Genomic DNA, 70,070 nt, shown 5'->3' with positions numbered 1-70,070 from the left:
TTTGGTTATAGATGTGATCCTCTGCTGTTGTAGATAATCCACCTCAGAGTTTAATATAGTGTGCATTATAAAATGCTTTTCTACTCACCACGGTTATAAAGAGTTGTTTTAGTATTTTACTGACTTCCTCTTAGCTTGAAATCTGGCCATTTCCCTCTGACCTAAATTTAAAAAAAGTCCTTTGTTATAAAATGGTATTATCACTCACTCACTATCTATACTGCTTTATCCTATGCACAGGGTCTGGAGCCTATCCCAGAAGACTTAGGGTACAAGGTAGGGTACACCCTGGGCAAGCAATTTGGGAATAACCAATTAGTCTAATCTGCATGTCTTCAGACTATGGGAGGAAACCTGGAGGAGCTAACCAAGCACAGGGTGGAACATGCAAACTCCATGCACACAGAGGCACGAATCGAACCTGGCCAGGAATCGAACCCAGACCCTGGGGGTGCAAGGCAACAGTGCTAACCACTAAGCCACCATGCTACCAGCTATGGTATTTTTTTCCTGTTAAAAAAAGGAATATTTTTAAAGGCCAGCAAGTAAATAATGTTTTATTTGTGTGGAGAAAGTAAAATTAGCTTAAAAGAAGACAATCGTCCCTGAAGAGTCAGTAGAACCAATGCCTTATTAACAGCTAGGCATCATCACTGTTGCACACACACATTCACAATGCACACACACATTCACAATGCACAATGCACACACACATTCACAACTAGGAGCGATTCAGTAAACCAATCTAACTTGTTACTGCAGACCTTGGCGGAGCAGGCTAACATTAATAATTCAATCGCCTAAAACTAAATGATGAACTAGAAGACATCAAATACGGCTTAAATTATAGGAGAACATTTAGCGATTTTTTAAACCAATATTAGACAGTCATGTTATGGAAAGTCAAAAACACACAGTCTACCAGCCTGTGTTCAAAACAGCAGGTGTGTTTTCCATCAACAGTTAGGGCAGGGGGGCTGCTAGACATTCTGGGCCTTTAAAAACCTACCGTACTGGGGCCCCAACGAAGTCAAACCTTTTTAGTTACCATAGTCTTCCTGCTGTCACCATCAGACACTCCCCTGAGCGAGGCACACAGAAAAACTACTATCTTTAACTAGAGATGCTAGGCTTCAACAACATTTAGACACATTTAGATGTCATTAAACTGATGTAGACGTTGTTATATTGACTGTCAACAAGATGTCTGCACCAGTGGTCCTTTGTAGGCACTTCACTAGTATTTCAACAAACTTGTATCAAACTAACTGTATGAAGTTCTGAATAAGGGCCTTATTTGGATTTGTATACAGTGAAACCTCGGATTGCAAGTAATGCGGTTTGCGAGCGTTCCACAAGACGAGCAAAGTTTTTAAACACATTTTGACTTGGAAGTCTTGGTTTACCAGTATCATGTAGCATGCATGAGCTTCTTCTCATGCGCCGAGTGTCACAACTAAGCCAATGTTTTTTCTCTCTTTTGCGCTGCAGAATTGTGGGTAATCGTCTCCCCTGCTCGGTCCTTGTGCGCGTCTCTCACTGGTATAATCAACATCTGTGCATGCGTGTACTGTTTACTATAACACTGTGACCACCTGTGGTCTTGTAAAACGGATCTTATTTTGTGTCTGTATGCATGTGTGTACAGCGTGTGTGTACTGTTTATTATAACACACATGTGCGCACATGTGTAGAGCAAAAGAAAGTCTCATTAGAGAGGTTAAAGATCCAGTTCCTGTATCAGCCTCTCCCTCTCTGTATCAGCCTGCAGTTTTTGTCTGTGTGTGCGCGCGACATTGAGCACCGTGCCTCTTCACACACACACTCACACACCTTCTTTTGCCTTCACACACACACACACACACACACACACACACTCTGCTCTACACAGAAACACTGCTCTGTCGCAAGTCTTTTCAAAGGGAAAGTGCAGGTTAATTTGTTAGTTTTTTTACAGCAGTGATTCCGTTAGTGTGCAAGACTTATTAGCAATGTTGCTTGCTAACCTTTAAGATAAAACAGTTTTTCCGTTAATTTATTTTTACTTTTTTTTAAAGGTAAAGTGCAGGTTTAAATTGTTTTAAAAAATTATTTTTATGTATTTATTTTTTGGGCTGTGGAATGAATAATTTGAGTTTTCATAATTTCTTATTGGAAAGTTTACTTTGATTTATGAGTGTTTGGGATTATGGGCCTGCCCCCGAATCTAATTATGCTCGTAATCCAAGGTTCCTCTGTATATGTTGAATGGATAACACATACAGTAAATGCTGTTTCTATGCATAAGCAACAAAATTATTAATCTTTTATTTTTATTTAATTTTTTCATTTAAAGAAGCTTTTAACTAAATAATGAACAAATGAAGCAAAATCATTGCATTTAGGGTCATGGTGGCCATGACTATTAAAAAGCACAAATGCATATACACACACACTCATGCACCCAATTACACACTTAGGTCAATTTGGAAATGCCAATAGGGTCAATTTGGAAATGCCAATCCACCTACTTTGCATGTCTGTGGTTTGGGAGGAAACCAGAGGAAACCCACCAAGCAAAGGGAGAACATGCAACCTCCATGCACACAAGATTGAAAAAAAGGAGCAGGAATATTATTCCTTCAAATATGGCAACGAAGCTAATTTATGCCTGGACATATTTCTTTCTTGTATCGTCTGACAGGATAATCCTTTTGACCTTTTCAAAAAATAGAAAAATAAAATGACTCAACCACTGGCCAATTCAATCCTGACCCTTTTGCTCCACTTTGAACTGTAACAGCTTGTTACTTTCTTGCCAACTGCATTTAAATTGTTTCCCTATGGCTTAGCAGTTATCGTTCATTTCAGACTCAACTTCTGTACCTGACAGACCTGTAATGTTAGTACAGATGGAAGTTTTCAAGGGACAAATAGTTTAACAATCCAATTCCTCCCTGCTCACAGATTGTCTCTGGCTCAAGTATAATTTAATAGACTGCAGAATGTGGATATTTCCATGACTAAACCCGTGTGTCAAAGTCAATAAAGTGTGTTTTAGATGCACTTTCCTCTTCAAACACATCAGAAAAAAAATAAAGAAATGGATTTAAGTGGACTGTGGCAGTCAGGAGTTGTTGGAGTTCCTTTGACACTATGTCTCGGAGGAAATGAAGTAAATGCAAATAAACAGCTAGCGGACACAGGCTCCTGTCAAACACACACAGCTTAAATTTACGGCTTATTCTGTCTCTTCATATACTGAGCTGCAAAAGATATGTTTGCATATAAAGTATTAAGTCAGCCACAACTGAGAGACAAAATAAGGAAGAAAAAAAAAAATCCAGAAAATCACATGGTAGGATTTTTAATATATTAATTGGTAAATTCGCCTGTAAAATAAGTATTTGGTCACCTACAAACAAGCAAGAGTTCTCGCAGACCTGTAACTTCTTCTTTAAGAGGCTCTTCTGTCCTCCACTTGTTACCTGTATTAATGGCTTTTGTTTAAACTCGTTATCAGTATAAAAGACACCTGTCCACAACCTCAAACAGTCGCACTCCCAACTCCACTATGGCCAAGACCAAAGAGCTGTCAAAGTACACCAGAAACAAAATTGTAGACCTGCACCAGGCTGGGAAGGCTTGGGGTGAAGAAATCAACTGTAGGAACAATTATTAGAAAATGGGAGACATACAAGACCACTGATAATCTCCCTCGAACTGGGGCTTCACGCAAGATCTCACCCTGTGGGGTCAAAAAGACCACAAGAACTGCGAGCAAAAATCCCAGAACCACACGGGGGACCTAGTAAATGACCTGCAGAGAGCCGGGACCAAAATAACAAAAGCTACCATCAGTAACACACTGCGCCGCCAGGAACTCAAAATCCTGCAGAGCCAGACGTGTCCCCCTGCTTAAACCAGTACATGTCCAGGCCTGTCTGAAGATTGCTAGAGAGCATTTGGATGATCCAGAAGAGGATTGGGAGAATTTCATATGGTCAGATTATACCAAAATAGAGCGTTTTGGTAAAAACTCAACTTTTGGAGGAGAAAGAATGCTGAGTTGCATCCAAAGAACACCGTACCCACTGGTAAGCATGGGAGTAGAAACATCATGCTTTGGGGCTGTTTTTCTGCAAAGGGACCAGGACGACTGATCCGTGTAAAGGAAAGAAAAAATGGGAAATATTGTGAGATTTTGAGTGAAAACCTTCGATCAGCAAGGGCACTGAAGATGAAACGTGGCTGGGTCTTTCAGCATGACAATGATCCCAAACACACTGCCCGGGCAACGAAGGAGTGGCTTCGTAAGAAGCATTTTAAGGTCCTGAAGTGGCCTAGCCATTCTCCAGATCTCAACCCCATAGAAAATCTTTAGAGAAAGTTTAAAGTCCTTGTTGCCCAGCGACAGCCCCAAAACATCACTGCTCTGGAGGAGATCTGCATAGAGGAATGGGCCAAAATACCAGCAACAGTGTGTGAAAACCTTGTGAAGACTTACAGAAAATGTTGGACCTCTGTCATTGCCAACGAAGGGTATATAACAAAGTATTGAGATCAAATTTTGTTATTATCCAAATACTTATTAGTTATCATTATCGTTAATGCAGCAAATTAATGCATTTAATCATGTTGACATGGTCGATCTGTTGAAGTTCAAACTGAGCATCAGAATGGGGAAGAAAAGGGATGTACCTTTCATCCAGGCGTTCATATGAAAAAAGAATTACCCCAATTATGCCCCCGGACATTACTACATTTATGAAGATTTTTTCTAGGCAGCACAGTGGCTTAGTGGTTAGCACTGTCGCCTTGCCATTTCAGGGTTCTTGTTCAATCCCCAGGTCAGGCTCGATTCCTGTCTCTGCTTGGTGGATTTCCTATGGGTCCTATGGGCACTGCGATAGATTGGCACTCTGTCCAGTGTGTACCCCTAAGTCTCCTGGGATAGGCTCTCCATGACCCTGAATACAGGATAGGGTTCCAAATGATGCTGCTTGAGGCTCAAAACCACAGCAAAGTGTTGGGGAATGCTCACAAAGGGTGGGTTTACATTTATCATAACAACGAGGCAGCCCATTCACCTTACGAAACGGTGAAACTTGCAGGTGACTTTGGGTATGATATTCTGCCCCATTCCCCCTACTCCCCTGACCTTGTACCCTGTGACTTCTTCCTCTTCCATCACTTGAAGAAACCACTTTGTGGCAAAGATGACAACAAGGTTTTCTCAAAAGCCAAAAAGAAGGCTTCTTCAAAGACATTCTCCACCAACTCATCCATCATTTGGAAAAGTGTGTTGCCTTAGGTGGAGGATACTGTATGTTGGAAAGGGCTAAGCTCATGATCAATGTTCGTTTTTCTTACATACTGTAATTTTTTCCTAGCAATAATAACAATTTTATGACTGCAAATTGTAAGGGACTTTGAACATGGCATGGTTGCTGGTGCCAGATGGGCTGGTTTGAAAATTTCCCAAACTGCTGATCTACTGGGATTTTTATGCGTAGCCATCTCTGGGGCCCAGAGGAAACGGTCCAAAAAGACAAAATATCCAGTGAGCTGCAGATCTCTGGGAAAAAATGTCTTGCTAATGCCAGAGGTCAGAGGAAAATGGCCAGACTGGTTTGAGGTGAAAGTGAGAAAACAATAACTCAAATAGCATCTCGTTATAACCGAGGCATATTAAAGAACATCTCAGAACAAACAAGACATCGAACCTTGAAGCAGATGGGCTACAGCAGCAGAAGATCATACCGGGTGCCACTAATGTCAGTTCAGGACAGGACATTGAGGCTACAATTCTCATGTGCTCATCAAAATTGGACACTAGAAGATTGGAAACAATGTTGTCTGGTCTGATGAGTCTTAATTTTGCCTTGCGGAGATTTTAAATTCCTCTTTATATACTTAAAAATATGGGATAACAAGATAACACACTTTGCATATCCACCAATACACTCTGGATAATCCATAGGCAAGATGAGAAAGCTAGACGACCCATTCTTTACATGTGCAGTGGGTGTACGAATGAGAAAATGTGTCGCTGTGTGTTCTGCAAATACTGGAAAAGTGGCAGCGTGTGTATACAGCTAAGTCCTTCCAGTAAGAGGGAGTGAAAAGAATGCCTTTAAACATCTAAACACACAGAGGAGATCTGAGAGAGGGTGAGAGCATGACGGTGCGCACAGTGCGATGAAATATCTGCTTAGCCTCTCCACAATGCACACACCTGCTATCTGTGTGTGTGTGTGTGTGTGTGTGTTTTATCTTGCATCCTTTTTTTCCCTACATGAATTCCTCTGAAGCAGATCCAGACCCCTTGGTACACCGTGCTCCATCACTATGCAGGATTTCTCCAGTTATAGCAGCCTCATTTCATTAGAGCCAGCACTAAAAATGCACCTGGAAAAAGCGTGCTTAAAGGTAGACGTGCCACCGCTAATAAGTCTTCATACACTGAAATCAATTTTAGGATTGAAAAACAGGATTTTACTGTTTGTTGTCCTGCATTGGCCATGAAGCAGAGACAAGAGGTGTCCATGCATCCGTTCAACCATCCGTCCATCCAACTTATTCTTTGTGTAGAGGCACATGGAACTACACACAGGTGCATACACACACACACACACACACACAATTTGGAAATGCCATCACATGTTTCAGGACTGTGGGTTAAACCAGAGGGGTAACCCACCAAGCAGAGGGAGAACAAGCAACCTCCATGTACATATACAGGACGGAGGTGAGAAGCAAAAAAACAGGGAGAATATGCGAACTCTAGGCACACATACCAGAAGTGAGATTTGCCCGTTTATATGCACAGTTATACCTCGACTAGACCATTTAATTGAACTATTGTCCTGGTAAACAAGCACAGCAAGGAAATCGATTTATTGAAAGAAGTATGTCTGACTCTGCAACAATGGGTGCTGAAATGACTCCTTTCTGCTTGTTAGCATTGTATTCCCAGGACAATGATTCCTCAAAACAATCGATAAACAAGTTGGCCGCCGCATTGTTAGCAAATTTTCCCGCTGTTACACATTACTGTATTTTCGACTTCTGGGTCAAAGCCTGGATCAGAGTGCCTGGGTCAATTTCTTTGTCTGATTGAGTTATACAGTACGTGCAGGACGATGGTGTAGTGGTTAGCACTGTCTCCTTGCATCTTCAGGGTCTGGGTTCAATTCCCGCCTCTGTGTGCATATTTTCCCCGTGCTTGGTGGGTTTCCTCCGGGTTCTCTGGTTTTCTCCCACAGTCCTAAAATATGCAGGTTAGACTAATTGGTGTTCCCAAATTGTCTGTAGTATGTGTACCCCATCTTGTGCCCTAAGCCTCCTTTGATAGGCTCCAGGCATCCAAGAGTGGGTGAGAGTACGTGTAGGAGAATCTTGACTCTCAACCGCAGTAACTGGTTGTGCTAGTCTAACTTTGAGAAGTTCCGTTTAGTAGGTTTCAGTTGGATTAACACATTTACATTTATTTAAAAAGTCAGGTTTTAGTTGTAAAAACACAACATCATGTAAATGCACTGACTGCAAACCACTAAAGGCTGGTTTATGCTTCTGCATCAAGTCTCTGCAGCAGGTCTCACATAGCCGTGTTCCCTACGGAGTAGTCTGATGTGCATCTTCCCAAAAATGTAACTATGTAACCATCCGCAATGAGATCTATTCAGTTTCATTTAACTGTTGTACAGTATGTACAGTAGTACACCATAAACACCCACCAGAGTAGCAAAGAGACTCATCACACTGCCAACTAGTGGTTTGTCGCTGTAATTACAGAGTGACATGAACACAACAGCACACAAGTATAAATGCTCATGTGAGTAGCGTATGTTGTAGGCAAGACATTTACATTTAAGTTTTTGGCAGACGCTCTTATCCAGATCAATTTACAAAAGTGCCTTGAAGTTTTCATCATTGGATGGATACTTGCATTGGTATACTACGGGTTAGTAAACCCAGTTAAGTTGTCACTTAACGATTGCCAGTGACTTAGAGAAAGTTAATTCCACCACCTAGGTGCCAGAATAGAAAACAGTCTACATGTACAGTCAGTCTGTCTTCCTCGATCTTTAAAAGATGGTGAGACCAGTCGATCGGTGCTGGAGGATCTGACTGAATGTGGTGTTGGGTCTGATTAGAGCTAAGAGGTAAGAAGGTGCAGGGTCATTTTTAGCTTTGCGCTGGTGGCTCAGTGGTAGGTGTTTCGTCTGCCATGCGGATGGCCCAGGTTCGATTTCCAGCCAGTGCCCAAACCCCATCCACTGGATGCAGTGCCGGTCCCAGGCCTGGTTAAAATGGGAGGGTTGCGTCAGGAAGGGAATCTGGCATAAAAAACCTGTGCCAAGCTTATATGTGTGGATTAAATGTTCCGCTGTGGTGACTCCTTGGCAAGCCTCAGTGGTTGGAATTTAATGGCCGCAGCTACAGGAACCAGTAAAGGGAGCGAGGTGGTGGTGTAAGAGAACTTAGGAAACATAAGCCACCGTGCCACCAGGCAAGTGGTGTCAGATATCTCAAAATCATTCTTTCATTTGAATCCAATCTCTGCTCCCGTTCCGCTTCAGGGACCAACCACAGTGCTGAAGCTGAGAGATAAAGGCCATCCTTGGCATAGTAACGTTTATTAATAATTTATAAACAGACTTTGAACTCTATTCATTTTTTATTATAGCAGAACGAGAGGACCTCTTGACTCATACAAATAACTTCTCATAAATCCATTTTCCGTGCCTACTTATCATGACATTTCGCATCGCATCGACTCAGTAACCTGCTGGAAATGTGTTCAGAGAGTTTCTCCGAATCTGTGCAGTAAAATATTGGTTTCGAGTGGTAATTTGACTGAGGTTAAACGAGACACAGATGGTTTAAAGATTGCTGCAGTTTGCAGGATTCCGACACATTACAGGAACGGGCAGATCTGCTGGCGGGCGGAAGCATGAGATTTGTGAAGTCTTGCGAAACCTTAAAAAAAAAAAACGGACAAGAAGCTAATTAAGCGGGAATGTCTTGACATGCCATGGACCAGGCAGAAAATTCAACACATTTTCATTATTTATTAAATGAACTGGACTGTATATGAAGCTAAGCACAAGCACGGGCGATATCACGATCCATCATCTATTGTTTATTCACTGAACTACCATTAACACATTTTGTGATTCAGTGCACTGAACATTCTTTGAAAAGTACAACACAACACCATATGTGCATATTGGATTTGTTTATTTTCATATCTTTTTAATAAATCAAATCAACTATGGCTCAGTTAATAATCCACAGCATGAGATCTGTTACTAATAACGCAACCCCTTCACGATTTTGTGCTTTTGTTGTAGCTTGTCAAACACGATCCTTTAGTTACTCAGTCGTCTCAGTCTATGGTTAGATAGGATGCAAAACCGAGGGAGTAATGCATAATGAAAATACAGCAGCCCGGATCGATTCAGAATTGAGTGCTGCAGGTACTGTTTTGACCCTCACATCTTTGACTTTCCAAGTTTTTCAATCTGGACTGTAAAGTCACAATAAAATCCCCTGGAGATGTTCGTAATTATTTTCTTATGTGATCAAATAGTTGATAGCCCAAAAAATATATTAAATAAAAACAAGAAAATCCTAGATAATAATCTGTTAATTTTAGATTGGCTTCAGTCCCGATGGATTCTGTCGTCCCCCTTTAAACATAACCCTTGTCTTTACAGGCATAAAATCATCTCGTCATCCATCAATGTGGTGAAAGCCCAAGAGATACAGACACAAAAGATACAGATAGTTATTGATGTCATGAATCTGGTAAAAAAAAAAAAAAATCATTATTAAAATAATAGTTAAGAAAGAAAAGAAAATAAGTAATCACAATGTTCATAGAGGATTTATTAAACAGCTCATTAGAAAAACTTAAATTGGTTCTTCAATAGCACTTGATTAAATTAGGGTTCTTGGATGGTTAGTTTTAACTTTGAGTGTATTTCATAGGAAAACACTCTGCTGTAGGATTCTACCTTAAATCATGAAGGGAAAAAACTGAGGATATAAGCAAATAGCACTAAGCTAATGTACACACATATAACATTCTAACACACTACAGACAATTTGGGAACGCCAATTAGCCTAACCTGCATATCTTTGGACTGTGGGAGGAAACCGGAGAACCCGGGGGAAGCCCACGAACATGCAAACTGTATGCAAACAGAGACGGGAATCGAACCCGGACCCTGGAGGTGCAAGGCGACAGTGCTAACCAATACACCACCATGCCGTCCAGCTGCATTTCAAGAAGTTTTAATTATTTTTCTATAACGAAGATTTTAAGTATTTTCATTTTCTTAAGACAAATCAATTTAAAAAGTAACTCCATTAATATTTTTTTATTTAATGATGAAATGAAAATTGGATTCCAATATCATACACTTTATGGACAAGTATTTGGCCAAACCTGTTATTTGTTGTTGTGAATGTGAATCAGGCCTCTTATCCCCAGTGAAAGGCAATCCTAATGCTTCAGCATGCTTCAGACATCTTGAGCTGCGTTCCATTCCAAAGCGTACTTCACAGGGTGCTCCCTACTCCATACTCCATTTGCAGTGAATGTCAGTGAAGGGAACTTCCCTCGACAAACCTCCACCATTCAGAACACCCTGCGAAGTTACCAGTGCTTATGGCAACTTAAGCAACTTGGATACCTGTCACTGGTGGCGTGGAAATTTGACACTACATATATAGTATATACAGATTTTTTTATTATTAAAAGATTATTAGCCTATATAATACTTAATTAAATTAATATTTAAATATTAATTATTGTGTCCAATAAATATGAAATCGCTCTCGATAATAATATTTTTTCTTTTTTTAAACTCCATTCTTTTCACGCTCCAGTGAGACATATTGCCTTATGGGAAAGTTTTCATTCCCTTTTCCAGTGAAGTGAAGACCAGTTGTTTCTTATACCAGTCACAGCTTCTATTGACTATAAAGACTGGCCCATACAGATCCCTATGACCTCAACCCCGTCGAGCACCTTTGGGATGAACTAAAAAAACAGAGATTGCAAGCCAGGCCTTCTCGTCCAACATCAGCGCCTGACCTCATAAATGCTCTACAGAATAAATGAGCAGGAATTCTTTGAGAAACACTCCAAGAGAGCCTTCCAAGAAGAGTGGAAGCTGTTATAGCTGCAAAACGGGGACCAACTCCATATTGAAGTCATTGCAGGTTTGGCCAAATAGTTTATCCATATCGTTTATTTGTGTGCACATGACTGCATGTTTGGAGAAGGCTGTAATGTTGTCTGGCTGTTGGCTGTAATAAGATCCAACTGTGTTTGTTAGTATACCACGGCTCAGGCAAGCAAAAAGCATCACGTAAAGGATGAGCAGCGTCGGACATAACGAGCTCTAATTTGGCTGGCATCTTTTTCACACAGTGCTTCTATTTTACTCGGAAGAATTTTAAAGTTCATAGCAATTTAGCAGCTTAAAGGGAACTGCAGCTGTTTAAAAGACCTGTAATAACAGTGTACAGCCTAATCTACTTTTCTCCCCAAACAATAAGACTTGGACTTTTGTCATTTGCTTGTTTTTGGACTCTAACTGATCACAACAGGCGGTATCATTACTGCCAAAAGCTTTTCACTGGCCAAAAAAGCACTTATATGAATTTACAGCCGGCCAGGGCTCTTCGGACGCTGTCAACAGCAAATTCTTGTGACAAAGAATGCTAAAGGACAGCGTGTCTTCAGAGGAAAGTCATCTCTAGGGATAGCTATGGGAAAAACACATTTCGTCCAGCACCAAGTGGTGCAGTTTTGGTATGCTGGCTTTGGGAAGCTGGTTGTATTAACCAAGAGATACAAAGGTGTGATTTATGCCATACTTTCAATAATAGAGAGCACCTGGCTCTTTCATATCAATCATACATGACTTCTTTTTCCCACCAATCCAAAGTACTTACAAAGGCAGCAGATGAGTAACGTGGAATGCACTGGCACCTGACATTCCAGCTGACATCTCTGGTGTTGAGACATGGATTACTGTCCAATTTATCTCTTTTTTGTCAAGGCTTAGCTCTATCTAAACAGCTCTCCACTTCAAAGTGCATGACAAAAACTAAAGCAGCAATGAATGGCTGCAGGGTCTCATGCAAAATTGGCTTAGTCCAGCTTTGTTTAAACTGTGCAATCGGCACACACAAAAAGAGAGAGGCGTTTTGATCTCTGGGGGGAAAATTAGCTTGATTTCCTTTCTACTGTTCCCTGCTGCTCACCTGGTGCAGGGTATATGAGGACATCGATAGACACACTAAGGACTAATGGGCAGCTTTTAAGGGTGATAAAAACACATTGTGATATTCCAGTTATTTAATTCCTTATCATTTCATTCCTAAGCATATTACAGTACATGTTGTTTGCTCTAGGTCAGCTAGGGACTTTATTATATTTATGTTACTGATATGGTTTAAGATGCAGTATACGTTGTTTTACTGGTTATAAATGTCTTACTGTACGTAGAAGTAAAACATAGGGAGGCATAAAGTTACTTATAAAAGTTACATTTTTCATTGCGAAGATTGAGCAGTTCATGTGAAAGTACTACAGTAAAATACTGTAGTACAGCAGTACCTGTATGTCAGGTGCTCCATATACTATATACACAGTACCAGTCAAAAGTTTAGACACACCTTCTTCAATTCAATGTTTTTAGTCAGTGAGTTATTTTCCAGCTCCTAGAACACTACTGGAGATTTTAAAACTCTTGCAAGAACAGTATTGTCGAGTGCATTTGCAAAACCCATCAAGCACCATGAAGAAACCGGCTCTCATGAAGACCATCCCAAGAAAGCAAGACCAAAACTTAACTCTGCTGCTGAGGAGACCAGCCTCCAAAATCACCCATTAACAAACAGCACCACAGATTAGAACCGTTATGAAGACTTTACAGAGCATAAGTAGGAGCAAAATCTCAATATCAAAGGAGATTATTGCATATTTTAAATGCCTTCGACATTGTTTTAAAATGTAGAAAGCAATAAAAATTGCAATTAGAAGGTGTGTCCAAAATTATAACTAGTACTGTGTATATATAGGAGTATAGAGAGTGTACTACTACATACTTACACATACAAGTGCATTAATGAGATGGGGCAATGATGTTGCTTGAGGTGCAGTCTGTGTTCCTCTTTACCCTAAATGTGCTCAGTGGGGTTGAGGATAGGGCTTGGGCAACTCAAGTTTTTCCACTTTAACCCTGGCAAAACCATGTCTTCACGGACCACGTTTTTTGCACAAGGTCAATGTCATGCAGACACTGAAGTGAAAGTTTAATGCCTTGGCCCTAAATCACAAAAGGCATCCTATACAACTGTGTGCTTCCAGTGTTGTAGCAACAGTTTGGTGAAGGTCAGGTGTCCACAAACTTACAATGATTGTATTAAGAATACATTGTGATGCACATGAGTTACATCTAAAACCTCGTATATTTATCATCTCAATGTGGATTCTGTTCATTCAGCTACCACTTTTTATTATATTTCATTTATTTATTTTTATTGAGCTTCTTAGCTAATCAACATAGCTTAGTAATTAAAGAACTAGAGGACAGCTTTCAAAATCTGTGACATTTATTTTCTTTGGGCTATGCGATACAACCACAAAGACATTGTGCAAAGAAAGCAATGATTATGACACTTCAGGAAAGGTGACATGCATAAAGCAAAAAAACAAAACAAAAAAAAACATACATATATATATATAAAAGATATCTGTTCAACAAGAGGACAAACAGGATAAAGAAAGCAGGCACTAATACTGATAAACGTAAGCTCATTAGCAAGACAAATGTAACATACCTCAGCATCAATGTTTGTTTTAGTTTTTTTTTCTTTCTTTTTTTAAATGGCCAAAATTTTAACAAAAGCTCAAATCTTTGAAAAAGATCATATAAAAATATTCCGAGCTGTGATGGTTAGTATTAAAGGTGAGACTATTAAAAAAGCAAGCATGAAGTGTCACATCTAAGTGAATTTTGTTCGAATGTCTCTGTTCACTAAAACTGCATCAGGTTTATCAGCGGGTCGAAAAAATCAAGCTCTTCTTATGTTAAAACATCATGTCTCTCCAGAATGTGCTACTGATCGTCTCTACATTACATGTGACTATTTAGTTTAAGGGCATATGAGCTTATATGGTAAAAAGTTAGAGTATATGAAATTTAAACATACTTATTTGACACAAGTGTGTCTCTTTCACTAGATAAAAACTTTGAGATAAAAACCTTAGATATTATATATTTGACTTATGACCAGAAGCACTGGCATTCTTTTTTTTTTATTTTGACACAATCAAAGCAAAGATTTCTGTAAAATGTTTTTTTCTGTGCAAGTAAATATCTGAAACATTTGTAGACTTGGTAAAACACGTACAAAGGCGTAGACTCATGTTCATTAGCACACTGTGTCTATAGAGGCCAAATGAATTGAACATAAAGTTTAAATCACTGCACTGGACAAATGACCAGAGAGCAAGCAGACATAAGTGCTATTTTTTTCTTCATTTACTTTTTGGGTAGAAGGGGTAGATATGCTTGGAGAAGAACCCAAAAAGAAGAAGAAGAAGAAAAAAAAAGGTACAGAAAAGCAGAAACAGGTCCTTGGTCACTCATCTTCTGTGTGGCTGCCCTCAGACTGCTCCTGTGAAATACACCAAAAGTCGAGTGGGTGACACGGCACATGAATGTACATACCAGAGTCTCATTGCCCAGAATCCTCAGCTCACAGGTTTGACAGCTAGTCTCAAGAACTGTCTTAGGGGGCTTTTATATGTCACACTGGTGTGAGGTTAATGAGGCAAAGCATAGGGCCTGAGTGCTACACTAAATATTAAGAGACTGTCCAATTCTGATTGAATTGACAAGAAGTCAAAGTCAAGAAGGACATGAAATGGTGACTGAAGAAATTCATTTGAATTTATATCAATGTTTGCCTCAGAAGCCTGTGAATACGATTCACTGCACACACACACACATATACACTACATGGCCAGAACAGGATAACTGACCACCAGAACCCAATGTGTTTATTAAAAATCCCATTCCATAATCATAGGCATGGCTATGGGTTTTTTTTTCTCTTTTTTAGGCAAGCTTGCACTAGATTCTGCACCCATTAATTCAGGTAATGATGCAAGGCCTTGCGTACAGTGCTCCTATTTGACTTGCCCAAAGTTCACAACACCGTCCTTGTGTTTCTTCTTCTGCTCAGACCTAAATCCCTCGCCCTGGTCGTTTACAGTACATTTGTGTTTGTTATTAAACTGTACGCGCATTAGTGTGAACAGAACCTATTTAAAAAACACGGTCGGTCTCCCGATTACAGGCATAATCCACATGTCATATTTGGGAGACTGTCACTATAGAACAAAAACTAAACAAATTAGGTGTTTTTTGCTTTGAAGGGTAACTTGTCAGTAAGGGCAAGAAGGTGAAAAATGTGTTGTTTTTTCCCACCATTATTATTGACACTCCTTGAACATGAAATGTCTGGAGGTGGTGGAGGAGTGACATGCATAGTAATTATCACACAAACACATGTCACATGGATCAAATCTGTCATAGTTAGGCAAATAAATAAATATTTATTTATTTGAATAAAAGTGTGCCTGCTTAGATTTATTTATTTTACAAATAACATTAATATTTACACTTGCATATATTGAAAGTTGGGTTACACTGCTTAAGTAGATTTTTTTATGGGTGTGGCATTCAGATTATGCAAATCACCTGTATTGTACACTACCGCTCAAAATTTTGGGATCACTTAGAAGTTTTAGTGTTTTCCATGAAAACACACAAGAAATTAGTCTGAATAGAAAATATCGCAAAAGAACAAGACATGCTGTCAGAGTTAGAAATAATGATGTTGATGGAAATTTGTTCTTTAAACCTCGCTTTCATCAAATAAAAAAACCAAAACACACATTTTGCAGCAATCACAGCCTGGCAGACATTTTAGCTGTTAATTTTTCAAGTTAATCTGATGAGATTTCACCCCATGCTCCCTGAAGCACCCCCACAAGATGGATTGGCTTGATGGAGTCTTTCTCCGTACCATACGGCCAAGCTGCTCCCACGACAGCTCAGCAGGGTTCAGATCCAAAGACCGTGCTGGCCGCTCCATTTCAGTCAGAATTCTGGCTAACTTTAATTGTTTGTGAAATAGATATAATTAATTGTGAATGGTACAAAAATTTGTTTTTTTCTGAAAAAACAAAGAAATGATCCCAAACTTTTGAGCGGTAGTATAATGTATTTCCTCCTTCTTCATTGTTAGATGTTAAAGCGCCCACGACTGTTAAATAGCATGCATACCACTCCTATTAAACACAAGTACTTTCCTTAAAAAGTCAAAGGAAAAAGGGATAGAAAAAACACAGACTGCACGGGTGAAATGTAATGCGATGAAACAAAGTAGCAAAGACATATGAAGTAAGATGCATTATAATGTACTGTGTTTAACATGATAAGCTGATTTTAAGTGGACCTACATTCTCCTCCTGCTCCTCATCACTGTCATCGTCACTGACCACAGGCTTGGCCTTGACCCGGCTCGGCCGCTTCTTGCCCCTTTCTTGGCTGCGTTCCTCCCGCTTGCTCAGCCTGATCTTTACCTTCACTGACTTAGCTGGGATGAGAACCATGTCACAAGAGTGAATAAAATGTTTTATTACCACGCTTCCAAACGTCTTTAAAATTGACCCATAATCCATCACTGCATTTTTGTTTGCATGCAAGCAGAGTAAGTACAGTACGCGCCAAAATATACAGTACTGAATCTCACGCATGTCGGACACGCATGTTTTTTGACACGGACGGGGCAAAGCTCTAGACACGTATTCCCAGTACTGAAAAGGAAGTTGTGTTGTGTTGTGCATTTGTCGTTGGAAGGGGGTCTCTTTTCTTTGGAAAAAGTATTATTTTGTTCCTCATTATTTTTATTTCCGCTCATAAGGAAGCATCCGTGAATGAGAACTGAGTTTAAAAAAGGTGACGAAACAATCCCTTCCCGTACACATCCCATTCCCCAATCTTACACCACCTGATGTAAAGATCCGGCAAGAGCTGTGCCTGTTCTCCTTTTGCAGGAATCCGCATCAACCTTTGTTGAGAATCCGGGTTAAAAATCTACGAGAACTATATGAACACTGTCTACAGCGAGGCGGTGCACTCACCTCGTCATTACATTATGCATACAGTACTGTGGTAAATCAACAAGATAATAGTGTGTATGTTAGTTTCCTTGAGGAGAAATAAACTCACAGATGACCACAAGGTAATATTGTTCGTCTTTTAATTTCAGTACTATATATATTTTGGCACATACTGTAAATATATATTTTTAAAAATTACCTCGGAATTTATACTTTAACTAAGGAAGAAAACCTAACTAAGCTTTTGGCTCCCTGAACCATACTGTATAAACCATCTCTGTGAATTCCTTATATTTCGTACATTTAATATGAAATTTTAAGATCACTGTATTGTAACAAATCATTTAAATAGATCTGGTTATTTATGGTGCCAACACGGCTCATCATACTGGAGTAACAGGAGAAATATATAATATTTTAAAATATATTTCTCACACTCAGTCTCTGATTCCTCCTCCTCATCCTCGTCATTGCTGTCGTCCTCACTCTCCTCTTTGGCAATCTTCTGCCTGGCGCTCCTGAACACGGACTGCAGCACTATAGAGTCTTCAAAGATCTTAAAGAATACAACATCAAAAAAAAAATCTTAACAATTCATGAATAAAGAAAATGGTAGACATGATTCATTAAAAAAAAAAAAGAGTTAAAAATTATGAGCAATTGGAGACTTTAATTAATTATTACTTGTTCATTTATTTATTTATTATCAGACTTTACCATCTTTTGTATAAGTAGTGCCTGAGATGAAGCTCCGTATTCTGTTTACTTGAGGCAAAGAATTTTAACAATTCATGGTGCTATGGGAATGCAGGAGGAATTGTGTTCAAGTTCAAATTCTCTTTACAAGTATTCTGAAGCAGATAAAATGATGGAATCAATTACAGAGTAGAGGATTTTGGCCCATAACCCTGAACTTCCTGGCAAACCTCCGGAACATTCTGTGGAAAGTTATTTTCAACTCTCATATGGGCGAATTTTTTTTTTTTATAAACCCTAGTCCAACTGCGCTTTCGGTCTGAACTGGAGGACGAACGCTAAGATGTGCTTTCAAATCACTCACCTGAGAGCCTTCTAGATTGTAGGTTTGAGCGTTGTGACAGAGGAGCATGACGTCTTTTTCCAAATCGCCCAAGCTCCGGTACTTATGGTTGCGCACTCTCTCCTACAAACATACACACACCGCTGCTTAAACCATTTATTACAATTGGAAATCGCAGCAGGAACAATGCGGTCCAACGGAAATGTTCTATTCCAAATGAAATGAACCCAGTAATGTCAGGAATGACAAATTACAGCAATGTCTCATTGTGCACTGAAAACTTAATTCCACATGTCTACTTATTCCTGTTATTATCAGCCCTGAGTAATGGAAGTGCCACTCAAGATATTATCTGCAAATAATGTGTCACAACAGTGAATATGGATTGTACTAGAGAATAGAGTTATCTCTGAGGAAAGGAGTTAGTCCATGCTTTTATTATTTTTTTTACCTTTATTTTTTTAAAGTCCACTGGCTTTCTTATCAGTTCATAATACTCTGGAAGCTCTTTCCTGGAAGGCAGTTGTACAAACACCTCACTGAGCTGGCGGCCTGATCTGTAATTAGAGAACACAAAGCCAGTTTGAGAAAGATTCCTTCGAAATAAATGACGATTAATTAAAAAAATATATCAAGAGAGATTTTCTGTTCATGAATTTTGATGCAGTATGGCTTAGTCTAATTAAATTCTACTACGACTAAAATGGAAAATATCAAGGTTACACCGACTGTACTGTAGGCCAAAGTATTACACCTACAGTAGACTAACACACGGTGTAATACTTAACACCAGTGATTTCATCTGACTAAAAATGCATCTATTTATTTACATCAGAGATCATTTTAAAACAATTAGTTTGACACAGATACATTTTAGCTTTAATTAGCTATCAGAATTCAAGAGGGACCAAGGTTTTACATACTGATTGATTCTTTAGGAATTAAAAAAAAAAAAAGACATTTATTTATTTGTTAATGATATTTAGAACCTTCTGATTGGCAGTGTACCTGTGGATTTAATTAAAGACCTACTGAGTTGGTCTATCAGGCAAGATCTAAGAATAAAAGTGGACCTGCAGAAGTCTAGTTAATAGCTGAAGATAACACAAACATATGTACAAAGAATGGCATGCAAAAATAAAAGTCTTATAATCAAAGACACTGCATGGTTCATTTAGTAGGCACAAATAACTTTTCAGAGATGAATGAATTTTGTCTCAAGACAACGATAAAGAAGCCGGAGGCATCAGGTGCCAAACAAGTACATTATTCTGATAGACTGCTGTGCAAAAAATAACCCTGACTGTAATGATCAGGTAATCACCAGGATGAAAACCTTTTTTTAGAGGACACAAATTAAAATGCTTAAGCCCTACATATGGGGAAAAAATGTGAGAATTTAATTTAAACACCACTCTCCCAACTGTGAGTCATAGAGGTAGATGAATAACACAAGCTTCTGTGGTGTTCTGCAGGAAAAGAGATTGGTGCAGTTTATGAAATAGATGGCATCATAAGAAGAAGTGAAGGTTATTTAGAAATACTGCATTTTATATAAGAAAATCTACTGGGACTTGTATGGGAAAGACCTTAATATAATACCAAGGAAATAAAACCATAATCACTTCCCTAAATTCCACAGAACTGAACCTAAAAAAAGTGTGCACTAAGTAAAAGGCCAATAAACCTGAATCTAACATCATTAAACACAAGAGATGAAATGAAATGTCACTTAGCTATTTTATTTAAATTCTCCTTTATTCTTTCTTAACTATCCCCCATTATGCACACATCAAGAACATACAGTCGATAAAAAAGGAAGGAAAAAAATATCAAATGTTAACAACATCATTATGCTACCTCAACCTGAGTTAACTAAGTATTCACACCCGCAGTTCAAAACCCCACTAGACTCCCCTCCTTCTCTTTCCTCTCAGCGGAGTCAGCACTGCCAGCCAAGGCATGAAACATAGCCTGCACTCAAATCACATTATTCAGTGCACATTTCATGATAAAATCAAGGAGCATACTGGTGTAATTACAGTCTCCCTGAACACCTCCATTTTCTGTAATGGGATTTTCTGAAATGCCTCATATAATTACACTCATGACCGTTTACCATCACACTCAAAATCCTATTTTAAATCAACTAAAGTGAACATAGAGGGAATTTAACAAGATGCAGCATTTCTGCACTAGTTGCATAATGAAGAATCTTTAATGATGCTCAAAAGTGTTTAGAAAAAGGGCTGGAGACAGTTAATGAAATGTGTTATCCTATCTTGGTTTTAATTTGTATAAAAAATGGGAACAAACTTCTAAGATCACTCTTTGTTTCATTAATTCTCTATACCACTTTACTTTTGTGAAGCCTAGAGCCTATACGAGTGTACGCCGGGCACTCGACCGGGTATTACCCCTATGTCACCTACGCGGTTTTGTGCGGTGGCCGTAAGTACGGTTCACCATGATTCACTGCAAGTTTTTGGCGCTATGAGTACTTTTCCATCTTTCCGCGCAAAAAATTAAACATGTTTAATTTTTTTAATTAAACATCAATTTTTTGCTGGTCCTCGCGGAAGCTTGCGGTCCTTACAGAACTTTGTGGAACGCCAGCGGAACGTCGGCGGGCAATCGCGGCAACTAACGGTGCCTAACTCTGCATCTCACCGTGAGTCAAACCACATAGGTGAGATAGGGGAATACACCATGGACAGTGTGCCAGCCCTTTAAAAATCATCTTGTGAGCCATGTATGCTGCAAAACAAACAGGAGAGAAAAGGACTGTAGTGCAATTAAAGTGTGGAACCATTGTTGCTCAAGTATCCCAGTGTTCCACTGGATTTACCCTGACAAATGGTGCTTACATAATCCTAATTTATCCTGAACTAACAGCAAGCAGGCCCAGACTTCCTTTGCCACATGGTGCAATTGCCAGGCAAAGCCTTGTGTGGAATTCCCCACAGTCCATGGCAATCTCAGCTCAATTAAATAATGTTGGAGTATTTCTCTGTATGATGTCTGGCGAATGGAAAGCATGTCCGACGAGCCAAAAAGCCGTACCAAATGTCTACCGTGCAAAAACAACACCGTCATTATGGGAATAAATTTGACACCTGAAACCGTAAGAGCTGAAATGAGGCCCCCAGTGGCATACTTGGGTGGTGGGGCAGAGAAACATCAGAGCAAGCAAGCACAGACCATTTAAAGACAGGATCACAGACATCTCATCTTTCCAGAAGAGAAGTAGAATAAAAAAATAAAATAAATTGGTCGTATGTGTGTCCCAATTCTCAGTACATTACATAACTTCCAATAAAATGAAATCATCTTGGCTCTCCCAGTGAGTGTTTTGACTGCCTCGGAATTGTAAAGAATGTCAATTTGACAGTCAAAACAATATAATCCATCAAATGTGAAAAGAAGGAAACTCTGAGTCACATGTGTGGAATGATTTGGTTTATTTGTGCATTACCCATCTCTGTAGTTGACAACTGTCTCGATGATGGCGCTCATCTGTTTGGTGAGTTTGGGGGGGTTGGGGGAGAGCTTTTCGGCTGGAGGTCGTCCTCTCCTCTTTTTAGCTTTGTCCCCGTCCTCACGTCGGCTGCCTTTGTCCAAGTATCTCTTGCGCTTGCGCTTCTTCAGGCGGATCTCCTCCTCCATCTCCTCCAGGTTGCCATCCTCGATCGCCTGCAGGACCACACAAAATAAGCTTTGCAAACTAGAAAACACATTTACTGTTTTTAATCAAACACTGACTGAATACTGCGATGACATTGACCATGACATTAATTCATCTAATTTACAGTATCACACAGAATGCAAATAAAAAATATTTTTTTTTTTTACACAGCATCCTTTTCCTACGGGTATGAGAAAACCACTTGTTTTTTTTAGAGACCATAAAGATTAGACTTTGGAGCATCGTAAAAAGGTCTTGTGGACTGAGTCCAGATTGACCCTATTCTAGAGCGACGGGTGCATCAGGGTAAGTAGAGAAGCACAGGAAGCGATGTACCCATCATGCATATTGGCCACTGTACAAGCCTCTGAAAGCAGTGTTGTACAATAATCCCCTCTGAACAGTTGATATTGAGATGTGTCTGCTATTTGTGCTCTGTAAAGCCATAACAGCTCTAATCTGAGTGAACTCTAAATGAACTTCTCCTCTGCAGCAGAGGTAAGTTTTGTTCTTGCAATCCTGGGAAGGTCTACATGAGAGCGAGTTTCATCATGGTGCTTGATGGGTTTTGCAAATGCACTCGACAATACTGTTCTTGCAAAAACTATTCTAGAACAGCTGACCTTCACGTCTTTAAATAACATCTGACTGTTGTTGTTGTCAACTACATAATGTCGTATGTGTTGTTTTAGTAATGTTATAAAATGAAAATTAATCACAAAACAAAAAATATTAAATTAGAAGTTGTGACCAAACTTTTGATCGGTACTGTACATCTCTCCACTTCTCAGATTTGGCTGGTTCCAACAACCTTGTGCTGAGATCATTTCAGTAATTGTCTTGTTAACTCAGGTGAGAATGTTGATGAGCACAAGGCTGGAGATCATTATGTCAGGCTGATTGGATTAGAATGGCAGACTTGACATGTTAAAAGGAGAGTGATGCTTGAAATCATTGTTCTGCCATAGTTAACCATGGTGACCTGCAAAGAAACGCGTGCAGCCATCATTGCGTTGCATAAAAAAGGCTTCACAGGCAAGAATATTGTGGCTACTAAGATTGCACCTAAATCAACAATTTATAGGATCATCAAGAACTTCAAGGAAAGAGGTTCAATTCTTGTTAAGAAAGTTTCAGGGCGTCCAAGAAGGTCCAGCAAGCGGCAGGATTGTCTCCTAAAGAGGATTCAGCTGCGGAATCGGAGTGCCACCAGTGCAGAGCTTGCTCAGGAATGGCAGCAGGCAGGTGTGAGCGCATCTGCATTCACAGTGGGCGCAGACTTTTGGAAGATGGCCTGGTGTCAAGAAGGGCAGCAAAGAAGCCACTTCCCTCCAAAAAAAATATCAGGGACAGATTGATCTTCTGCAGAAAGTATGGTGAATGGACTGCTGAGGACTGGGGCAAAGTCATATTCTCCGATGAAGCCTCTTTCCGATTGTTTGGCATCTGGAAAAAGGCTTGTCCGGAGAAGAAAAGGTGAGCGCTACCATCAGTCCTGTGTCATGTCAGCAGTAAAGCATCCTGAGACCATTTATGTGTGGGGTTGCTTCTCATCCAAGGGAGTGGGCTCACACACAATTTTGCCCAAAAACACAGCCATGAATAAAGAATGGTACCAAAACACCCTCCAACCCCTTCTTCCAACAATCCAACAACAGTTTGGTGAAGAACAATGCATTTTCTAGCATGATGGAGCACCGTGCCATAAGGCAAAAGTGATAACTAAGTGACTCGGGGACCAAAACTTTTTTTTGGGTCCATGGCCTGGAAACTCCCCAGATCTTAATCCCATTGAGAACTTGTGGTCAATCCTCAAAAGGCGGGTTTCTGACAAATTCTGACAAACTGCAAGAAGTGATTGTGAAAGAATGGGTTGCTATCAGTCAGGATTTGGCCCTGAAGTTGATTGAAAGCAGGCCCAGTCGAAAAGCAGAGGTCATGAAAAAGAAGGGCCAACACTGCAAATACTGACTCTTTGCATAAATGTCATGTAATTGTCGATAAAAGCCTTTGAAACATATAAAGTGCTTGTAATTATATTTTAGGACATCACAGAAACAACTGAAACAAAGATCTAAAAGCAGTTTAGCAGCAAACTTTGTGAAAACTAATATTTGTGTCATTCTCAAAACTTTTGGCCACGACTGTATACACAACCACAGGCAGTTAGATTTCAGACCCAAAATAAACAAACACAAGGCTGCAAACAAAAATATAGATGCTTTTAGTTCAGACTTTCAAGTTTCATTACATTAAAGTGCAATAATAAATTGCAGTGGGGGAAAAGCATTTTGACGTGAAACCTTCCCTAACCCGCAGAAACTAAGACAACAATTTTAATATAAGAGCACAAGGCTGTTCTTGGAGATAGATATTATCTATAATGTTGTCTGAATATGGTACGGTCTTAGCATGAAAGATTACATCAAGACTCTGTCTAGCCATTTTATTGTACTTCAGTGTCTCTTAAGGCTGAGAAATCCAAGTCTGATTTATCTTGTAATAATACAGGCTGTTTATAAACTCAGCGGTGCATTCAATACAATTTATTTATTGAGTCATCTGAATCTAAAGACATATTTTCTAATGCATATTTTTATGTACTTTTGTACAAAAAAAACCTCTCCTCTAACACCATCCTGATGTATGTTAGACTGGCTTCCAAAATGAGACCTTCATCCAAGTCAAAACAACAACGTACTGTAATAATGAAAGTCTGAGTAAACAAACAACACACAGCGGACACGGATCTGTGGGTTTTTTTTACCGCTCGGCCAACTCACTAGTCACTCTGCCCAAATGTACTGTGCCCAGGTCTCCCCACAACTTCGGGCTTTATGCACTAGACCTTGGCTCGATGGATTAAATTCAGCACAAATTAGGCAATGAGGATGTGAGCTGGCATCTTACAGGGATGTGTGCCTCAGGGAATTGGAGGTGCACAAGGACAACCTCGGCATATGAAACAAGTGTGTTAGTAATGAGGCGTCAGATGGAGTGTCAGGGCTAATTTGTTGTCTATTTCCACTAGCTGTAGTGAGTACAGAGTCCGACTAATTAAAGCTGTTTTCATTTGCGGGACTGTCTAAGAAGCGCTACGTGGACATAGAGAATTTCAAAATAAAAGAAAGAGTGAGTAACACAGAGTGGAAAAAATGGCTTGAGATTCTTTCTAGCAAATATAAAGCAAAGTATTATGTGCTTGTGAACATTTTTCTGCAATAATCCTGAGTAAAATCATCTCTTAACACTAACAACCTGACTTGCTCAGATGTAGTTAGTTGTCTGTGAGATTTTGAAAAAAAATAAATAAATAGTGTGATGACAGCTTATGCAGGCAAAAAATGTTTGACAATCTCTTTTAATTAATTATTTTCGATAGCAATGTAAAGAGATCCATTTAACATATTGAAAACCAAACTAGTGGCGACAAAAACTGATTTCATGATAGAACAAAGAATATATGAGGGGCACTTTAGTCAAACCCGGTAATTTCTCATGAACTTGGGTGAAAAACCGATGGACATTTACAGAAGACTTCAAGCACGATACAGTTATCAGACTGTTAGCTGCAGTAAAACTTTTGCATGGTGCAAATGTTTTAAAGAGGGACGAAATTTATTTAAGTTAAAAAATCTTTAGAGAAGTTATGGGTTTTTTTTTTTTTAAAGACGAGGCAAATGATTTTATCTCTTCTTCAGATGAAGGAAACAGAACTAGAATGATTATTACCTGGCCTTCATATATATACAGTAGTCAGTTTTATTAGTTTACACATGCTACTCTAAAAGCAGAACTTTTAGGCTTAGTAAATCACTGTGGGTGCTGTGTAATGCAAAATGAATTTTGGCAGCAATGTCTCTAAATTACAAAATGTAGTACACCAAACTCATAAAATAATAGTATATCCACTTGATTAACAAACAACTTTTTAGGTGTTAAGTCGATTGTATGTGCACATTCGATTAAATAAAATTGCTGTATACGAGAAGTGTATATGAAATGTCAAATGTGTTAAATCAGTTACATAATATTACATCAAGACTTGGACTATGCTAAAGCCTAGGTCATGCGACGACATGTGTCTTCACTGGGCTTGGTTTGATTAGTAAAATAATTAACATGTTTGGCCTTACTCTCAGCCACTGTTTCTCAGTCAGCGTGTCACTGTAGTCCACGTCCCTGCGATGGCGTGATCCACGGGGGAACATCTTCTCTTTCTCTTCCTCACAGGTGAGCCGTTCCACTTCGGCATCGTCTTTGATGATCCAGGATGGGAGCTCGTCCTCCTCCATCAGTCGAGGCCTACGCTTAGGGTTACGGGCATCTTCACGACGCCGATCCAGGTCCATGCGCTAAACGGGCGAGATCCATTTTCATTCCCATCGCTTGCTGTTTTAAACTTGTAAAACTGGTATATATACCTGAGGATAATCAGTTAATTGCATGTAAAGGAAGAAAGAATGTGACCATCATGTTATTCTCACCATGAAAAGCTCAAATTCCTCCTCACGGCGGGCAATCATTTGATTTAGCGTTTCATCATCTGGAACCTCGTCTTCTTCCTGTTATTATGAGGAAACACAAATATAAGAAAATATAAAGAATTAAGTCAGGCAATGTTCCTGTTTCAGGTTACTGTCTGTGTAGTCATTAATGTGTTCTGTGGGAGGTTTCCTGTCGGTTCTCCAGTTCTCGTCCATCTCCCAAAAACTAGCAATGTTAGCCTTTTTTGTTTGTAAGCGTAAAAGAATGTGGCAAGTGTGTGACCATGTATGTATGCTGCTGCTATTAGGGGTGTATTTCCATCATGTGCTGATTGCTAGAATCTGGATCGAATACAGGTAGTCCCTGAGTTCCGTTCCTTCTTACGTAAGTCATATTTGTTCTTAAGTCCGACAAAGTATGGTGCAATTTGATGCAAATATACAATGTAAAGCATACCAATCCACTTGACTAAATCTTTGTCCCCTTTCCCCACACTGCCATCATGTGGAAAAAAACATAATCGCGCCGAAGGAAATAAATCTCAAATGTTGTCTCTGCGCCTTTAAATCGTGAGGGGAACCCTAGACGCCGTTTTGCCTTAGAGCTGTTTTCCAATGAGTACAGCTTTACGTCCTGTAAAGCCAATTGCTTTCATCATGCTCCCAGACTGATTCATTGAAACCGGTGAGGTTGACTCATTTTTCCCGCACCCCCACACGCACATACAATATAGCGGACTTTAGACATTTTATACATTCACTTACACACTGAAAATATTGTATATAATTGCAAACATTGGTATCTGGTGCACTGCAGTGTGTATTATTTGTACAATACATGTGAGCTAGTTCCGTGATTGGATCAGAAGTAGAACCGCAGACTGTTCGTCGGGGACTACCTGTACACATCGGGTCAGAATAAAGTACTAAAAATCAATGAATGAGAAAAATTAACGGCTATCACTAAATCTGGCTAAAACTGCTGGCCACTCTACGTCATGTCTACTCAAACTCTCTTGAAAAATATTAACTGGGCAATAACAACAAACTTAAAACTTAAACCAAACTTTCTGCAAACTTATAGCTGTATACTGACATAGAAGATAATTTGACAGCTCTCACAGTCAGTTTTAGCACTTTTTAACAAAAAAAAAAAAAATCACTCAGAATCAGTGACGAAAAGAAACTGGTATTAATTTGTATCCTATTTCCCAAGCCTAAACAACTGCCTGAAAATGTGTTGCATAAACTTCATAAAAGCATACAATCATTTGAATGATGGATTAGGTACACCGTGTCCTCAGTAAATGCCCTATAAAGAGTGAGAACTCAGTCAGCAACTATTTCATTTAAATTTCAACTCCATGACACTCTATTACAAACAACATTACTGTACTATAATGAGCTGTCACTTTTGTTGCTCGTAGTTGGTTGTTGTTGTGTGCTCTGCTACATCCGAAAGAAGTAAACCAAAAAATGAGAGAACTTGAGTGTTACAAATTGCTCTGAGACCAAAGTGAAGCTGCTAGCTTCTTTGTAAAGGGAAGCTACCAGCTAGCAATCAAACCCACAGGGAAGAATTTAGACATTAATAGAAAAGGAAGATGTTCTACCAGATGTGTCAAGATTTTTCCACTTATTAGTTTATGTTGCTGGTGTTCTGTCCCTCTCCAAATCTTCTAAAATTACAGCTAACTTGGGGACATTTTCTTAAATGATATATGATTATGTTGCACTGTGCATGTGGAAATGATCTTACTTTAAATATTAAATGGAGCTGTGATTTCTCCTGCCAATGGAACTACTGTACACCAAGCATTTAAGTAAACTCTGATCGCAATCATTCATGATTATTATGACCCTAGTTTTTCTGCAAAGTTGGCAATTTAGCACTATGCTTCCGGGTTTTTAAGAATGTGTTGAATGTGTTTTAACCCTGTTGCAGTAATTGTAAAGTTCTCTTTGCTTGATGCAGGACACTAACAATTCTGAAAGGATAACTTTGTATGAAGGATTTATGAATTAACGTTATGTTTTTTTGGTCTTTATTAACAATAAGTATACATTACTGTACATATTTTGGTTTGGTTATGAGACAAATATTGCACGACAGACTAGCACGTATAAAAAAAAACACAAATATGTTTATATACAGTACTGTACATAAACCCTTTTAGCAAGAATAAGAAAAATATGTCAGTTTTTGCAGATCCCTATAAACTTTTACTAATTGTACAAATAACACCAGATACCTCATCCTCCCTTTTTTTTACCAGCTTTTCAAATAGGGTGATTTAATAATAATTATATCTATATGCAAATTATGTGGCAGACGTCCTTTTGTATTACTGTTACCGTAAACGCTGATTTCAACCTATTTATGTCTATATTATTACTCATCTTAAGCCATACTATTTCGTATATATTCAGTAATTACTACTACAACCACTGTAAATTACTGGAAATAGAAATAAATACACTACATGTCAGTCTAGAAACAAGAGTTTTTTCTGTTTTCTTTTTTTTTTTATTCTAGAAGTATTCTTTGATTTTTAACAACATATTAAAGGAAAACAACACTGCTGTGCTAAATAAAATTGCCTGACCTCAATCAAAATCAGTTGACCTGAACCCTGACTGAGATAATTTGGGAGGATTTACACTGAAAGGTTGGACAGGGAGAGGGAGCTCTTGCAAAAGGCATGGCAGACCATCTGAAGATCAGAGTGCCTGGAAAAACTGACGCTTCACATGAAGAATATTTCTTTGCATGTACAGCATGTATAATTTATAAAGCCGCACATTTTATCATAGAAAGTTATTGCAAACTGCCAATAATGAAAAACATAAAAAATATTTAAAACTTTAATAATAAAAAATTAGTCTTGTTAATAGTCAAAGTATATACAGTGGGGCAAAAAATGTATTTAGTCAGCCACCAATTGTGCAAGTTCACCCACTTAAAAAGATGGGAGAGGCCTGTAATTTTTATCATAGGTATACCTCAACTATGAAAGACAAAATAAGAAAAAAACAAAATCCCGAAAATCACATTGTAGGATTTTTAAAGAATTTATTTGCAAATTATTGTGGAAAATAAGTATTTGTTTAATAACAAAATTTTATCTCAATTCTTTGTTATATACCCTTTGTTGGCAATGACAGAGGTTAAATATGCCCATTCCTCTATGCAGATCTCCTCTAGAGCAGTGATGTTTTGGGGCTGTCGCTGGGCACACCTGACTTTCGACTCCCTCCTAAGATTTTCTATGGGGTTAAGATCTGGAGACTGGCTAGGCCACTCCAAGACCTTGAAATGCTTCTTACGAAGTCACTCCTTCGTTACCCGGGCAGTATGTTTGGGATCACTGTCATGCTGAAAGACCCAGCCACGTTTCATCTTCAAAGGAAGGTGGTTTTTACTTAAAATATCACAATACATGGCCCCATTCATTCTTTTCTTTACACGGATCAGTCGTCCTGGTCCCTTTGCAGAAAAACAGCCCCATACCATGATGTTTCCACCCCCATGCTTCATAGTAGGTTTGGTGTTCTTTGGAAGCAACTCCAAAGAACACCAAAGTGTCAGCATTCTTTCTCCTCCAAACACGACGTGTTAAGTTTTTACCAAAAAGTTTTTATTTTGGTTTCATCTGACCATATGACATTCTCTCAATCCTCTTCTGGATCATCCAAATGCTCTCTAACAATCTTCAGTCTGGCCGAGACATGTACTGGCTCTGCAGGATTTGAGTCCCTGCCGACGCAGTGTGTTACTGATGGTAGCATTTGTTACTTTGGTTCCAGCTTTCTGAAGGTCATTCACTAGGTCCCCCCATGTGAGATCTTGTGTGAAGCCCCAGTTTGAGGGAGATTATCAGTGGTCTTGTACAGTATGTCTTCCATTTTCTAATAATTGCTCCCACAGTTGATTTCTTTACACCAAGCTGCTTACCTATTGCAGATTCAGTCTTTCCAGCCTGGTGCAGGTCTACAATTTTGTTTCGGGTGTCCTTTGACAGCTCTTTGGTCTTGGCCATAGTGGAGTTTGGAGTGTGACTGTTTGAGGTTGTGGACAGGTGTCTTTTAAACTGATACTGAGTTCAAACAGATGCCAGTAATACAGGTAATGAGTGGAGGACAGAGAAGCCTCTTAAAGAAGAAGTTACAGGTCTGTGAGAGCCAGAAATCTTGCTTGTTTGTAGGTGACCAAATACTTATTTTACCGAGGAATTTACCAATGAATTCATTAAAAATCCTAAAATTTTGGGTTATTTGGACCAAATATTTGGACATTATGCTTACTTAATTTTATTAAAAATTCAACATAACTAAAACACAGTTATTTTTTTAAATAAATCAGGCAGGACATGTTTACAAAGATGTGGTGGTTAAAGTAGACCACAGTATGTTAATGAATGTGGTAAGCACCTCCTTTTAACATAACTGTGCTCTTTTCTGGAAGACCAATGCTCAAATTAATAAGCTTCATTAGGCAATCTTAGGACAAGACTGCTGCCTCTAATTTGCTCTGGGCAATGCATTTTAAAATCCATATTATTAGGCTAATTTGCTGCTAATAAACAAAATACTTGACCCTCTTATCTTCAGGTTAGCAACACACATGCATGTAGAGTGTGTGGAAAAATCTTCTTAAAGCAGAGTAAGCAGTCATTTTAATTCATTCAGCCGTTTAAATCTTGAATCTAGAACATACATGATAGGATTCTACGATGTGAAATGTGAAACAAAAATAAGTTTCCTGTTCTTGGTTGGTGTCCTTTGAGCTTACCTCATTCTGCTCTTCGTGTTCCAGAATGGCTTGTAGAAAAGCCCTGCGCTCGTGACTAGAGGACTTCTGGTCGAACATGCCAGCCTGTATGACCTTCTGATCGACATTGAGCTTATATTTGGCGGCGGCGAGGATCTTCTCTTCTACGCTGTTGACGGTGCAGAGACGCAGCACGCGCACCTCATTCTGCTGTCCGATTCTGTGAGCACGGTCCTGAGCTTGCAAATCCTGAAGATGGCAAGATTGTTTCACAGAGTGAGTGCAACTATCGAATTTATATCTAACCAGTGACATAAAATTTTACCCATATGTTTGGTTAGATTCAAAATGATACAACAGTACATTTTAAACTTTATTTAAGTTATATATTAACATTTATATCCATTACAGTCTGTTCAGAATATTTTTACATGTGGGTGCTTTAAATGGTCTAATACAATACTGATTTTAACCACTGTCACATTATCTTTAACTGTTTCTCACATGCACCTTTCCATCAGAAGAACCCCAAAGCATGTGAAGTAAATAAGTGATTATTGTAAATAACGAATATTTTAAATATGAAATTTTAATAAGGTACAGTATATTCATTGTTGACTGCCAAAGAGAACTATTTATCTTCAGCAATTCTATGATAAAAGGTAAAACTAATATTGCTGTCAGCTGATGGTTTTGTTAACACTGTAGTTCAAGGGGCATTCAAATCAAACAGGGTCTTGTAATGAAATTTCTCATGAATGCATGCTGATTGATATTTACAAAAGAGTTTAAAACAAATGTTTCAACCCTGAATGCCTAATTCTTGAAAACAGATGATTAACTTGTCGCCAACTGTGAGACTTTGGGCTTCTTTTTCTTTGAAGTCGCTTGAAAATATTACCAGTCACAGTTGGTGTTTTTTGGGCTTGTTTTTCACATTTATGGTCTATTTTCCCCCAAAATACATTGTTTGACGCTGTCTACACAGTCTTGCACTAATCAGCACTGTAACACCCTTCCACACACACAGACAGAGAAAAACTCTTGTTATTGACCATGTTAAGCTCAGTCTCTTCATATTACTCCAGAATGATGCCAAAAGACATTCAAGTATGGAAAAATATAACAAAGATTGGGAAAAGGAAAAAGGTATTTTTTGGTCCTGTCCTTTCCCATCTCGCAGTCTGCTTGTTTGTGATAGAAGTGCCTGCCATTTTTTTTGTAAACAAATTGAATAAATACATCCAGGGTAATGTCAGCATACCACCAAGAAGGGTGAATCACATCCAACAGGAGTAACTGTGGACGCAAGGGGAAGCTGTCTGAAAGGGATGTCCGGGTGCTAACCCTGTTTGTATCCAAAAAACATAAAACCACTGCTGCCCAACTCACTGCAAAATTAAATGTGCAACTCAACTCGTTTCCACCAAAACTGTTTGTCACTGTCCTTCCCACATTCGGAAAAGTTACGGTGTGGAGACGTCCCACCCAGACTGTTGCATGCCCAAAGTGAAGCATGGGGGTGGATCCGTAATGGTTTGGGCTGCAATACCATGGCATTCCCAAGGCCCAATACTTGTGCTAGATGATCGCGTCACTGCAATGGACTAGTGAACCATTCTGGAGGACCATGTGAACCCAATGGTTTAAACATTGTATCCTAAAGGTGGTGCCGTGTGTCAGGATGATAATGCACCAACACACACAGCAAAACTGATGACTGGTTTGATGAACATGAAAGTAAAGTTGAACATCTCCCAGGGCCTGCACAGTCACCAGATCTAAATATTATTGAGCCACTTTAGGGTGTTTTGGAGGAGTGAGTCGGGAAACGTTTTCCTCCACCAGCCTTCCGGCCAATGTTAACATACTACATAGTATTATATTATGGGCTTGTTTCGGGCTTGTTTATGAAGCTGTGGTTGCTTATTTCTCTCACGAGAGTTGGCAACCATGGAGGAGACCCATCTGCACATACAGTCATTAACCAACACCACTTGCATGATACAAAAACTTAGCTAGGAGTTATTGCACAGTCCTTGTGCCAAGCCATTTTTGTATGCATTAAAGAATTTCTTGAAAGGCCAGCAAATCAGACATGAAGCAGGAGGTCTGATTGAGTCTCCGGTGTACTGAGAAACTTTCTATCTTGATGATATCCAAGCACTAGTGAACCGCTGTTAGTGCATTAATATACTGTAGTAGGGGATTATACAGAGAACTAAAGGTAGTTTTTACTCTCATAACTGTGTTCTGTTAATCTGCACAATCAAATGTCCTGGTGTGACTAGAAAAGGTTTCAGTGGGACAGTTGCTAGAATTGAAATATAAATCACAGACAAGTAGACTGAACTGTTATATAATTGAACTCAGCTTGAACAGATGATGTAACGTTTTCCCAAATCTTTGCCTGAAACCATTTTTATGATAATAAAATATACAAAAACTCAAGGTTTTAATGAGTCTTAAACCTCTAGTCTGACCTGGTGGGGGTTCCAATCACTGTCAAAGATAACAACAGTGTCAGCAGCCTGCAGATTAAGGCCCAGACCCCCTGCTCTGGTACTCAGTAGGAAGATGAAATACTGTGAGCCCTCATCATTGAACTTTTTCAGCAGTGCAGCACGATCTTCAGCCTTAGTTGTTCCTGCAAAAAAAACAATGTTTCTTAGATTAAAACTGCACTGGAACGCAACCATGCTTAATGCACGGTGACTAACACTTTCCTTATTGGAATGAGTAAACACCTACTGATGAATTAAAATAGAAACAACTGTCTAAATTACTCTGATGATTAACTGTTGTTCACTGCAAATGTTCTATAAGTTCCAACCGGCTTATTCGGTAAAAACCAAATGATGTGTTGCTCACCATCTAGACGTAGGTAGAGGAAGTTGCGGTAGGCGAAGTAATCCTCCATGATGGTCATTAGGGAAGTCATCTGACAGAAGAGCAACACTCTGTGATGGGTGGCCTGCAGCTTAGGCAGGATGCGGTCCAGCAGCTCAAATTTTCCAGAAGCGCGGTACAGATCAGGACTATGAGAGAGGAAAAAAGAAGAAAAAAAAAAGGAGAACATCTCATAAATTTTTATCCATGGAACAACACTTCCAGTTTGGCAGAGTGGGAAGCAGTGACAGCTTTTGTAGTACACATATAAATTAGGCTATAACTAATCCCTTTGGCTTGTTATCAAGGCTACGGAAGATTTGGTTTAATTCAAAAACTGCTCACCCATTGATGATGCCATTTGGGTAGCCTAAGTGCTCGGCGAAAGATTCCTGAAAGAGGAGACGAAAGAAATGAAGTGTCTACATTCAGCTAGGCCGACCAAGAGCGAGACATTTGGATGCACTTTACATTCCAGCAGTAGATTAAAGCAGCTTCTCTATTGTTTGTCAGCTGGCACTTACCTCGATGTGCTGGAACATATAAGGGTGGTTGCAGATCTTCTTCAGCTGCATGATGGTGTTCATCAGAGTCTTTGCCCCTCCTTTACCCTGTAGAAAATTAAGGTAAAAAAAGAATAAGGATCTCAACTGTAAAGGATCTTTTTTCTTTATTATTATTTCACTTACCTTCTTGTCTTTCTCTGAGCCATCTGTGAGCAAGATGCCCTTGCCTTGCATATGCCTATAGAGTACTTTCTGAATGGCTGACATGTCACATTTGATTACATACTCCACCTGCAAAGCAAGGAAACATTTTGATCAATAAAATAAACTGAGAAATAAACATAGATCCTGACATGAATCCTTTGAATCAAATTAACCAAGTGACTATCTAGCTATCATCACCTTTTCAGGCAGCTGAGACTCCACTTCCTTCTTTAGTCTACGGAGCAAGAAGGGGCGCAAGACTTTGTGAAGACGGCGGATGATCAGGATGGTCTCTTCTTCATTCAGATCAACCTAGGGGGAAAAAAAATCAATTAATTAAATAATGAATAAAAGTTAAAAAACTAAGTAAACACATTATCGATGCAAAGGTAGACCAGGATTAGATCAGGGTAATCAAGCCTTCAGGCCATTAATGTATTAATCACACATTCACGTACTATCAGGTTACTTATTAAAAAGTTTGTCTGGCTTACGAGTCGCACCCCAAGGATAAAGCAACTGACATAATTATTTATGGAAATGCATACTGATAGAGTAAACAACAAAAAGTAGGAACCCTGAAGTGGCAGAAGGTTCTCTCACCCTTTCCCCTGTCATGGCGAATGGAGCGTTAAACCATTGCTCAAAGGTGCTGCAACTTTTAAAGATTGTGGGCAAGAGAAAGTTGAGTAGAGCCCAAAGCTCAGGCAATTTGTTCTGCAGAGGGGTTCCTGTCAGCAAAAGTCTGCGTGGGGCGACGTAATGTGTGTTCAACACCTGTGTAAGCTTGCAGTGGTGGTTTTTCATACGATGACCTTCGTCCACAATCATGTACTTCCAGCGGATCTTAGTAATAAATAAAAAACACAAAAGATAATAGAAACAATCTACCAGAATAACATACTTTTGCAAAAATTATCCAGTATTCTCTTACCTTAGCAAGAATCTGTTTGTCCTTAATGATGTACTCATAGGTGGTGATGAGAACATTGAACTTCCCGCTACGAAGTTGAGGCACCAGTGATCTCCGCATTCCTGGCATGCCCTTTTGCAGAATAAAAAAATAAATAAATAGATAGATACTATATATTAAATATTATAGATAGATAAATAGATAGATAGACAGATGGAGAGAGAGACAAATGGATGGATGGATGGATGGATGGATGAATTGATGGATGGATGGATTGATGGATAGATAAAGTCTATGCCCGAAGCACTGGAACCTAGTCCAGTGATTAACCTCCCCGCTTTGGCGATGTGCGTGCCGTTGTTTGTTGCGACTGCGACCAAACCATCCTTACAGAGGTCCCATGCAGCCAGTGCCTCTCTCAAACCCGCGGCTACAGTGTGTTCTCTCCGGTGTGATCGTCAGGGAAATACGATGTTTGCAGGCAACGGCTTTTCAGTTCAAACTCATTGTGCGCGGTTAGGCTAATATATGTCTCAGTCGTCCTGCTGGACCAAAGGTCCGTAGGAGTTAAAAAAATTTCACTGCAGTTATTTCAAGTTCAACGTCGCTACGTCACTTACTGAGACTTACAAACACATCTATAATAATGTGTTGTTTTGTTTTGCTCACACCGGGTTGTGCTTTGTTTGGTCTTTTTACTACTCTTGGCTTTTACCGCCATGCATTTATCATACTTTTCTGTGTTGCTTCAGGTGCTGATATAAATTTGTCGTGTTGCCACCTATCCGATATCCTGAAACCAAAATATCGCCAAATAACAGAGGTTGCATTTTTTTCTGGGCACAAGTTCAGCGTCGGTCTCTTCTGTATCCATTTTCTTCCGTCTCTACACTGCGCTGCGGAAAGTCACGTGACCACCAGCACGCGCGCTACACGAGTCTGACTGGTTATTTTTTATTTCTGACATAAGAAATGGCCATGCAGCTCTAAGAATGAATGTCTTGTTACGTCCGCGAACGCATTTGTTTACTATTTTTGAAACATCTCCTGGACGCATCATCAGTGATGTTTTCCTGAGGTCATCGAGTGTTTCGGGTCTCGCAACATCATACACCCTCACCCAGTCGACCCAGCCAGGGGTGATCAGGCCCCAACTTGCGTCCCAGTAGCAGCCCACGGATCTGCCCTTTTTATTCAAAGCCACCGTGTGGCCTTCTCAGCGGCTTCACTTGTGGACTTAATGGCCCTCTTCTTTGCTGCTCCTATGATGCCCAGGCGGCTCAGAACCTTGCACAGTGATCTTCCTGCAAATCCCCTGCAGCCTACCTCTATGGGCTCGTAGAAGGTCCTCCAGCCTCCCTCCTTGCACTCCTCCACCAGTTCCTGGTACTTAGCCCTCTTCCTCTCGTTGGCCTCCTCAATGTTTTCCTCCCAGGGCACTGTCAACTCCAATATGATCAGCTGTTTTGAAGACTGAGAGGTCATGATCATATCTGGCCGGAGGGTTGTTATTGCAATGTGCTGGGGGAACTTCAGCTGTTTCCCCAGATCCACCTGCAGCTGCCAGTCAGATGCGGTGTGGAGCAGGCCTGTTGTCATCTGTTGGTGTGCCCTGGGTTTTTCCCCAGCTTTAACAAAGGAGATTACCTTCTTCTGAGCATGTTGTTTTTTGCTGGAGCTGATGGCTGAGGCTAGACTCTCAGCGACTGCCTTGAGCACCTGGTCATGGCGCCACCGATAGCGGCCGTCCGCCAGAGCCTTCATGCAGCCACTGAGGAGGTGTTCCAAAGAACCTCTGCCGGAGCACATAGGGCAGGTGGGTGTCTCACTTTTCCCCCACACATGGAGGTTCGCTGGGCTTGGTAGGGCATCATAGACGGACTGCACCAGGAAGCGGACCCGCTGGAAGTCTGGCTGCAAGATGTTTGCCCAGGTAATCCTTCGCTGCAGTACACACTCCCACCTCGTCCACGCTCCCTGTTGGCGTAGTCCCATTGCCCTACTCACTCGCTCTTCCTCCACACCCGCTCTAACTTCTTCCTGGATCAGATGGTGTCTTTCCTTTCCTCGGGTCTGGCTGATGAGGGTCTTTGGGAAGTAGCCCAAACCTGCTCTACCTGTTTGCGATTGCGATATCATTAATCGTGCAGCACTAATTCATAGATTAAAAAAAAGTGTAAACAGGCGGCCTTCCCTCTTGAAGTGGAAGGAGCCTTACCACTGTCAGCCTGGAATGCTGGTGCATTTATAAAAATGCCATCCAAAAATGGCAAGTCCCTCTTCATCCTCCCCTTTTTGCCTTTACTGCATCAGGAAAGCATTTCTATTCGAACAATGAAAGTAAATGAGTAAATGTGACTTTATAACATCTTGGCCCTGGGCTTGGCAATGGTATGGGGATCCCTGCCTGGGATAATAAATCCACAGGCAGTTAGTCAAGAACAAGATGTGATCTTCCTCGGCTCCAATCAAAATCCTTTTGCGACTAAAGGGACCATCCTTGACACAGCAATGGTTATAAGGCGTTTCCCATAGTTACATATCAAACAAACATTGGGAAAAGAAACAGTTTTTTGTTATGCCCCGTCAGTTATCTTGTATTCATAAAAATGCAGACCTTATAAGCGATTTTCACAATGGAGGGTGCCCACTTGTCGAGTTCATAAACCCAGTTGGACAGAGTTCTGCAAAAAGAAAACAAAGAAAAATAACTGAACAATTATTGCATTTCTAAGCATTTCAACATTGCAACTAAGTATTTCACTGCATATCGTACTGTGTATGACTGTGTATGTAACAAATAAAATTTGAATTTGAAAATTATCTGACCAACTGGAGGTTGGCTTAAACAAACAAAATATTATGTGAGGTATTTTATTGTTAAAAAAAACTAATTATTACCAATATGATCAAAAAAAATTATCATATTGTAGGGTATGTAGGGTACATTGGCAAAAATATTTACTCGTCTGCATTCACATGCATATGAACTTTCACTTTGGACTTTGATTTGTGCACTGGTGAGCATTCATTTTGGAAGTGGTGTGAGGTTGTTTTTTAGGAGTTGACCCCTTATATCTAGCAAAAGGAACCAAAACATTTTGGGCAGTCTTTGGAACAGGCAGGATGGCCTCCTACCTGTTCCAACATGACCGCGCACCAATAAACAAAGCAAGGTTTATAAAGACATGAATGAGCAAGTTTGGTGTGGGACAACCTAATCAACACGATAGAACACCTTTGGAATGAATTAGATACGTCTAACATCAGTGTCTGACCTGACAAACATGCTTTTGGAAAAATGGTCAAAAATCCCCATAAACACACTCCTAAACCTTGTGGAAAGCCTTTCCAGAACAGTTGAAGCTGTTATAGCTGCAAAGGGGGCGGGGCCAACATCATATTAAACCCTATTTATTAAAAACTGTATGTTACTTAAGTTCATATGCATGTGAAGGCAGACGAGCAAATACTTTGCGTGTGTATAGTACGTATATGTGTCTATATAGTGTGTGTGTTAATGTTTAACAGACACTAACTGGTCCATTGCTATGTATAAAAAAATTATAATTTGTACAAAAGGTATGTAGCAGGCACTGTTTAACCACTCTTTTCTTTAAGACTTCTTTTTGGATAATAGTGATTCAGACTTGCAACGTAATAAATTGTTCAGAAATGATAACGCCAGTCTGTGATTACGAAGAGGTGGATATTTCTGCATGTAGATTTAGTCATGCAGAAAATCTCATGCTGGGAACATCTGTTTTTCTGACTTTAAAAAGCTGAATATAACAGCTCTGCTTGAATCTCTATCTTTTGTCATCCATTATGCAGAGTTTATTTTTGAGTTTCTGCTCACAGCTTGCCTTTTACATCCTTGTAAACTAGCAATTGAGAATATGCGAAATAATCATTGAATAGATAGTTGTGCCTAATAAACTCATAGTTTTTACTCTGAAACAATAAGGCTTTAGCCAACAGGGCTTTAAGTGGTAAATTTAAAGTCATATTCCAGCATAAAAATCACATTAAGAACATTGTTCTGATGCAAGGGCACTGGGGTTGCAAGGTACTGTAAGCATCATGATCGTAGGACACTTAATTAACCAAAGGCATACCAATTACAGTCCAGAATATTGTAGTCAAGCCACTGACTTCTGTCATTTTAAAAGATTTCCTGGCTTTCACTGTGTGATATCCTCACTGTGTGGGAGAAGATTGTGCTCATGAATTTAATTGCAAATTTTTAACTATGGCAAAACTTTTTAGTATGGCCATATGTACGTCAAAATATCAAAATGTACTACACTGTATTTTGTAAAATGTTTGTTACATGAAACAGGAAACCAAGTTTAAACAAATTTATGTTAACTCAAATTTGAGCAAATTCATGTTAACTCATTTGTCCAAAACATCAAGAGCCTCATCTCCTCCAGTAATGCATTTATTCAAAAGACATGTAAATGAGTTTGATCTAGCATTAATCATTAATTTAACAAAAACTTAAACAGGAGTCTGCGTCAGGACAAAGTCATTAATTGGAAAAAAAGGAAAATGCTTCTGAGATTCATGTAAATATTTTAGAGATTTCCTACTTTTCACAAGCGGTTGCTGATAAAACCATTGTAATTGAACACCTTTGTTTTAAATTGTATATGAGAGTAAAAGAGTATATGTGTGTGTATAAAAGAGTATATGTGTGTGTGTGGGGGGGAGCCTATAAGAGAGTCTACGTGTGTGGTCTACACCACAATACACTTTTTGAATATCCAGTGCCAAACCACAAGCATTAATAAGGAGTTGTTCCCCCCTTTGTGGCTACAATAACCCTCACTCTTCAGGAAAGGTGTTCCATTGAATTTTTTGATTAGTGAGTTCGGGGAAATAACCATACATGTGTGTCAAACGTGAAGCCAAAATGTCTCAAAGGCCCTGATATCTCCTGCAGTATACATTAATATACCAAATATTTAAGAGTTATTTGGTGATAAACTCAACACTGTTCTAGTCAGTCATACCTAAGGACTCTAAAATTGTTTCCGAGCAATGGAAAAGCAATACAGCTGGACAACTACAATATAGTATTTTATATTGCTGACCAGGTCATTTGCACAACTTTAGTCGCACATCAGTCAGTTAATATTCTGTGTGCATCCATCAATGAAATGTGCAGGTGAGAGGCAGACCCGCTGCATGCCTCATGGTATCTACTGTGAATGCTCGGCTTCAATTTTCACACGATGGAGCCTCGGCTTTCAACCTAAAAAAGGTGCAGAAATGCTAAGTAATCATGCCATGCTGGTGTTCAGGGGTTGAGTTCGCGGCTCAGGCCACTCAAATTCTTCCACGATGTCTTTACAGACCTCGCTCCTCATACAGGGGTACTGTTACAATAAAACAGGCTCCCACCATTAATTCCAGTAAATGAATATGTTAACCCTCTGAGGTCCGGGGTGATTTTGGGGCCCTTGAGATGTTTGGACATGCTCTGATATTTGTGCTTTTTTCAGCTACTTATAATATATTATTGACCAACCTGTATTTTTCTTGTAATCAGCACAAACTGTTCTACAATAATACGTGACCAAAATAAATGTATGTGTTTGCATTTTTTAGGAAAAAAATATTATGCGTGGTTAGTAAGTTTTGTGAAAATAAAAGTAGCTTAAATAAGGCCATGAAACTCATACAGAACATTTGTTCACAAGACTTTTGAGAACTGGGCTGGTGGACTAGTGTTTTTGCTTCAAAATGATGTGAAAATGATCTTTTTTACTTGCTCACAGAAAACAATATAGTGATTAACATTTTTTAAGTCACTTTTTGAGTGTAAAGGCTCTATGCGAGAAGGCGTGAACTATCATTACTAATGCAGTGATTCACACCTGAGAACAAAAAGGCCTGCATACTGATCTGCATAATGAGCCATCAGACAGGTATGTGACTGAGAGAGGAGAGTTACAAGAAAGAGTCTGAGGACAAAATAAGGTATATATTTTTAGTGTTTAGGTTATTTGAGAATGTATTTGACACAAGAAAACTTAAGATTTACTTGTGAGTTCAGTTAAACAGTTTATTAGGTCTAAACAATTAAAGTTGACTTTTTAGCTGCATTACTGCAGTCAGTATAACAGAAAATATAGCTGTTATTACAAATTACACATAAATTACATGTTAAAATATAAAAGTGCAAAAAAAAAACCCTGATGACGCCAATAAGAACTTAAATTACACTTTCAGTTTTAATCGTACAGGCAAGATCTATATACTAATCGAATCTGTAAAGTGTCTACTTTTATTTGTATGCACACATGTTAAAAAATAAAACTTTGTGCATTAATAAAATAAAGAAAATAAACAGGGTGCGCTGTCTGTCTCTTTGGTCTGCGTGAACTGCAGGGAGAAACACGTCATTAAAATGAACTGAAACTCAGCAAATACTCCACAGAGAGACACAAAATACATATCTATAGAAAGCTTGAATTGTCTACTTTTACATTTACCAATTCAACTCGAAAATAATTAATCTGTTTTTATGCTTTTTTTGTTTAATTACAGCTGATGTGATCCAGCCTCCCCGTGCGCGCGCTGTTGATGAAAGGTTCATTTCCATATGAACAGCGCGCGCGCACGGGGAGGCGGGATCACATTAGCTGTAATGAGCCGATACAGGAGATTCTGTACCACTCCTTACTTTCATACAGATTACATAAAAACAGATTATGTGTTTCTCCCTGCAGTTCACACAGACCAAAGCGACAGACAGCGCACCCTGTTTATTTTCTTTATTTTATTAATGCTCAAAGTTTTATGTTTAACATGTGTGCATACAAAAAAACGTAGACACTTTACAGATTCTATTAATATATAGATCTTGTCTGTACGATCAAAACTGAAAGTGTAATTTAAGTTCTTATTGGCGTCATCAGGGGAAAACGCCTTAAAACGCATATATGCGTGCGCGGACCTCAGAGGGTTAATGATAAAGCATATAAGACAATCTAGACACACTCCATATAAGTTTTTTTCTCAGTTTTTCTTAGGTTTCTCAGTTTCTTACCAGTGTAAGACACAACTTCACTTACTCTCTTGAGGCTGAATGAGCACAGATCCCAAAGCCACATTCCTGGGTTTGGTAAAAAAATCTTTCCAGAACGGTGGATGTTATTATAATAACAAAAAAGTGACTTACACCGTCTTTAAGGCCACACTATTGCAAATTTGACATTCGGATGTCCACATACTTTTAGACGTAGTTATTATAAATAAAAAAAAATTGTTTTGCCCTTTAACAAGTTAATATTTAATAAGTCAGTAAAATCCTCTGGCCATCTTATATCAATTAACATCTCATCTTATAATCCACATATAATCTTTCTGTTATGGTGTAACTTACGACAAAGGCACAATGATCAGATAGGGACCATTAAGTCTCTTGTACTCCATTAGGTATGTGATGAGTGCAATGGTTTGGATGGTCTTGCCCAGCCCCATCTCGTCTGCCAGAATGCCATTTAGGTTATTGTTGTACAGGGACACCATCCACTCCAGCCCCTGGATCTAAACAGGGAAAACAAACAAGTGTTTTGACACTGTTAGCTCATCTAATTTAACTACATAGTTAGTTGGTTTACTACAGTTTGACCATTCCGTAAAAACAACATACTTTCATTTTAATCTCTGTATTAGAGTCCAATATACAGCGAGATACTCTCTCGATGCTTGGGGTGGCAGCAAGTCACCCAGTTAACAAATACTTCATATATCCAAAACAGTCTAAAGTATACAGTACTGAAATCATGTCTGTTTCCTGTTGTTTGTTTGTTCCTTTTATTAATTCTAATATGTTTTAAAAATTGTAATAAAAACTAATATTACAAGTCCTTAAAGATTTTTACTTCATACAACCATTCTGTTTTTAATTTCGGCACAGTATTCAATAGATTACATGAGATATTTATCAATTTCTTATAAAAAGAGCCTTCATATCAGATTAAGCCTAGGCTAATGTAAAAGATCTGAAAACGTTTATGTCAGGCAATTCAAAGCTATGACGTTTCGTAGGAACAGTTTAGCAACCCGAAAGTCAATAACCACCTGTAACTCAAAGAGTTAATTTCTTTAAATTGTCCATGTGTATTTTACTAGCATACCTTAAATCTAAATTAATATTTTCTTTTGCACGATTATTTTGTTACAGTCATGTAAAGGTCATATTTGGTTTATAAAAAAATCATCTAAATAGAGCTCAATTGCAAAAGGTGGCAAAATCCCTTTTGCTAAGTGACTCCTACTTTCCTGGTCTTTATAAAAACTGATAAGACCAATCTTTGTGTTTTTGGCAGTTCATCGAAAGATTTCAAGCTTATATCTAAAACTAAACTGGACACCTTATGCATTTGGTAACTAAAAACCAATGAATTTAATCCTACAATGTCTTGCTAAGCCTTCTTTAAATTTGCAGCCATCCTGAGCAACTGGAAAGGTACTGTACTTAAACAATCGGGAAAAACAATAATAAAAAATAATGATTGTCTCTAAATCTACAGATAAATCCCAGTCCTTGGCTGAGCTATCAGGGGTGTGATCAAGTATAGGACAGAACCAGGAAATGGTGTTTCAGGGGTAGATTAATGATTTTGTAATTCTGCTCCTGGTTCCTGTGTTGTTGTCCATTTAGTCAGCTTAGGTAATTTTAGTTTAGTATGTTGTTGGCACAACACCATAGAAGCTTGGATATACCAACAGACACAGCTTCCAGAGCATCAAGAGTATATAACTGTTGAATATAAGAGATCTTTAAAAAAAATCTATACATGTATTGCCACACTGACAGAATTTTGATAATCTAATACCAAATCGGAGTAGTTATAAAATCGTGATACTTACAGAAATGCGTTACAGATCACATTGGCACCTATGTATAGTCATAAAATTGTATTGTGCGGTTCCCTGTGGATAACGCTCCCTACTAAATAGCTTTGGGTTATAAGATGCTTCCTTTCCATTTTTATTTACTTACTGTGTCTCAATTAAGAAAAATAAAACCAGGGAAGATATTCCCACATTTTAGCACAGCCTACTTTGTGTTAGCACCTGAGTTCATCCTGTGACACAGATGATTAAAGGTTTAGATGCAAGCTGTCTGCAGGATGCCGTTCCAAATGTAAATTAAGATGATATATACATATGTATGCAAAACATAATGACTCACTTTGCCAGGTGTTTAAAAATGAGTGTGGTGGAAAACTGTCCTAAATACACTATACAGCTGTACCGTCAAAATGACATGGTTATGCGGCGACTAAAAAGAGAGCTTTTTATAAATATCAGAAAGGCATTTTCAAAAAATCATATAAGAATATATGAATATATGTTACTTGCTATGTGCAATCAAAAAAAGATGAAATTATGCACCATTATACACCTATACCCGAAATCTAATGAATACCTTTCACCCTGTCGTTCTAGAGCAGGAGCCCTCATGATAGTTAAAATTCTTTGCTCTAACTGCCGCTGCTTAACAAACTTTAATCGTACACAGTGGCAACATGGTATGTTCATAATAACGTTTCACAGGAAATAATTACAGTGTGCACTCTCTGCCTACACCGATGCATATGTGATTGCTCCCAGCGTAAAATGAAAAGTGTTGCAAGCGTGATCACAGCGTGGGCCGCCTAGCTTGTCTTTCTGTCGTAAGTGTATTTAAAAACCCCACATTCAGAAGGACAGCATATGCGACACCGTAGTGACGTTTACGCAGTGCTGCATATGGTGTAAAATGTAATTTGTCTTCTAAATACGAACGCTGTCCAGGGTAACCACCCACATGTTACAAATCCACTGAAGCATTCATTTGGAATGATCACATGATAGAACTGAAGGCCAGGTATATTTAGATTCAAGCCAGTTTAAAACTATTTAAAGCCTTTGATTTGTTAAATGTACCTAAACAATTTAAGGGTCTATCGACATCATGGACATACAGTACTGTATCAGAGACTCAGTTTTCTGTGTAAAGTTTTGAGCATATTTTACATTGCATCAAGCAAAGAAAACAACAAACAACTAAGACTATTTTAAATTACAGGAACTGTGTTAAAAACCCGTCAGCAAATTATCAAAATCTGGAAGGAAAAATAACAAAAGCAAAAACTATAGCTATGTTGAAAGTAAGAAGATTTTCACAAAAGATTCACACAATGTGAGAACTCACAGGATTGGAACTAAATATTTAGGCATTTGCCAGACGCACTTACATATTTATCTTATTTATGTATCCTAACAGTTAGTTAAGGGCCTCGCTCAAGGGCCCAACAGGGACAACTTGGTTGCCATGGGATTTGAACTGTAGTCCAATGCCTTAACCACTGAGCTAGTGTCTCCAAAAGGAAACCACTTGTTAGTGAGACCAATCAGAAAAAAAGGCTTCAATATGTTGGGGACATAAAAAATGAACTTTGGAGTAATGGAAAAAGGTCATGTGGCCTTATGAGCTCAGACTGACCCTGGTCCTGATGCACCGATCGCTCTGGAATAGGGAGGCGGTGTTATGATCTGGGGTTGCTTCAGTTGATCAGGTATAGACTCAGTAACGTTATGTGGTCAATAAAATAAAGTCAGCTGATGACATGAATGTACTGAATGATCAGGTTATCACATCAATGGAGTTTATCACTTATGGCACAAGCATATATTCAGGACTCAAATTGCAAAAGAGTGGTTTTGGGAGCATAAGGGATCATTTTTACACAAGAACTGGCCACCACATTTGTGTGCAGTAATCAAAGCTAAAGGTGACTAAATGAAATCTTTGTATGCAACTTTTTTCTTTTTGGCCATGCAGTGTATTTTTGAATCACAAACATTTTTTGAGTGAAATAGCGCAGGCCAGTTATTGGCAGCTAACATGCTTTGTAGGCTTTTTACCTGGTATTGCTTGAGTGTGCCATTAATCAGTAAGGACGACTGCTTTTCCACCCTCTCAATGACGGCATGAGCTACTCCATAGTAAGACTGTGAACTGGTCTCACCCGCCTGGACACTGTATTCGTCATCCACATCTTGCTTAGCAGACCTATAAGAATAGGAATTGATGAAAATTATGGCTTACAGCGTATAGCTCTGAATATGCAGTACTTATCTCAACATACAAGGAACAAACAAATAGCCGAAATATTTTTGTAATTTTTTTTCTCCATAGACCATGCAAGGCTGAGCTCAATTGCAAAAACATGCCAAACAAAACATTTGCAAATTGTGCCAACATTTTTTTCAATAACCTTAAAAGAGTTAAAAGATGCAGCAAAACAAGGAAAATTATAAGCAAACTTTCATTATTTTTGTGCAGCTTTGATATAAAAATTTTTTTTGCATACTCAATAATGTGCTTTGCTGCTCTCTCAGACACTTCGTCACTATTGGGATCGATAATCTTCTTTTCTTCTGACTCTGCCCGGGAGACTGCTTCCTCTTCATCCTAATGAGTCAAGAAAATGAAATCTCAGTGTATCTGACTGGCTCAATGAATATCATGAAGGGAAAAAAAGAGCAAAACAGATTTAGAAGACTGAAAAGTAGGATAATGGGTAATTTTGCTGAGAAATAGGCACGAAGGTGTGTGTGTGTGTGTGAGAGCGTGCTTGAGCCATCTGTCTAGATGACTCATTTGCATGTTTGAACTTAATGAGAGGAAGAAAAAGAGAGAATGCTGACCTCCTCTTCAAACTCCGAACCGCTCTCTTCACTGTCTGACCTCGGGGCCACTTCATAGCTATGTTGAGAAGGGTATACATAACAGATAAGTGCCTGGGCCTGTGTACACAGAACCTTCTTTGTTCAGATACACACACACGAAAATCTGTCTCTGTTTACAAATTAACCATTGTCTTTACTATCTGCAGTTCAAATTTCAAAGATCTGTTCAAAATGTTTGAGGAGATATAAGTCAAATGCATAAAAAATAATATAAAACAATGCATAGAAAACAATATATATATATATATATATATATATCCCCAACATATCCAAAATCTTACCCAGGATTCATTTCCAGCCACGCCTCCAGTTGGCTAGACTTAGGCGCATCTGTGCCCTGTAGCACCTTCCCGGTCTCCGTCTGAATGACCTTGACTGGGAGTTCACTCATCTGACTGCTCTCATCAATGGGCTACGGGAGTCAATAAACGACAACATTGGTATATCTGACTTCTAAATACTGCAAACTGCTGCTGTACAATGGTAATTGATTAGCAGCCTGTCTCTGCGTCGATTTCACTCACCTCCCCATCAGGTCCGATTGTTCCAAGTCCCTCTGCATCTCCATCTTCCTTCTAAAGGGTTTCATTGACAAAAGAGAAATACATTTAATAGTGAAATAAAAAAAAATAAAAAAAACACCCAGCCCAGCATCTTCCTTTAAATTGGTGTCTTTGGTCCCGATCATTATTTTAGTACCGTTTAACTGAAAATAAGCTCAACAATTTTACAACTGGTTAGTTGCAAGGATTGCTAGGATGTCATTTTTTGCAGTAAAAAAAAATGCTGTAACTATAGTATATACACATCAGAACCTCGCCATCTGCTTCATTAAAAAGACATCAGCAGAGACATAATTTGGCAGTAGAACAATGTATATTAGGCAGATTGGAAAATATATATGCAGAATTAGAAATTTTGTAGGTGTGGTAGGTAAACTGAAGAAGAAAGTGCAGAGCAAAACTAGACTATAACTTTGTAACTAACCAAACTTAAATTATTTTACTTGTAACAAAAAACACTGCAATGCAAAGCTGACACATTTGAGAAACACAAACATGACTTAAAAACACAAATCTGTTTTTGGTTTTTTTTTTTCACCTTCTTCTTCTTCTTCCTCTTCTTCTTTTCCTTAGCAGCCTGTGCAGCTTTGTGTTCATAGACCAGGGTTGTGAGGTTGGCTACATATTCATCAGTCTGCTGAAGCAGGTAGGCTAGACGCTTGTCCTTCTTTTGGTCAATCAGCTTCCTGTAGCCCTCTTCATCCTCTGCCTATATAAAACAAACAAATTTAAAGACAAAGGTGTACAGTATGATGTTTTTTTTTTAAATATTGTTTTGAATAGATGTTCCAAACAAACCATAAGCCTTCTCATCCTCTCTTTCTCAATTCTCTCTGTTTCTTTCTTCTGCTCTCTCTCGGTGTTGGTATGCCATGTGGCCACGGCCTTAGACAACTTCTGGATCTTTCCAGAGATCGAGCGGTGATACTCCTTGAAGTCTTTCGCATGTTGGAGGATGCTGTTAAGGTATTCCTGAACAAAAACAAAGGTACAAACATGACTATTTACCATTATGAGTATTTACTGAATACATGAATATGCACGTTTTCATTTCTGAAGTATTTTTGTTCATTTAAAACATTCTATATGAAGCCTTTTGAACACATGTACAGTACCAGTCAAAAGTTTGGACAAACCTTCAAATTCAATGTTTTTTATTTAGTTTTTTGTAAAACAATAATGGAGATTTTAAAACTATAAAATTACACATATGGAATTATGTAATTAAGTAACAACAACAACAACAGTTACTTGGTATTTTAAGACATGAAAGTCGGCTATTCTGGAATAGTTCTTACAGCATTGTCAAGTGCGTTTGCAAATCACATCAAGCACCATAAAAACCATCTCTGGAAAGCCAGGCCAAAACTTACCTTTGCAGCAGAGGAGAAATTCATTTAGAGTTACCAGCCTCAAAAATCAACAACTAACAAACAACACCTCAGATTAGCGCTGCTATGAAGGCTTTACAGAAAATAGGTAGCAGACATATCTCTATATCAAGGAGATTATTGCATATTTTGGATGGCTTTAGTATAGTTTTACAATGTACAAAGAAAGAAAAGAAGATCAGGAAATACCACTGAATTAGAAGGAGTGTCCAAACTTTTGACTGGTAGTGTATGTTTTTTTAAACAACATCAAGTTACTAGACTTTTTTTTTTGTCTTATGTACACTAGGCACGTGTTGAGTATGTATTTCCACGTATTACATAATTACTGTAATTAATATACTGGTCTTTGTGATACAACTGTCATAATCATATCACAATAAATGTATGGGTGATGGAGGTTCAACTGGGGAAAAATAGTAGGGCAGTGGATCAATTGTGGATTAACGTATTTTTTTAATTTATATTTATTTTCTTATGTATAAGCTTTTTTTTTTTTAAGGTCACTGGCAGTCATGTAAGCATTTCACTGCATATCGTACTGTGTATGACTGTGTATGTGACAAATAAAATTTGAATTTGAATTGTGTCTCAGCACAACTCAACTGTGTGTTGCTTAAATGAACGTGTCTACCAAAGGTTTCTATACCATGAGAATATTTACTGAAATACCTGATGTTTCTGACGCCGCTTTCTCTCCTGTTCAATTTTCTGCTGCTTTTCCAGCTTCTCAGTCATGCGTGCCTCTCTCAGGGTCTGCCTCTTACTGCGCTTATAGGCCTTAGAATTCAGTGCCGTCTCCAAAGTGGTATCTCTGCGCATACAAGCTACGACGTCCTGCCGCAGCTGAGGGAATACATGAAGGTAGTGTTGAGAGTCAGGGTTCATATTATGCTTTGCAACTGTCTAACTTTAAATCTGATTCAAAACCTAATTCAAAGGTTAAAAAGAATTAGTCCTAAGAATTTGGGGCTAATTTTTTGTTCTTTAAACCTGGTAGAGACCAGGAAAGTTTACAACTGGCAGGGTCTAAACGCAGTAAGAGCTCCCCCTAATGGACATCTGGGAACACATCATAAGCTTGAGTGGGGCGTTATTTCAGCCGAAGTCGATGGAGTCTGGCACACAGCAATTAGAGAGACGGAAAGGTGGGTACATTTTGTACGAGCAAATGAACAATGAGGCCAGCCAACTGATACGTACAAAGCACACTGGCTCATAGGTACTTGTACACTAAATACTACATTTTACAACTTTTATATAAAATAATTTATTAAATTTATTGACTATAATTCTGTTAAATAACTTATACCCTATTTCCCATGTTTTGGTTTCCAACATGAAAATACCAGCTACAAATGATCCTCTTCACAATCTACAAAAAACTCATTAGCTAACCATGTGCAATTCAAGGCAAACAGGGAATTCATCGGTTTAGGAAAGGCTGCTGATTTACTTCACTACTAAATAAAGACTTGATTTATTTTTTTATTTCTGCATTTGTGTGTTTATTTGTGGAAGAAAGAAAAATATTCGCAGCAAAAAACACTTTCATGAATACAAAGTTGTGCTGGTCATGTGACCATGCTAAGCAGCATGTCTAAGATTAAAAGAGTCATTCTATGAGGTGTGTTCATTTCAAACCAGGACTTTTTATTGGTTAGAATAATAGAACAGTGGTCTGAGAATAAAAAACTTGTTTTATTTATCTATATAATCCCCTGCTACACTAATTCACTTATCCCGGTGTTTTACTAGGGCTTGTATAGTTAGAAACTTTCTAAAATAATGAGGAGGTTTTCTCAGCACTCCGAAGCCATAATTGGACGGCCTGCTTCACGTCTGAAAAGCTGGCCTCTCAGAAAATGGCTTGGAGCGAGGTCAAGGCTGTACAGGGGATGTGGAAATCACTCCTATACGTGCTTCTATAACGTGCAAGTGGTGTTTGCGAATGACTGTGTGTACAGTTCCCACAGACTATCCAACGATTTTCAAGGATCAGGTGTTCCACTGGCTGAATGTTCACGGGAACAACTGCAGTGGTATCTAAGCCGCCTTGTACGGGATCATTCATAGACGTACAGCCATCTGTAAAACTTTTGCACCATTCAAATGTTTTGTTGCGGCTAAGAGTCTCATCACCGTACTATACTTGAAGTCTTCCATAAATGTAAATAATTTTTTCTGCCTTCGTTCAAAGAGGTTTCATCACAAGTCCCAGTTTGACTTAAACGCCCCTCGTAGTATTTTCTTTCTACTAGGCAGCTGTCTGGGCAAGACTCCAGGGCAATTACTGTCAATCAACCAAAAACAATCTCCTTTTAAATAGGGGCTTAATTCTGATTTAAGTAGATGACAGATATCTAATTGGAGAAATAAAATTTTTTACTGTTTTTTTATTTGTGGCTTTTGGCTGCAATTTAGATTGCTCCAGTTACTGTACATATCTTTATAAGTAACCAAGTAAAGCATGCAATGTCTGTTTATTTCCATTTTATCGAAGAAGTGAGGAGCCCTAATCATTTTTTTAATCTCTAGTATGAGACAGATATCATATCACACAACCCACACTGTAGCAATATCAGCCCCTAGCTGGTGATCATAATACTTAGGTTTACCAATCCAGTGAATAGTACAGCAACTACACTGGCAAATCACAAAAATTGTAGTTCTAATAACCTGACTTCCCACTCACTCTGACCTTAGAAAGTGCTTCACCTCATGTTTAAATGTGCTAATACATCTTACCCAGTCATTAACACCCACCTGAATGAAGCAGAACACAAATGGTAAAATATTAAAACATACAGCACACCAGAACACTAGGTTTACTGATATATATATATATATATCACACAACCTATATATATATATATATATATATATATATATATATACACACACAGTCCCGATCAAAAGTTTAAGACCACTTGAAAGATGGCAAAAAAAATCATAGTTTGCATGGTTGGATCTTAACAAGGTTCCAAGTAGAGCTTCAACATGCAACAAGAAGAAATAAAACATTTTTTGAGCAATCATTTAATTGAAAATAACGATTAAACTGAAACAGGCTGTTTTAAAGCAGATCATAATTTTAGGTCCACATGCCTTTAAAGGCCAAATCTGTGCAAAGATGTGAATTCATTGTAATTTTCTGTCAGGTAGTCACACGTTCTGATGGCAAAGGCAAAAAAACTCTCCCTTTTTGAACGTGGTCGGGTTGTTGAACTGCATAAGCAGGGTCTCTCACAGCGCCCCATCGCTGCTGAGGTGGGACGCAGTAAGACAGTAATTTGGAATTTCTTAAATGATCCTGAGGATTATGGAACAAAAAAGTCAAATGGAAGACCCAAAAAAATTTCACCAGCACTGAGCCGGAGGATCCAATTGGCTGTCCGTCAAGACACTGGACACTGGTAAAAAAACAAAAGTTGGATCCAAAATGGCCGACTTCAAACTGGCCACCATGGTCACCACCCATCTTGAAAAGTTTTACCCCTCACATATACTAATGTGCCACAAACAAGAAGTGAATATACATACAGTGGGGGAAATAAGTATTTGATCCCCTATAGATTTTCTAAGCTTGCCCACTTACAAAGAAATGAAGGGTCTATAATTTTTATCATAGGTTTATGGTAAAGGATTTAAATAGAATATCAACCAAAAATCCAGAAAAAGCACATGATACAAATGTTATGAATTAAGTTGGGAAATAAGTATTTGATCCCAAAGCAAACCATGACACAGTACTTGGTAGAGAAACCCTTGCTAGAAAGCACAGTGGGAAAACGTTTCTTGTACTTGTTTACCGGATTTGCACACATCTTGGGATTGATCCACTATTTTTTACAGATTTTCCCTAAATGTTTAAGGTTTCTTGCCTGTTGCAACTCGAAGTTACAGCTCTCTCTGTAAATTTTCTATTGAATTAGGGTCTGAAGACTGATTAGACCACTCCATGACTTTAATGTGCTTATTCTTGAGCCACTCCTTAGTTGCTTTGGCAGTATGTTTGGGGTCATTTTCATGCTGGAAGACCCATCCACAACCCATCTTCAGGAGGTTCTCATCCAAAATTTTACAACACATGGCCTCATCCATTGGGAGAGATTTTAAGATAGAGGTTTTGTGGATAGGAGCACCTTCTTAAATTGATATGTGTACCACAAGAACACATAACTAGTCTGTGAGAGGCAGAATTATTGTTGGTTGGTAGGGGATCAAATACTTATTTCCCTCATTGAAATACAACTTAATTCATAACATTTGTATTATGTGCATTTTCTGGATTTTTGATTGATATTCTGTCTCAATCCTTTATTATAAACCTATGATAAAAATTATAGACACTTCATTTCATATATATATATATATATATATATATATATATATATATATATATATATATATATAATATCAAGAAATTCAAAAATCCTTCATTCTACGAGCAATATTGAAATTATTTATTAATTTATTAATTGTGCTCCAGTCCCTTCATCTCTCCATCCGCCGTATTTATGCATGGCCCATATGGAAAATTATCACTATTTCATTTGCCAAAACATCCTTATAATTGGCTAAACATTCATGATGACATCAAAGAGGTTCACTTTTTCTAAGAAAGTTTTTACCTGCCGTTGGAAATTGAGAAGTCTTAAGGCCTTCAGCTCAACTGTTGCTTTAGTTCTCAGGTCAGGAGGCAAAGAACCAGGCAAATTCTCCAGCTCTTGGATTCTATGAGCAATCCTGGCCTGTAATCTTTTTTTTCACAAAAGAATAGAAAATTTTAGGATCTTGATCAAACAGTACTTCACACTACACACCTAACCTCACCTCTCAACCTGTGTGATGTGGATCATTTCAATCAGTTAAAACGTTCCAGAATTACAGTAGCCCTCTGACGCTTGAAAAATCAAAACCCAGATCACGTTTAAAGTTTGATTCCCCTAGTATTCACTGATTTCTCCTTCCTGAGATGGCACAAGGAAGAAACCTTTAGAGGAAACAGACTCAAAAAGTAACCTATCCTTATGTAAATGAGACCAGATCTAAATACAGTATGAATAATTCTCTTTTTATGAAATCTATTTTTATTCCCTTGCTATTGAGTCGAAAATGTGTAACTGTGTTAACCAGAAAATTCATAATACACTGCCTGGTCAAAAAAAATAAATAAATAAATCCCACAAACACTTCACAAGTATTTCATTTAACTGATTACAGTGGGCAATGTGGTGTCACATTCATGTGTGAAAATGATTCCTTATGCTCCCACAACCACTCTTTCACAATGCGAATATGCTCGTGCCATCAGGGAAAGAAAAAACTCCACAGATGTGATAACCTGGTCATTGGGTACATTTAGGATTTCTTATGACCACACAGTGAGTTTCCACTGCACAGTGCATGTGGAAATGCTCTTAATTTCACTAATAAATAAAAGCTGTCTTCTACAGACATTTGCTTTATGCTATGCCTGCAGCGATTAAGTGATCTCAAATAATGATCGTTCATATTTTTTTTCCTCCCAAATACATTTCTTCTACAAAATTTATGATTTGGCAATACCCTTATAGGTTTTAATAATGAGCTGGAAAATTAACACAATTCCAGGAATTTCAGAAATCTTCTTAAGGTTTTTTCACATCTGAAACAGCAACTTTTTTTATTTTTCAGCCAAGCAGTGTGATGACCTATAGATTTTTCCCAGAATGCTGGGAAAATCAAATTCATTACCTTTACATTTAGACATTTGGCAGACGCTCTTATCCAAAGCGACTTACCAAAGTGCTTCCATCCAAGTTTCTATCAATGGATAGATCTTTACACTGGATTACTAAGTTACTAACTAAGTACCATCAGTCAAACGCTGCTGGAAAAGTTTTTTTTTTTTTTTTTAATCAAAATAATAAAGAAACATAAAGAGCAGCAATTCTTCTAGTGGAAATAAGAGGAGAAAAGCCAGACTGGTTCAAACTGGAAGGCTTATGTTAACACTAACACAACCATGATGAGAAGATGGAACTGACCTGGGGCCACCCAATATGATATTCTCACGGGACCTACCTTAGGTTCAAACTGTACTGCGATTTTATAAACAAACTGATTTTATAAATATACAGATTCAGTATTATATAATGTTTTTTAGATTTTGTCACAATTCTAAACAAACTTGGCAAATAATTTGCTCGTACCATACATGATGCTGTTCTACCTGCCAATGTGTAAATAGTTTAGAGCGCTCCATCTGTAGGATGACCCTCCAATCCTCCAGCACTGCTCACCTCGTCCCACCATTTCTCAGGAATCGAGGAAGACATTCATCCAGACTCTTGTATGTCCTGGCACCTACTGTAGGTGGTGCAATGAACCTTCTCTAAATGTCTGTACAGAGTCTTTGACAACATTTAAACCATGACTCAAGACGAATTTGTTTCTTCACTACTCGGAATAATCTCCCCCCATTAAATTATTATTTTTTTTTAAATCCCCTTCCAATAGTTTTTGACTGATTGGAGTTAGTGACCTAGTAACCCAGTGTAAGTATTTATCCAATGACGAAAACTCCAAAGCACTTTTTGTAAGTCACTCTAGATAAGAGCGTCTCCCAATTGCCTTAATGTAAATTTAAAACATATTACCATCTCAAATGCAACTATATGTATACGCTTCAGTATACAACGATCAGTAATTCTGTGCCTTGAACCACTGAGCTCCCACTGCCCCAATAAAGATAGGCATGCAGTAAAAGTCTGATGTATAGAAAAACATAAGCTGACATCCGGTTTGACTGCTTATCTGATCGTGAGCAGGTTGCTTTATACAACTAACACAGTTGCTTAGTATTCAGGTAAAGAAGAAAACTGCAGGTTTTAAACAGAATAAAAAGAATATTGCAGAGCTGCTACTGTATGTCTATCTGGCAATTTAAAGCATAAACAAGCTCGAGTGGCCTCTTTTCCTGTTGTTATAACCCCCTGTGATCATACACCTTAGGCTTTACCGGTTTTAGTGCAATCACTGTGTCAAGACCAGAAGCACACACACACACTCCTTGTTATTTATTTTCCCATAAAAGACAGATATATTTTGGTATTTTACACAGAGGTGTATGTCAGTCAGCGCCATACCTGAAATACTTTAAGACTAAATTAAGTCCTTGCATGCCTGAACTAAACAAGCCTTTAATTAGATTGCAGAATATTTTCTTTGCTTTGCTACACATTTTGGTTTGAAGCAGAGATGACAGCCTGATGTACTAGTGAAATTGAAAGCTCACTGAGGCGTTATAATTGACGGGACTTTAATAAATGCTCTTTTTTAACCTGACGTGCACAAAGCCGTCTTGCACTTAAGTTAATTGTTGGTCTGTCCTCGGACACACGATGGCAACATGTTTATAATAATCTAACAGTCCAATTTATACCAATTTATACAGTATAGTTACTCATTCATGGTGGAGACATCATCCACACTCCAACAGACCCACAGGCAGTGTTGTTTAAAAAGCACAGCAGGCATTCAGAAAGTAAATTAGTTTTTAAATATTGGTTAAAGTAATAAGTGAAGGAAAGACTGTTTTGAACTGTTTTGACATTCAGCCATGGCACTATGGAGTCTGTATTTTGTACCTGTACTCCCGCTCCTGCAGAAGCTCCACTGGGTCCAGGCCCTGAGGTTTCTGGATGGGTGTGATGCGGTTCTGCTTCTGCTGGAGCTGGATAATAAGCGAGGTCTGCCCAGGGCCCTGTTGCTGCTGGGGCTGTTGGGCTTGGGGTTGTGACTGGGACTGTGGTGTGAGAGATGTACTGGGCATGGCCTGGGCAGGTGTGGGAGCCTGAGGAGGAGCAGGAGAGGGCCTGCCACTAGGGGCTTGCACAGGGAGCTTCTGGGAGCTGCTACAGGCCTCAGCACCTTGACCTAAAATCAGCGATGATGAAGCTGTTAAAAATAACAGCAAGATACACCGCAGAAAGTGGTGTCTTTTTTTGAGGTAAAATATATTAAATCTAATAAAATTAATCTAAAATTACAAAAAAAAGAGAGAGAAAATATTATTGAGCCTATTTTAAGACAAAATTGAGGGACTACTACAGGACGCTTTCTTGTACTACAAAAAGATAATTTCATTAGTTTTAAGCATTGATTTCTTGACAAATACTTAAAATTTAAACTTAGTTACTTGGTAAAAGGTGTTTAGTAATCTTATATTTGCTTTGTTTTATCTGTTTTTTTTCCATTTAGATATATTTTAAAAGATTCAAAATATTTTCACTTAAGAAGATATCACTTTTTGCAGGGTAAACTATCTTGAAACTATGAACTATCAAGACAGGACCTCCAGGACAAAATTGTATATAGGCACAGATGTGAGGATATGTAAATTGGCCAACTGTGCAGAGAAATCTTCCTAGACAGACTATGACAGACTTGTAAGGTCTAACTGCTAAAAGGACAATCATTTCCACGCCACTCTTTTAGTAGACTGAAAAAACGAGAGCCTCGCTCTGATGTTGCCAATAAGCACTTTAGAGAGCCACTGCCACAAGCAGAAATACTGTACGACAGTTTTCCAAATGTATGAGATATCTAAGTACCAAATTTGCATAAAAAAACATGGCTGTCTAATTTTATTATTTAAAAATGCGGATATAAACTTGTGAATTTGCAACGGGTGCCATTACAGTGCATCGGAAAGTATTCACAGCGCATCACTTTTTCCACATTTTGTTATGTCACAGCCTTATTCTAAAATGAATTAAATTCTTTTTTTTTCCCTCAGAATTTTACACACAACACCCCAGAATGACAACATGAACAAAATACTTGAGATTTTTGCAAATTTATTAAAAATAAAAAAAAATTAAAAGCACATGTACATAAGTCCAATCAACTGAATTTATCACAGGTGGACTCCAATTAAGCTGCAGAAACATCTCAAGGATGATCAGGGGAAACAGGATGCGCCTGAGCTCAATTTTGAGCTTCATGGCAAAGGCTGTGAATACTTATGTACATGTGGTTTTTAAAAAAAATTATTTTCAATAAATTTGCAACAATCTCAAGTGAACTTTTTTATGTTGTCATTATGGTATGTTGTGTGTAGAATTCTGAGTAAAAAATGAATTTAATTCATTTTAGAATAAGGCTGTGACATAACAAAATGTGGAAAAAGTGGTGCGCTGTGAATACTTTCCGGATGCACTGTACATATGAATAGCTGGGTGGCACAAAAGATGACTTTCACTTTCTTTCTCTCTCTGCATGCATGTGTATGTTTCAAAATGTAGTTGTCGAATTTATAATCTCCTGCACAGTTCGCATTTTTTCTGTACTTGTTTCTCACAAATCTTCTGCCATTTCTTATCTTATAAAAAGAAATGAATACTGATGTTTTTATCTTTGTTTACTACTAAAGTCAGCAAAAATGTGCCTTTTAGGCTTTTTTGTCTCATTCAAATATTTTTTTTCACGAGCAGGAAAGCAAAACTACAAATACATCTTCGGGCATCACCATTAAAATATTTTTTTTATAGCAATTACAAGATGAATCTCATGAATTTTCTTTTAGCAGAACCTTCAAAACTGCCTTTACATTTGTTTTGTGACAACTAGTAAATGACGTGGCAGTGGCACCTTAAGGACCTCAGGTCAAATTACCAGTTTATTTGGTCATGTTAAAAAAATATATAAAAAATGACAAAACCATTGGGCCCAAAAAATACTTCTCCAGGATTTTCATTATCTTTTTTTTTTCCAGATGCTCGTAAAGAGAGACATTGTTGTTGCTGTTTTGTTGTCCTTAGTGTAAAAAAGGAGCTTCCCTCTGTAGTCCATACAATGCACAATTTTTCTTCCCTGCACTTTTATTTTTTAGTCGATTGTCTTGTTTTTTTGCAGTGTCTTTGTACAGTATTTTGTGTTTGCACACTCAGTTTTGATATTTCTATTATTAACAGTTACTAGAGTGCTTTAGCACATTCACAAACCACCATTACACTCAACTCCATACAGTAGGTATTAAAATTTGCAATGATATCTTTGTAATGATTCTGTTGCATAAAGTCTTTTTTCTACAAAGGTTCACATAAGCAATATATATCACTGAATAGCAAAAAGAGAAAGGACACCTGGTCTGAGTTTGACATGGTAGAACGAATGACAACTTGTATTTTTTATATTTTCACTGTCAACATTTTTTAGACATGCTTTAATAAGAAACATTAGGGTCTGCTACAGTCATTACACTGGTAAAAAAAACTAGACTTGCTGAACTGGAATCACATTTTGTTCCATGTCTTCATCAGCGTGGCACATTGTTTTTCTTCCAGTTGATGACCCTTGCTCTAGGTGAGTTTTCTTACAGATTTCCTTGGTACTTTGCGTCACTGGGCCTTGAGGTGTTCGCTAATTGTGTAAGTATCTCTGAATAAAAGTGTCAAATGACTAACTATACACGCAGACTCCAGCCCTTAACTGTTTCTAGAAACAGGGAAATAATTAGTTTTGGAAACTCTGAAGGTCTCAGGACCATGATGTCAAATACAGTATGTGTTGGTACTACTTACTAAGGTTAGTACTAAGCTTATCCATCTAGAATTTTGACTTGAAGCTACTTCTTCAGGTCAACTGATTTTCTGGCACTGAAATCTGAAGGTACCGAAAGTATTTCAGGAGACCGGATTAAAGGTTTATCCAGATATTACAAGTTTCTCCAAACTATTGCGAAGGTATACATACTGTATAAAGCAAGTTTATGGCACTTCATACATTTTGCAAAATGGTTCAAGGTTTGGCACTTTCAAAGGCAATATCAAGGAGCAATAATCAAACAGAATTCCATCGTGAAGAGAAAGCTTTAGTTCAAAGGCGAGTATGAGAGATCGAAGAGCATCTCAGATTTACCTTCTGCCCATGGCTTTGGCCCGGTGCTTGGAGGGTGTGTCTGCATGCCTACAGTGGGACATGGACCAGACACAGGGCTTCCATGGGCCACAGACATACCTATAAGCACAACATGATCAAAGACAGAAAAGCAAATGTGAAATGTAAATGAATATTTATTTGGAGAAAAAAAAATAGAACATCTATTTTTAAAAAAAGGCTTTCAAGAATGTACTCAACTAACATATTAAAATAAAAAGCAGATAAGCAGACGTGATGTAGATTTAAGGTAAGGATAGAACCGTACATATATACAGCAAAATGAATCCCAAATAATATATTCTGACTGAAGAACATTGTCATTTTATATACATCTAACATTATAATTATTTGGATTGCATGATGCTAATCGATGCAGGCACGTCCTTACTATAAATTGTGTCAAAAAGTATTTATTTTCAATTGCTGATTTAGCCACAAGTTACACAGTACTGTGCAAAAGTCCTAAGCCACCCTAATTTCTTCCTAGTTTGCTTTTAAAGAGTCAGACTTTATTGTATTTTTAATTTAGTCTTGAGAAATAGTTGTCCAGGCTTACTAAGAGTCTTTTTGACTCTAATTTTTGGCAAATATTAGAATCACATTTTTAATCTAGTGTACCTGACCAGTTTTAGAGGAATGTTTTTCTTTTTGTTTGTTAGTTTTTTTAAACCACACCATGACCTACGAATCATTTGAGCATAAAAACCCATCAAACTTAAAAAAAAAAAAACATAAAAGCCATAGATGATGAGAGTTTTGTAGCCTGTTACAGTAAAAAAGATTGCACATATTTCTTTGATTTAATCTACAAAATTAAGAAATAAGGGTTGGCTCAAGACTTCTGAACCGTACTGCAAATTGAAGAAGCACATATTACACTTTTTTCCCAATTCCAAACTATCAAAACTTTTAATTATGTGTTCATAATAAACATACCATTAAATAGCTTTAATAGGTAAATTACTTTTTATTAAGCTTATGGCTAGTCAAGGTGGAAGCCGGCTGATACTAGTCACTGGTCAGTTGGTGTATCAGTAACATAAATTTGCTGAAGAAACCAGACAAGACCAAAAATTTTGTTTAAAAGTGAGAGTATGTGTTCTAAAGCAAATTAATAAGAATGACTTAGCAAACAAGAACTCTGATAATCCTTGTTAGATCTTTAAATTGTAAATTGTAAAGTCTTAAAACATGTATTACTACTTCATTCAGATTTTATAATATATTTATAAGTGGATAAATAAATGAATTTTATATATGTTTAAAAGTAACTCATATACATGGCCTACACGTGGTCTGTAATACAGTATGATTTCTTAATGTACCTCAGTACTCCAAATACCAGTACACACCTGGAGGCCTGTTGTAAGGTCCAGTGTTCACAGGTTGCTGCTGCTGTTGTTGCTGCTGCATTGTGGGAAGACTCCTCTTGCCCTGCACAGCCAGTTGCAGGTTCTCAGGCAGAGGCTGTCCACGACCCAGGATCTTGTAAGCAAGTATCTGAGCACGGAGCTGCTGCAGTTGAATGGAGCTGAAGGCAGAGGGGCCGCGGGCTTGCTGCCCCATCGCCTGAGCCTCCATAGGAATCATGGGGCCTGACTGTGCCTGGGACATCTGAGGTGGGGTAGGACCCCCTCCAGACATAGGGCTTGATACATGCTCAGGCACAGAGCCCATCGGGGAAGGGTGAGGTGACATGTATCCTGTAAAGAAGTAACAGCATATTTAGAAAAGACATTAGCATCCAGATCAGATCCAAATATCTCTTATAGATAGAGATTTCTCCAGATTGTGAGAGTGCAGAGGGCCTCCTACTTTTTTTTAAACTACAATGGGGCAAAGATATATTTAGTCAGTCACCAATTGTGCAAGTTCTCCCACTTAGAAAGATGAGAGAGGCCTGTAATTTTCATCATAGGTATGACTCAACTATGAGAGAAAAAAATCCAGAAAATCAAATTGTAGGACTTTTAAATAATTTATCTGCAAATTATGGTGAAAAATAAGTATTTGGTCAATAACAAAATTTCATGACTCCTGTCGTGCTCCTTTTATACCCTTCGTTGGCAATGACAGAGGTCAAAGGTTTTCTGTAAGTCTTCACAAGGTTTTCACACACTGTTGCAAGTATTTTGGCCCATTCCTCCATGCAGATCTCCTCTAGAGCAGTGATGTTTTGGGGCTGTCGCTGGGCAACACAGACTTTCAACTCCCTCCAAAGATTTTTTTATGGAGTTTAGATCTGGAGACTGGCTAGGCCACTGCATGACCTTGAAATGCTTGAAAAAGCCACTCCTTCGTTGCCCGGGCGGTGTGTTTGGGATCATTGTCATGCTGAAAGACCCAGCCACGTTTCATCTTCAGTGCCCTTGCTGATGGTAGGAGGTTTTCACTCAAAATCTCACAATACATGGCCCAATTCATTCTTTCCTTTACACGGATCAGTCGTCCTGGTCCCTTTGCAGAAAAGACAGCCCCAAAGCATGATGTTTCCACACCCATGCACAGTAGGTATGATGATCTTTGGATGCAACTCAGCATTCTTTTTCCTTGGGTTTTTACCAAAAAGTTCTATTTTGGTTTCATCTGACTATATGACATTCTCCCAATCATCTTCTGGATCATCCAAATGCTCTCTAGCAAACTTCACACGGGCCTGGACATGTACTGGCTCTGCAGGATTTGAGTCCCTGGCGGCGCAGTGTGTTACTGATGGTAGCTTTTGTTACTTTGGTCCCGACTCACTGCAGGTTATTCACTAGGTCCCCCGTGTGGTTCTGGGATTTTTGCTCAAAGTTCTTGTGATCCTTTTGACCCCACAGGGTGAGATCTTGCGTGAAGCCCCAGTTCGAGGGAGATTATCAGTGGTCTTGTATGTCTCCCATTTTCTAATAATTGCTCCCACAGTTGATTTCTTCACACCAAGCTGCTTACCTATTGCAGATTCAGTCTTCCCAGCCTGGTGCAGGTCTACAATTTTGTTTCTGGTGTCCTTTGACAGCTCTTTGGTCTTGGCCATAGTGGAGTTTAAAATGTGACTGTTTGAGGTTGTGGACAGGTGTCTTTTATACTGATAACGAGTTCAAACAGATGCCATTAATACAGGTAATAAGTGGTGGACAGAGATGGCTCTCAAAAAGGAAGTTACAGGTCTGTGAGAGCCAAAAATCTTGCTTGTTTGTAGGTGACCAAATACTTATTTTACAGAGAAATTTACCAATTAATTCATTACAAATCCTACAATGTGATTTTCTGAATTTTTTCTTTTTCTTATTTTGTGTCTTATAATTGAGGTATACCTATAAAGAAAATTATAGGCCTCTCTCATCTTTTAAAGTGGGACAACTTGAACAATTAGTGGCTGACTAAATACTTTTTTGCCCCACTGTACATAGAAAATGGTGATCCAGTCAGTGCCCATTTGTCAGCCAGAGACCCAGTAAATGAAAGTAAAGACTTGTGGGAGAGACTTGTTCTCTCAGAGTTTCTCAAAATCAAGGATCAAAGCAAAATTTTCTTATCCAAAATTCAGGTGTTTACATGGTTAATAGCTACCTTCTGAACATATTATTAAAGCTTTACACCACATCTTTCATTCTGATTGAAAATTAATTCTAATCTAGCCAGATCAAGTCAGACGGTTCCAACTGAAGTGTTTATGTGATGAATTTATATTCCAATTAAAATATTATTCCCATTATTAGTGGAAAATTAGGGTCCATGTAAACCCACCTATCGCTGAGGTAAAATGTGTATTGATGTCGGCTAGGACATTGATATCTGGTTTTTTTTTGTGTTTTTTTTTTGCTCTTAAATCTCATAATATTTCCAAAATATAATATTACAGAACTTGCACTGTTGGGGCAGAGGGTTAAGGCTTAGAGGCTTACAACCCTGGGTTACTGATTAAAAGATGTTGATTTAATTTGTATTACGATTCTGTAGTATCCCAAATTGATAAATATCCAGATTTTTATACATTTCATTTTATTCCCCAGATTTCACAATTCTAAGCAAACCCAGCAAATAATTCACTCCTTCCTAAAGAATCGTGATCTTAAAAATTTATTTTCCCCATCCCTACTGTACATTATATATGTCACAAATAAAACCTCAACTTAAATATATTGTCAGTGGGAGTGAACAACTAGGTGTAACAGTAGGTGTAACAACTATGGATGTAAACCTCAGGTAGATCACTGAATCTGCTTCACTGAGATATAATTCAGTCAAATAACAGATTTCAAATTAATTATAATCTCAATTAGTCTATTCTCGCATTAGTTCTACTGTTGCATTCATTTATTTAAATCCTCAAAACTCACCAGATTGATACATCTCTAGTAATAATGATATTTAAGAAAACATTTAAACGCAATTAAAAAAAAATTCTATTCATTACAATTACAAAGGATTATTATTCCTGACGTTTATGACCCATATTGTTGTTTGTGTGTGTGTGTGTGTGTGTGTGTGTGTGTGTGTGTGTCTACAGTCCCAATTACTGATTCCTACTGACATGTTAAAGCTGACAATCCCACTGACACTCCAAAATAAAAAAGAATTACTGAAATTAAATGAATCCAAATTATCTGAATTATTAATAATTTTCGCTCTTATCGCATAGGTCTGGTACAGATACCGTTTTAATTCCTCTAGTGACATAATCTAATAATTAACGACCATGTATCAACTTACTATCATTTAAATACTTAGTTAAATTAAAATAAACTAACAGAGAAGGTTTGTAGTTTCACATGTAAGGAATGTATATCCAAAGTGAACAGATTTTCTATTTAAGTCGACGGTGAATATATATATTGCCACAAAAAATATAATAAACCTTGGCTGTGCTGATCCATAGGACTCTGTGGTGGGCCCATGCCACTGTGCAGGGATCTCATGCTGACACCTTTAATCTGCCCATAGTGCATTTCTTCTCCCATGCCTTTCTCATGCATTCCTTCCATGGGCTGAAATAAATCAGAAAATGAATTAGAGCCAATATATAATTTACTCTTATGATCAATTAAAAAAATTATTTTATGACTTGGGTGTGTAGTCTGCCTACCTTGTGCATAGGATGCATACTCTCCTGAGGATAGTCTCCTGACCCCTGGCTCTGCATGGCATGTGGTATGCTGGGAGGTCCTGGGCTCAAGCCCATCATGCTGTGTACAGAGCCTGGAGAGGGACCTGGTCCAGGACTGGGGCCTAAAATGGGCCCAGGAGAAAGGCCAGCACCAGGGGAAGGACCAGAGTGGGACATTCCGACTGACGGATCAGTTGGAGTGGACATCTGTCAGCGGTAGACAGCCTTTACCCCCCACGTGAAGCTAGGGACAAGAGAAAAAACATACATTATACACATAATTAGCATCAACCAGAGTGTTTTTCGAGATTATAAATCTGGCATCAAACTAGTTAGTCATTTCATCACTTTTTGGATTAATATGAATATTGGCTTTAATAACATGTTTTTTTATAAGATTTAATAAGATTGTTTAATAAGATATTTACTCAGATTAACCATAATTTTAAAAGCACTGACAGATTGGGGTCAAGGGTGGGATATAATTGGTAGCAAAGTGAACAGGCAGATCTTGAAGATGATGTGTTGGAAGCAGAAAAAATGGGCAAGCATAAAGATCTGAGATTCTGACAAAGCCCAGATTGTGATGGCTGGAAAACTGGGTCAGAGCATCTCCAAACTGGCAAGTCATGTGGGTGTTCCCGGTATGCAGTGGTTATTACCTACAAAAGTGTTCCAAGGAAAAACAAGCAGTGAACTGGCAACGGGGTCACAGGCACAAAGGCTCACTGATAAACGTGGGGAGTAAAGGCTGTCTACCGTAGCCCAAATTGATAAAAAGTAAATGCTGGTTATGACAGAAAAAGTGTCAGAACACACAGTGCATTGCTGGTTGTTGTGTAGAGTCCTGTGTTGCTGCAGACCAGTCAGAGTGACCATGCTGACCCATATGTGGGATGTGCTGGACAAACAAGTCCAATTCACAATTTTTCTTACAAAAGTTTGGAACAAAAAAAAACCAAAAACATATTGTTTCATATTTGCATCATATTTATACTTGTCATATTTTATATTTCATGGACTAGTCCACTGAAAACCTTTGGTTTCACCTTGATACGAAGATGAAAAATGAACCACACATAATTCCGTCCAAATTAAATAAATGTCTAATTTATTTATTTTTTTACAATTCTGCAAAAAAAGAATCTTTATGATAATTGGTATGTGAACATTATAGGCACCTTGCCCCCGCCAAATTCATTAATTAAAACACATCTTTTGTCAGACCACCTTAAATTATAGTGTCTTACAGTGTAACAAACTTCTGCAACATTATTTTTTTATGTCTGGAGGGGGTTTTTTTTGTGTGTTTTTTTTGCTCTTAAATCTCATAATATTTCCAAAATATAATCTTACAGAACTTGCACTGCTGGGGCAGAGGGTTAAGGCTTAGAGGCTTATAACCCTGGGTTACTGATTAAAAGATGTCGATTTAATTTGTATTACAATTCTGTAGTATCCCAAATTATTAAATATCCAGATTTTTATACATTTCATTTTATTCCCCAGATTTCACAATTCTAAGCAAACCCAGCAAATAATTCACTCCTTCCTGAAGAATCGTGATCTTAAAAATTTATTTTCCCCATGCCTAGTGCACATTAGTGTATATGTCACAAATAAAACCTCAACTTAAATATATTGTCTGTGGGAGTGAATGTAGGTGTAACAACTATGGATGTAAACCTCAGGTAGATCACTGAATCTGCTTCACTGAGATATAATTCAGTCAAATAACAGATTTCAAATTAATTATAATCTCAATTAGTCTATTCTCGCATTAGTTCTACTGTTGCATTTATTTATTTAAATCCTCAAAACTCACCAGACTGATACATCTCTAGTAACAATGATATTTAACAAAACATTTAAACGCAATTAAAAAAAAATTCTATTTATTAGAATTACAAAGGATTATTATTCCTGAAATGTCCAGTGACGGAACATACTCAGTGCTTGTTAATATTATAAATGAGCTACTGTATTATAGAGTTATTGAGGTCTGGATCGCATGTATTTGACTCAAGTGTCCACTTAAACAGATAGATAAACTGTAAAAATGTAAATAATTATGTATGTAATCGTTTAATTTCCAACACTTAAACTATATAAATAAATTGTATAAATAAATAAATCACAAGCACTACTTTGCATGATCTGCTTTACATCATCATACAACATGTCTAGGAATATTTATCTGAATAAAACAAGAAATTAACTTTTCTGACAGGTGATGGATCCAGTAATTTAGCTGGACTGATAACACTGCTGATCAGACCAGTACTGTAGAGTATATAATAATAATAATAATAATAATAATAATAGAGCTACATAAAGTTACAGGATAATCTCTCAGTGCAAAATCAATTAGAAGATTAATACGTGTTTGACAGCTAATTAAAAAAAAATGCACAATATCCAGTGCAGACATAAACTTCATGCATAAGTGCATATTCCCCCTGTTGTTTTGCTTTAAGCAATATAAAACGGAAACTTTGCTTAAATTATCCGTGTATATAACTTCTCCCAAAACACACAGCATTCATTATCTTATTAGGTGAAGCAGAGAAATGGTTTTAGTAGCGAAAGGCTGGTTGATATCTCCGGACAGAGTTGGAAAGATCATGGCTTCCCTGCCCCAGTCTGTACTGCTTCTTTAACGCCATTGCAGTTTGGTTTTGGCAGGAAAAAAAAAAGTTTCGAAAGCGTTATGTGTACATATGTGTGTGTAAGTACATACAAAGCGCTTGGGATGCAACGAAAAAACAGCCATGCGTATTACAATACAACAACAGCTTTCTTATTCATACGTGGTTGTATAAAGAAAAGGCCAAATTCCTGCCAAAGTTCTGCAGCTAGCTACACAGAGCTCCGTCTGTTACTCAAACCTTCACCAGCATAGCAACAAGCTAACGCTAGCAGAGGATCCGCTTAGCCGCGAACGTACAGTTATGACTAGCTTCCTAGTGCTGAAGAAAAACAGCATTTACCTTTCGATAGTCAAAAGTCAAGAACTGAATGAGTCTAGTTCATTATTTCAGCTTCAAAAATACGACTCGTATTAGTTCATACCCTCCTTTCTGTTTTTTGGGGGCTTTTTTTCCACTGACATGTTGAAGTTTTATTTTTTTTAATAGGTTTCTATTTCTGATTTGGTATTAGAACCGGAAATAAGGGCGGCATTGCTTCGTGATTGGTCGAACAGCACGTCAATTTTGTAGTTTGTGTATTTTGGGGCGGGACTTTCTTCTTCTCGTGGTTACTGTCTTGAGGAAAGTGCTGGAATTTACAGACCAGAGAGGGAAGAATATTGAGACCCAGTATTGAGGATTTGCTTCAGTTTGTTAGACTGTTGTGTTTATAGTTATTTAATCTAAAGTGAAATATGAGATAGACACAGAATAAGCATGAACACTACCTCACTAAAAAGTATGTAAAACCAATAGTATGCAAGCTTATAGCTTTTTAACGTTTAACACAGAGACACACACTTAAAGCTGTGGCCAAAAGTTTTGAAAATGACACAAATATTAATTTTCACAAAGTCTGCTGCTTCAGTGGTTTTAGATCTTTTTGTCAGATGTTACTATGGTATATTGTAGTATAATTACAAGAATTTCATAATTGTCATAGCCATTTATTGGCAATTGCGTTATTTGTAGTGGTGCCCCTTGTTTTTGTTTTTTTAGACATCTGCAATTTACAGTGACATGCTATCAATCAACTACTGGGACACAGCGCATTCTTGCATAATAATGATGGTATTTCCTGATGCCCTAAACAATCGGAAAGGGGATTCATCGAAGAAAATGGTTGAACCAAACGACCTGTGTCATGTGTGTGGTTGATTCTCAGTCGACGCAGTGCGCTCACCCACAATTTTGCCCAAGAACACAGCCATGAATAAAGAATGCATCATTCGAGATCAACTTCTCCCAACCATCCAAAAACAGTTTGGTGACGAACAATACCATACCTTTCCAGCATAATGGAGCACCTTGCCGTTAAAGTGACTCGGAAAAAAACATTGCAATTTTGGGTCCATGATCAGGAAAGTCCCCAGACCTTAATCCTATTGAGAACTTGTGGTCAATCCTCAAACAAAAAAACAAAAATTGACAGCATGCCAGGGTGGATTGTAGAAGTCTTGACAATTACATTAAGGTTATGCAAATATTGAGTCTTTACATAAACTTAATGTAACTGTCAATAAATGCCTTTTAGTGTAAAAACACTTATGAAAATGCTTGTAATTATACTTCAGAAGACCATAGTAACATCTGAAAAAACACTGAAGCAGCAGACTTTGTGAAAATTAATATTTGTGTCATTCTCAAAGCTTTTGGCTGCTGCTGTACCTTTTGGCCACATCTGTACTGGTGGTACTTATGTCACTTATGTGATAATGTTTATTATTACTATTATTATTATTATTGTTATTTTCCATTTACTCTCAAACAAGTCAAATTTACCATAAATAAAGTACAAATAAAGTAGTGATGTAGGTCAATGGCCATTGCATTCGTAATATATTTTAACTTAATTAATCACAATAAATGTCTAATCATTTTAAGGGCTGGCTAAATAATTATTAAAAAATGTTTATTGAGTTCAAACAATTTGAACTTGCATTACAAA

The 70,070-nt window shown here is 38.2% G+C and overlaps 1 protein-coding gene across 2 annotated transcripts; it reads right to left on the bottom strand.

Annotated features, from left to right (window-relative positions):
- Positions 1 to 13,602: 13,602 nt before the first annotated feature.
- On the bottom strand, positions 13,603 to 68,564 carry smarca2 (SWI/SNF related, matrix associated, actin dependent regulator of chromatin, subfamily a, member 2). 2 transcript variants are annotated; one of them, XM_053480666.1, is made up of 34 exons: positions 68,423 to 68,564; positions 65,412 to 65,676; positions 65,184 to 65,313; positions 61,693 to 62,043; positions 60,320 to 60,418; positions 57,046 to 57,334; positions 54,046 to 54,172; positions 50,084 to 50,257; positions 48,819 to 48,992; positions 48,559 to 48,729; positions 47,982 to 48,032; positions 47,739 to 47,869; positions 47,416 to 47,473; positions 47,079 to 47,179; positions 46,630 to 46,777; positions 43,094 to 43,257; positions 38,315 to 38,381; positions 35,719 to 35,829; positions 35,388 to 35,630; positions 34,983 to 35,096; positions 34,764 to 34,871; positions 34,599 to 34,685; positions 34,420 to 34,466; positions 34,057 to 34,223; positions 33,669 to 33,832; positions 31,207 to 31,434; positions 26,415 to 26,492; positions 26,064 to 26,282; positions 21,718 to 21,935; positions 18,694 to 18,799; positions 18,264 to 18,365; positions 17,639 to 17,759; positions 16,541 to 16,677; positions 13,603 to 14,688 (listed from the first exon to the last, which is right to left on the bottom strand). In XM_053480666.1, exons 2-34 carry the CDS (start codon positions 65,637 to 65,639, stop codon positions 14,653 to 14,655), a joined length of 4,749 nt encoding a protein of 1,582 aa, XP_053336641.1. In that variant the 5' UTR covers positions 65,640 to 65,676; positions 68,423 to 68,564; the 3' UTR covers positions 13,603 to 14,652. The 2 variants fall into 2 exon arrangements, with proteins under 2 accessions (XP_053336641.1, XP_053336643.1); XM_053480668.1 differs by having other exon boundaries at positions 68,505 to 68,564.
- Positions 68,565 to 70,070: the final 1,506 nt, after the last annotated feature.

Source organism: Clarias gariepinus, chromosome 21 (genome assembly GCF_024256425.1).
Source record: "Clarias gariepinus isolate MV-2021 ecotype Netherlands chromosome 21, CGAR_prim_01v2, whole genome shotgun sequence".
NCBI lineage: Eukaryota > Metazoa > Chordata > Actinopteri > Siluriformes > Clariidae > Clarias > Clarias gariepinus.
The sequence above is the reverse complement of the archived record's forward strand: the minus strand, read 5'-3'. Positions and strand labels throughout refer to the sequence as shown.

Excerpts from the sequence above, each read along its gene's own strand:
- smarca2 (XM_053480666.1), bottom strand. The coding sequence starts at position 65,639 with ATGTCCACTCCAACTGATCCGTCAGTCGGAATGTCCCACTCTGGTCCT. Across the intron at positions 57,335-60,319 it reads GCCAAAGCCATGGGCAGAAG|GTCAAGGTGCTGAGGCCTGT; the intron begins GTAAATCTGAGA and ends CGCTGATTTTAG. Across the intron at positions 47,180-47,415 it reads GTTCGGAGTTTGAAGAGGAG|GATGAAGAGGAAGCAGTCTC; the intron begins GTCAGCATTCTC and ends TTGACTCATTAG.